Source organism: Callospermophilus lateralis, chromosome 11 (assembly GCF_048772815.1).
Source record: "Callospermophilus lateralis isolate mCalLat2 chromosome 11, mCalLat2.hap1, whole genome shotgun sequence".
In the NCBI taxonomy this organism is placed as follows: Eukaryota; Metazoa; Chordata; class Mammalia; order Rodentia; family Sciuridae; genus Callospermophilus; species Callospermophilus lateralis.
Window position 1 is genome coordinate 10,945,639 of NC_135315.1, and position 60,948 is coordinate 11,006,586.

The window sequence follows — 60,948 nt, forward strand, 5'->3', positions numbered from 1 at the left end:
ATTTTATTATTATTTTTTGTACATATTCTTCTCTTAGAATTTCAGTCCTGATCTCTGTATTTTCCTCTTTGTGAATCTTTCCGTTAGTTTCTTGGTGTCTGAACTCCCATTTCCAGGGTTGTTCTGAGCTCTTAATTCTAATTATTGTATGCCTACTATTGCTAAGATTCTCATAACTTGATTATTTCACCTCTGAACGTTCTTGTATTGTCTCACATAGGATATTTTGGGGAACACCTCATATCTAAACCATAACACATTTTCAGATAAAACAGAAGCTGTCAAATGGGCATGTCCTCTAACTTCACACATAAACCCTGTAAACTGTAGACTTGCCAATCACAACCCGATCCTTTGCCTTCTCTTGCCTCATTGTCGATGTCCTTCCTCAACACTGGTTCTCATCACTCTCAGCCTCATCAGAAGAGTGCCCTATGGGTTTTGCCTCTGTCTCTTATTTCTTTAATCCCTCCCTTTTTTCTAGATTTGTCTCTTCAAGATTTAAAATGATTAATTTCTTCACTCAGTATTAAGACCCTCCCTCATCCTTCCCTCATCCGCATTTCCTTCTCAGCCACTCTATCTCCCTTCTAGTAACTGCTAAGCTTCTTGAAAATAGAAGCTTACATGTAACTCAACTCATTTTGATTTCTGTCTCTGTCGTGTTTTTCTCTAAGGCTAGTAAAATAGCCATGTCAATCATCCACTGACATTTTTTTTTTCATTCTTTGTCTTACTTGATCTTTCAACTAAATAACATAGGATTCTCTTGGTGTCCCTATATTTTTCCAATCATTCCTTCTCAGTCTTCTTGCCAACGTTCCCAACTGTTCCTTCCCACTTCTTTTTATCTGTAGTTCTGCAAGGTTCGATCCTGACTGTCTATTTCAATCTTATACACTTTCCCCAGACATTCTCATTCATTTTCATAAATTTAGTTCTAATTTATATGCTGACAACTCTGATAACCCTACTTCAACTAGTAGACCAGAAAACTTTTCCTGGAAAGGACAAACGGTAAATGTTTTACGCTCAATCCTCACGTCTAATCTATCATCCAGCCTCTTAATCGTAAACTCAAATCTGTATACTTCTCTTTAGTTCTGCCACCCAAACTAGTGCACACCATAATCATCTCTTGCCAGAACTGTGGAAGTGGTTTAATTCTCCAGCCCCATTGGTACTCTATTTATTCGCCTCTCCTGCAAGGAGTTCTTTTCTCTTCTGTAATGTACTGTGCTTCTTCTTTTCTTTGCATATGCTGTTCACTCTGCTCAGAATTTTCTTCTTCATCTTAACCCCTCCCCCGCCCCATGCAATTTTTAAGTTAGGAAAGATCACAACCTTCAGCTCTCAGGAGAGATGTCAGTTTTTCAGCTAACCCTCTCCTGATTTTTCTCTGCTTGTCCTGTAGCACAGTTGCCCAATTATAATTAAATTATTGACTATGCAGTGAGTTGTTTAATGTCTCTCCTTCCTTGTCCTGCTAATCCACAAAGTGTAAAGGTCCATGAGAGCGAGGAGTTTTTCAGGCTGGCTGACTGCTGTTTTGCCATCAGCTAACAGTGCATTTCCCAAGATAGACATTCAATAGTTTCTCAGGTGACTCTTATAATTAATGTCAGTTAATCCCACAAGTCATCAAAATTGTTTTAATGATCTTAATAGTTCACCATATTTGAAAATGATGCAATATATAAATACTGAAATGAAAGGAAACTAAGAGTTTATGGTTCTCTAATGCATTTTTCGCTATAGTTAACATATTATGTTAACATCCCAATTTAGTTCACAAAAATTATCCCATGGTGGAGAAACTGACATCACTTATTGGAGTAAATATGAGGATACCAACATTTCATTTCTAAGGGAGGAATTTAAAAGAAATACTTTTTAAAATTTGTGTAACTTATTTATCTTATTTTATAAAATTTTTATCATTAAATGTTACAGGGAAAGAAAATTTTAAGACACTGATGACAGTGATGGGAATTTGAAAGTCAACCTTTTGGTACCTTCAGTTGCTAATTTACCACATCATGTGTTAATCAGTAGAGAAACTCAATAAATTATAAAAGAAATTGAATATATTCATTTTTTTCATATACTAAAATTTTCTGATTTTAAGATAATGTCAATGCAAAGAAGTAAAGATTGAGCTTATGTTTCCCTGAGTGGAAAAAAAAAATAATGCTTATATTAGCGAGTTATTGCCAGAAAAATGCTACATTAAAAAAAAAAAATCACTCCAAACCCAGTGATGTCAAACAATTATTGTTTATTCAAATTTGTCAGTGGCATGGCCAGAGTTCAGCAGATCTGGTTGGGGCTTGGCTGGGCTTGGATTTGGAGGAAAAAAATATCTACTTAAATGGAAACAATGAAGGAAGAGAGAGGATAACTGATGTGCATCAGCCAGTAACATTGGCTCATATCAGGTCAAAGAATAAACCAGAAGAGTAATACCCCTTCCCAAGGGGTGAGGCTGAAAATCAGGTATGGAGCCTCAAGTGTTACCCTTTTGATACACTGATGACTGTGCATTCCCTCAGCCATTGGTAATCGTTATTCCTATATTTTAACTTATAGTTTCTTTTGTCGGGGGTGTACCGGGGATGGATCTCAGGGGCACTCAGCCACTGAGCCACATCCCCAGACCTATTTTGTATTTTATTTAGAAACAGGGTCTCACTGAGTTACTTAGGGCCTCACTAAATTTCTGAGGCTGGCTTTGAACTCGAGATCCTCCTTCTTCAGCCTTCAGAACCACTGGGATTACAGGTGTTAACTGATACTTTTAGATCATATTTTCTACTGCTTTATTTCTGCACCCCTCCCCCACTTCCATCCAAATTCTTCCCTACTTCACACACACACACACACACACACCTGATTTCTTCTACATTCCTTTTCTCCATTTTTTTTATGCTAGTAATAAATCCTCATGTCTGGAAAACAACTTAGATTTGTAGTAAGACCCCTTTATGCCTTAATGGAGTTTCTCTATAGCAAAGGAAACAATCAACAAAACAGAGATAATCTGCCTGCAGAATCAGAGAAAATATTTGCAAATTATTCATCTGACAAAGAATTAATGTCCAGAATATATAAAGAACTCAGAAAACTTAACAAAAACCAAACATCCCATTTAAAATATGTGTAAGTTATCTGAATAGCCATTTCTATAATGAAGAAATTAAAAAGTTCAACAAATATATGAAAAATTCTCACTATCACTAGCCATCAGGGAAATGCACATCAAAGCCATGAAATATCATCTCACTCCAAGAAGAATGACTATTGTCCAAAAGACAAAAAATAATGCTGGCTCAGGATGTGGAGAAAAGGGAACTTTTATACACCGTTTGTGGGTATGTAAGTAATATAGCCATTTTAAAGAACAGTCTAGAGGTTTCTCAAAAAGCTACAAATAGTTCTACCATTTGACTCACCTGTTTCACTTGTGGATAAATACCTAAAGGAAAAGAAACCAACATCCCAAAAGATACCTGCAACCCCATATTTACTGCAGTGCTAATATAAACAGCAAAATGTGGGTTAAGCTTAGGTGCTCATCAACAGATAATGGATAAAGAAAATGTAGCAAATATGCATGATTTTTATGACATTATTTAGCAATAATGGTCTATTCATTAAAATAGAGTGTTATATAACCATAAAGAAGAATGATCCAGTGGGGTGGTGCTTGCCTGTTATCTCAGCAGTCTGTGAGGCTGAGGCAGGAGGATCACAAGTTCAAAGCCAGCCTCAGCAACTCAGTGAGGCCCTAGCACCTTATCAAGACTCTGTTTCAAAATAAAAACAAATAAAGAAGGCCTGAGGATGTGGCTCAGTGGTTAGTGTGCTTGGGTCAATCCCCAGTACTAAATTAAAAAAGAAAGAAAGAAATCTGTCATTTGTAACAAAATGGATGAAACTGAAGTCCATACTATCATGTTGAGTTAAATAAGTCAGACACAGTAAAATAAATACCAATTGTTCTCTCACTTGTGGAAGCTAAAAAAAAAAAAAAAAGTTGCTCTGAAGATAGAGTAGTGGTTACTAGAGACTGGGAATAGTGAGGGTAGGGGGAACAGAGGAAGGATAAAACTTGTATATCAAAACAGAAAGAATAAGTTTTAGTGTTCAACAACACAATTTGCAACTATAGTTCAGAGTACCTATTATATAGTTTATGAAGGACTAGAGGAGTTCTCTTCCACTCTGTCTAATCTGCTGTAAAATCTATCCATTGATTTTAATTTTAACTATTATTATCCTTTTTAAATATTTATGTATTCTAGCTGGGCATGGTGGCTTGTAATCTGGAGGATCACAAGTTCAAAGCCAGCTTCAGCTACTCAGGAAAGCCCTGAGAAACTTAGCAAGAACAACCCAGAGTGGGAAAAAAATTAAAAAATGTGTGTGTGTGTGTGTGTGTGTGTGTGAGAGTGTGTGTGTATTCAAATTCTAATAGGTGATTTTCCTGTTAGTTTTACTTTTCACTGTCTCCTGTTTTAGCTAAATTTCACTATTTCTTTAATACTTGAGATATATATATATTACAGGCTCTCATAGTTTCTATTCTCTTTAGTTATTGAGTATTCTAATAGTTCCATGTGTTTGGTCCACTGGGGTGTGTGTGTCGAGGAGGCCAGGAGGGCTATGAATGATGAAATTCACTTCTCAGAGGAATACTTTGTACATTTTTGTTAACTTGTGCCCTGGATTCTGGACAGAGCCCTATATAATTGTTTATCTTCCAGGTGGGGCTCTGGGAGAGTAGAATTTGGTAGTGATGGTAGTTAGTAGTAGTAGTAACAATTATAGATCCCATTCTTTGAGCTTTTACAATTTTCCATGAACAGTTCTATTACTGTACTTACATTAATGAATTTGATCCACACAAAGGCCTTGTGTATATAAACACTCTATTTCTCAATTTTTATGGGTGAAAAAATGGAGAGGGAAAGAAACTGACTGCATAAGGACATTCAGCCAGAGCATGGAGGAACTAGGATTAGGACCCCAGTTTGGCTCCAGCATGCACATGCTAACTGCTGTGATACCCTTCCTGTTGCCAAGCACAGCGATTCCTCTCCTGCTTCCTTTACCTGAGCAGGTGTTTTGCATTCCTTATTACCACAGAGACTGGGCAACAAATATGTCCTGGCTCTCCCTGGGGCAGTAGCTGAAATATTCCGGTGTATTTTTAGTACCTAACAGTCTTGCCAAGATGCTGAATTCAAGCAGGGACATGGATTCCAGCTTTCCAACCTGTCAAGCATCCAGTCACAGGGACATTAAGACACTGAGCCATGGGTCTTGGTCTAATATATTCTTGGCCTGCTCAGTGTCCACAATGCCACTCATGGTTCAAGGGAATTTAAATTTCCCTTTTCATTTTTAGCATCTGGGTATATGCCTTCTTCTCTTTCTTTCTTAATATTCATTATTTTCTTCTTCGTCTTCTTTTTTTTTTTTTTTTTAAGTTTGTCTATGTATCTGAAATTTTGTTTGGGGATTTATCCTAGTCACCATTTCACTATTTTCTCTCCTCCTAGTCAGAAGCTGGAGCTTCCGCATCATCATAGGTCAACATTTGTGGGGCAATCTTCACATTTAAATGAAGACATTAGTCTTCCCCAAATGAAAATAAACCAGAATAAAAAGATCAAGAAAGAGAAAGACAGAGCATCTACAAAAACAGTAAGAAAATGAGAAAATATATTTAATCAAAGCAATAATTGATATTATAGATGTAATAATATTACTAATATGATTGTAAGGAAGGCAAGAGTAAAAATAATTCCTAAATTTTTTTTAGAATAGCTGTAACAATAAAAAACTAGAAAACTGAACTGTGTTCCAATTGACTTACACTGAATTATTTCTTTTTAAAGAGAGAGAGAGAGAAAAGAGAGAGAGAGAATTTTTTTAATATTTATTTTTTTTTAGTTTTCGGCAGACACAACATCTTTATTGGTATGTGGTGTTGAGGATCGAACCCAGGCCAAATGCATCCCAGGTGAGCGCGCCACCACTTGAGCCACATCCCCAGCCCTACACTGAATTATTGTTTTATTTTTGATTTAATATTTATGTGTGTGACCTTCCTCACACCCCAGGAGACCTTTAAAACACCTCTATCACCTTTGCTTTTGCCAATTTTTAATGTAAAAGACATGTAATCTTTCACTGTTGACTATTTTTAAAATTAGAACTAATTTCTAAGGAGAGGAATATATGCACAATATGCAATTATAATTGTTGTTATTCTTTTTTTTAAACATATCCCCCTTTACTCCAGAACATCTCTGTTTTATGATTATTAACATCTGTAAGTTGGGAGCCACGTCAAATATTTGAGATTTCCCAATACACGGACTTTGGTTTCCTGTTTTGCCATTTACTGTGGCAGGTCAAGAAAAGTTTGCAATTCTTTTCGGAGAGATAGACTTTGAAATGAGAATTGAATATTTTTCCGTTTTTATTTTTTTCTAGTATTTATGCTCAGAAATTCTCCTGAAACTTTTAAGATTTTTAGTCCTTGGCAATGTATTTACTGTTAGTTTGTTCACACATCTTACCATGGCTTTATCTACTGTTAAAAGAATGGAAAAAAGAAATTTGTTCCTAATTCTTCATTTTTCCATCTTAACAGATTCTTGAAGGCAGAATAGTCATTTTTTTTGCATAGCTTTATTAGAAAAATAAACAACAACAACAACAAAAATTCAGCTTCAGCATGTTTGCCCACTTAGTCTGAATTGGTCAAGTTTATAATTGACAGTCATGTTTAACCATCAATCATGGGGGAAAAAAAAAAGATAAAGATTTCTCATACAACTTTAACTTTGGTCAGTATTTTTTTTTACTCTTTTTTTACTCTTTCCTTCATTTGGTCTCATGATATCTGATGAACTAGTATAATTTTCCTTATTTACCATTTCTCCCCATCCCTGGAGTTGAAAAATAAGATGAACAAACATAGGGTCTGTTTTATTCTCAACCAATCACCGAACAGTCATTTCCTGGCAGAATAATTGGTTTAGGGGTTAAAAGGAGAGAGAACAAAACAAGTTCATCATGTGCCGCTTGGCTTGACTACACCCCTCTGTAGAAGGCAGTCTGAGTAAGAACTGCTGGGAGTAGCCACCTACTTAAGGAATAAATGAGGAAGCAGCAATACATTTTAAATTTTTCATTGTTGCACTAGGTTCAAGGAGAACTGTGATTTGCCATTTCCAGAGGACTTTTTAAAATTTTCCTGACAGTAAGTAAAGCTTTATTTTTTTCCTATAGTATGCCAAATATGTGGGTGGACACTGTTAAAATCATATTTTTCAGATGTTTTCAAACACTTCTATGTTTTATGTTGAAGACTTAATGACTAAATTTTTTTCTGTTTTTTTCCCAAACAACTTTTATCCTGTAAGTATAACAGTAAAATATAGGAAAAGAGTAAATTTTTTTCTGTTCTCACCAACAGAGAATTGCATAAATATTTTGATATGCAAATTTGAAAGAATAATTAAACTTGGAGATTATAAAAACTGGGGAAAAAAAGACTTCTGTTTGTTTGATAACATTTGGGTGAAATTCCTTTCCCATGTAATTTGTTCTTTTCTTCTTCTTTTTAAAACTTGTTTCACAGATTGTTTCCTGAGTTATTCAGGGACTAAATTGAGAATTTTTTTTTTTTTTTAAAGAGAGAGTGAGAGAGGAGAGAGAGAGAAAGAGAATTTTTTAATATTTATTTTTTAGTTATCGGCGGACACAACATCTTTGTTTGTACGTGGTGCTGAGAATCGAACCCGGGCCACATGCATGCCAGGCGAGCGCGCTACCACTTGAGCCACATCCCCAGCCCCTAAATTGAGAAATTTAAGAGAAATTGTTTTATTCTTCTTGTGTCTCAGAATCCAATTTAATGCACATTGAGTCCAGATAGTGATCCCACAGCCTGATTCTTTTGTTAAAAGTTGTCCACTGCAATCTTAAGGTAAATACTATAAGAAAATATCTCAATGGGGTCATAAATAATGAATGTTACTTATTATTCACATGAACTGAAGTAATCTGAATTTTGACATTAATGTGATTAGCTTTGAGATTTTCATTAAAGTGCAAGGAGCAAGAAATGACTATTAATAGGAAGAGATATAATTTAATTATTCACATTATTTAATTCTGTTATGAAAGGTCAAAAAATTGAAGTTATAGGTTCTAAGCTCAAATGATAGTTTTTCTAGAAAGTGTAGAATTCTGTTGCTGAAAAATGTGAAAACAAATCACTCTACCTCTCCACCATCTCTCACTCCCCCAGATAAAGTGCATATATGTGAGGTGAATCTTTAGTCATGAATTATTGCAATACAATTTTAAATCTTTTTTTAATAATTTTTAGAAGTAATAAATATTTTATTCAAAAATATAATCATGATTTTTCTTAGTATGCTTATTTTTTTCTGGTTTATTTCTCTTTGTTTATTTTATGAAGAGGCAAAATGAGAATAAAACAGACAAGTGTGTATCAGCAAACTCAAGCTCTTCTGTGTAAGAATTTTCTTAAAAAATGGAGGATGAAAAGAGAGAGTGCATTGGTATGTATGACAGTTTGTCTCCTTCTCCAGTTTTATTCTGTTGCTTAATGATTTCTAATGTTATGGTTTAATTTGAAGACCAGATGTGTTGATTTTTAGGTTGTCTCTATTTGTATTTGTTTAATTGAGAAACTCATAATAGTTTTTGAACAATAACCTAGAATTGTAAAGAGTAAAATACTATTCAGATCTTTAAAAAGAGATTAAGTGCACACTTGATTAAGTGGTAAATTGTAGGAACTGTTAAACCTACCACGTTATCCCATTTAGAGCCAAATAATTGGCCTACAATAAATGTTAACTTCATGGTCTCATATTTAAGACTGTTAATTTTCTACCTAAAGATTTTTTCTGAGAATTATGATCATGTCACACCACTGTCAGTTTGTATCAGGCAGCAGGCTAACTGCAGGTGACTAGTTCAGATGGCAGTGGATTAATTGTGAAGGTTCATGTTTTACTCTTATTGCAATCTGAAGGTTGTAGTGGAGAAGTGAATTGGATAGGTGGTACACTCTTCTCCACACAGTCATTCAGAAACCTAGACTTCTTCAACTAGAGACTTTGAGATCTCACTAGAGCTTACAAACCTTCACTGAGTTTTCTGCATCCAGTCAGAAGATGAGGAAAAGGAAGATTTGAGACAGAGTATGGAATGTGAGGGTCCCTGAACCAGGCTCGGAAGTAGCATGTTATCACTTCTATCCACATCCCACTGGCCAGAACTCAAACATTTGGTCTCACTTAATTTTGGGAGGAAGTGGTTATTGATATTGTTGATCCACTGGTTATTGACATTGTTGATCCACTAGTGAGTCTTTAACACTCAGTTCCTTCTTATTTCCTTTAGTTTTTGGTACAAGGGTATCAGAATTGACAAAACATTTGCCCCATGAACCCTATCTAGAATACTTATCTGGAGTCTTGAATTAGCTACCTAGGTGTGTAGAGATTAGCACCCTATTAGGTGTCCTGTTAGTTTCTAATGGCTTGTGTCGTAGTTCATGAATTATTGCAAAAGTTTAGTTCTAGAATCTGAGAAGGATATATGTGGCTATTAACTTGGTATTTATATTCATTGGGTTCTCCTTGCTCTGAAGAGTAGAGAATGGAGAGACCAACTACATGGCAAAACTGAAATCTGTCTTCAACAGTTCTTTGATGTGGACTGATTTTAAGGGAAAATGAGCTAAGCTCATCTATTTCTTCTTACTTCTTTTTGTCAAATATTTTATAGGGGGCTGGAGATGTGGCTTGGGAGGTGGCGCGCTCGCCTGGCATGTGTGTGGCGCCCGGGTTCGATCCTCAGCACCACATACAAACAAAGATGTTGTGTCCGCCGATAACTGAAAAATAAATATGAAAATTCTCTCTCTCTCTCTCTCTCTCTCTCTCTCTCTCTCTCTCTCTCTCTCTCTCTCCTCTCTCACTCTCTCTTTAAAAAAAAATATTTTATAGGAATGGGGCCTCCCAATACTGCTAGGACTGTATGTGGGTCTGCTTTCAGAAGTCAAAGAAAATAACCAATTACCTGAAATACCTCCTCAAGATCTGGGAAGGGTAGACAAATTTAATGTCTCTTCTATAATGATTGTGTATACTCCAGTCTCTAATATAACTCAGCAGATAATGAATACAACAGCATTTGCTCCCTTAATGAAAGGTAGGTGTACTAATGGTAAGATAGCATTACTGATATCAGTTGTAGTTTTTGATAATATGTACACATGTTAATTTGAGGTTACAGTGATACATTTTGCTAACAAATTAAACATCAAGGTAGCATAGAATTTTGTTAGTTTTTTTGTTTGTTTGTTTGTTTTGTCAGAACTATTAGCTTTGAGGGCAGTTGATTTAAGGAGGCCCACATTCCTATTGGAATATAATGAAACAACAGATTTATAATTTCAGATTTGCAGAGTAATGAATAGGGGAAACATAACCATTGGTGAATACATATGTTTTTAACATGGAAATACAATGATTAAGATGTATAGCTCACAAACAAACAAACAAGCAACCAAGTAAAAAATTAGGTATTGGTTATAGAACAGTAATTTCATAACTATGAAAACATGAATAATCTGAAGGTTGTTCTTTCTGAATATAGTGTAATTCATAAACATCTTTAGGGGTCTTCATTCTAAATTACGTTATTATGTAATCAAGATGAACAAACTGTGTAATTTATTCATGTGTAAGCTGGGTGTAGTCTGACTATTTACTCTTTAATTCATAATTTCTAACAAGTGAAGTTTCTGGTTGTTATAAATAGAGTTGCTTGTTATCTTGGTTCCTGCATAGGACAAAGGTCATACAATTTCTTCTCTTCAGTGAATTTGGAATCTGGAATACTTAGCTGTAGAATGACTATAATTTTTCATAGTTTCATTGTCTAATGCTGACTAATCCCACTATAACATTTTTGTATATATAATTGTTTTCTTTTTAAAATGATTTATCATTTTAAAAAGAAAACACTTACTTCTCATGCATGTCTCCTGATTCTAGAATCTAAAGGATTAAAATAAAAATGTCCATTTGACTTTTATTTCAAGTTTGCTTTAAATGGAAAATGATATTAGCATTAAGTCTAATAAAAATATGTGATGATGGTTGAATACAGATTTTATGTTGGGGAAACTCAATTACAATTTTCTATGTCTATTTTTGCCTTGTAATTCACAGGAACAAGAATCATTGGGGTACCAAATGAAAAAGACATGGATGACGTAATTTTCCAGAATTTCCCACACGCAGTGGGAATCACCTTTAGTGACACTTTCTCTTACAAGTTAAAATTTTTTCAAGGATTTGCTGTTCCATTTTTGAGAGATGATTTAACAGGTGACTTTTCATATAAACTTTAATTATGTCTGACTTCATGTTTTCAACATAGGAACAGGTGGGGATGGGCAATATAGATTTTTTCTATGACACAGGAGAAAATAAAATAACATTTATTGTTGAACTTATTCCAAGATAAACTAGATAAACTAGCCTCCCACTAGAAGCTGATTCTCAAAAAACAAAAAACCTGTAGAATAATTCAACATATATCTATTGAGCATGCATGTGTATGACTGGAAGGATGCAGGTGTGATCAAGACTGACAGGTCTGCTGATGGGTCCATGACAGGTGAAAGTCCAATTTATCAGGAAAGTCAGATGTTGAAGAATTAAGGACAAGTGCAAGGAAAGGTTCTTGTGGGGACTTAGACTGGTATTCCTGGTGAACTGTGGAATTAGGGAAAGGATGTTTAAACCAAGACCAGAAGGCATTGCTTTCAGGGAACAGAAAGAGGAAAGGCAAATGGGAAAGACCTGAAGGGAGAAAGGGGATCTCTTATTAGATCTCGAAGACACTGAAGACGAGTATGATGGGCAGAGGAAGCTGGAGTGACTCAGGTTGGATCTTCTGACATCTCATAGACCTCAAGCATTGGATAGCCCTTGAGGTGCTTCAGTCGAGGCAAGGAAGGTTGTGATTAGGTTTCCAAGACTAAGACAGCATTCCTGATGCAGCCAGAGAATAGATTGTAAAGGACTCAGGGAGAATGTAATGAATCCTGACAGTGAGCTGACAGGTGGCTGAGCGATGCTGGAGGCAGCTAAAAGGGAGAGAGGGCAAAAAATTAGAAGACCCTCTAGGAAGCAGAAGCAATGGGACTAGTAGAATCAGTTCTTTCCTACTCATGCTAATTGGGACAAGGGATGGGAGGAAAATCATACCCGCCACAAAGTATGACAAAGCCAGGTTATAAGATAAATTACTCAAGAGCTATTTTATATATCTTATATATAGCTATCAGGAAAGACCTGTTTGATGAAGTTACTTGAGAGAGGAGATCAGGATAAAGGAGTGAGCCATACGTCTATCTAAAAGGAGAACATTTGAGTGCAAAGAAAGTTGTAGGGCTGGGGTGTTTTTAATATTTTGAGAAATAGCATGGAACACAGTGTTTGCTTTTATTTACTTTTTGTTTTCTAATATCTTCTATGAATCTGTGGTCTTCATGAATAAAATTACCTCTTTAAACTTTCATGTGCTTCTTTCTTCTGTGTAGTTAAATATTCTGACTGGCAAAGTCTCCCCTGTATTGTCTTCTCTTAGATTTTTGCTTCTTAGTGTCCAACTGTCTTTGTCCCATACTGATGGTTATTTTTTCTTTGTGCTTATAGGTCATTGTTGGGAAATATATGGTGAATATTCATGTGTATTGTCCAAATACTGGGAAAGAGGATTTGTGACTTTGCAGACTATCATTAATGCTGCTATTATAGAAGTAAGTACCCACCTGAGAAGGTCTAATGTTCATTGTAAACTAATCCCAAGGGCATCATGATTGTTGTGAAAGTTGATGCTTTTAGTCCATTTATGCTGTGATTTATCAACTACCTGAGACTGAGTGATTTTAAAAGAACAGAAATTTGTTTTTCACAGTTCTGGAACCTGTAAAATGCTAGATCTAGGTGCTAGAAAACTGAGAGTCTATGTTCCTCACAGATGTCACCATCTAAGTGTCCTCACATGGTGAAAGAGCAGAAGGGCAGAAAGGGCCTTAGTTGGTTCCCCACAGCCCTTGATAAGGCACTAATTCATCCATGAGGGTAGTACCACTTTCATGAGGATAGTTATCTAATCACTTACCCCAAAGGCCTACACCTTATATCACCACAGTGATGAAGTTGCAATGTGAATTTATAGAAAGGTCCCATTCAAACCAAAGCAGTGATGTATACTCAGGTTTTCATATGTTTATATAATGAAGCAGATGTTCAGACAAGAGAACACTGCCTATTTTCAAACTTGTTTTTTGGTACTAGGGATTGAACCTAAGGGTGCTTAACCACTGAGCAACATCCCCAGATCTTTCCATTTCTTCCTTTTGAGACAGAGTCTCACTATGTTTCAGGGGCTGGCATTAAATTTCTGCTTCTCCTGCCTGAGCTTCCAGAGTATTTTCAAACTTTTAGTTTTTAAGTAGTTCTAAAATCACAGTAAACTGCAGGAATTTACAGAGAGGTCCATTTTACTAGTCACTCATTTTCCCCTAATGTAAAAATCTTATTTAGAAATAGTAGAATATTGAAATTGTTATAAGTACAAACTGCAACACTGATGCTGATTTCATCAATTTCAGTTCCTTAAATAATGATTCATATTTGTTTAAATCCTTCTTTAGGTCACAACAAATCACTCTGTGATAGATGAGTTGATGTCAGTCACTGCCATAAATATGAAGACATTACCCTTTATTTCTAAAAACATTTTTCAAAGTGAGATGTTCATTTTATACTGTTTGCTTTATTTTTCCCCATTTATATATTTTGTATCACACAATGTTACAAAAGAGAGGAAAAGGAGTAAGGAACTGATGAAAATGATGGGTCTACATGATTCAGCTTTCTGGTAAGTGATACATTCAAGTAGTTCCAGTTAATAAATGGAAACTCTGAAGCAGAAAAAAATGTTATTGCTTCAGAATACCATTGTTTAATCTTGATATAGTAACTACATTATCTTTTGCTGACTTGTTGATTTAGTCTGTGTTAAATTTTGTCATGGAAAATAATGCTTACAGTTTGCTGAGTAATTTTTGCTGTGCTATGAATATCTTAAGCTAACTCTGTGATAGAGGAACTCTCCTCTAGTTTATAAATAAGGAGAGTTAAAATGAAAGAGGGTTGCCGAGCTTTTGGTATATGTTGAATACCAGAGCTGCAACTCTAACCAAAGTGTCCTGAAGGCACCTCTCCTAATTGATCTACCCACAATTATCAGCTGATTTCTCCATGCTTCCTCATTTGAAGACGAAAATATAGGCCTATGAAGGCTAAGTTGTGTTCAGGGGCTGGGCCCAAACATATATTTTTTGGAGCAAAGAAATATCATATCTTGTTAAATGAAGTAGCATATGGAACATGTTCAGGAAATACAACACCTGGGCTGACATGTAGGAAGGGCCTCATAAAAGCATTTGCTTCATATACTAGTATTTATATCTTGCTCCATTCCACACATAATTTAAAGTACTTTGAAATATATATGTGTGAATATATACACATAACGAAAACATTAATAGATAAGATTAGTAAATAGAAATGTAAATCATACAACCCTCAACTCCCAAGATGTCAAACGGAATTTTGCAAGACATTCAGTGACAAAATTCATACTGCCTAGAAAAAGAGGAAAAAGAAAAATAATGTATTTATTTTACCCCAAAAGAAACATTTTTGATATTGAATCTCCATGTAGTCCTCATATCAATAAAATATTCTTTATGCACATGGAACTACTTGGAATGAATGAATAATTATTCACCTGAAAAATCCCTTGAAAGCCATGTGTTTCTTGAAATATAATTATGGTCTAGGAAATTTTTATTATCTATAAAATATATTTACTAATAGTGATTTTTAATTCTACTATGTGTGAATTGTGAAATAGAAAAAGAGGAAACCATATGTTAAGAGAGGGAGAATAGTTTTTTTGCAATGGGACATTTGGAAATACAAATAGCCAATCATAAAATCTGTTAGGAAGGAAGAGAGATGGAACTCCTGTAAAAGGGGCCTACTTTAAATCCAGGGCATGTCCTATAGGACAGAATGACAGCAGTCACCTGTGATCAGGAAAGTACCAGTCAATCCCATACTAAAGTGAGAAAAGTGTTATACATGTGCGTGTGAATTCATTCTTAGGATAATTCTTGGTATGCATCAAACCGAAAACTTAGCTATATATATATATATATATATATATATATATATATATATATATATATATATATATATATAATTTACTTATACATCCTTAAAACAAAGACAGAAAAAGATTCTGATATGTTTGTACTAAGTTCCAAATGTGTCTATTCAAAACAAATTGAATAAAACTCTTTTACTGATGTCATACATGTGAAAAGTAATCATTATTTATTCTTAAAGTATGATGTCTAAATTGCTTTATTTTCAGCATGAGGGTTTTTGTAGATTTAACATCTCTCTCCAAATTCCTTCTATTACTCCTGTAACTGGTTCTTTTTTTAGATAATGTTAAAATCTCTTTCACTTGTAGTTCTCCTACATTGTGGTTTTTCATTTTCTACTTAAAGTAGTTCACTTCTGTACTCAGGAAGTGGAATCTGCAGAATGTGTTATGCTTTTAAAAATATGCTGATGCTTCTCGCACAGGCTGAATCACTGAAATGATGTGAAATTTTAAAAGTCAAGTAACTCGTAAATCTAGTATATACATGTTCTACTGGGACATATTGAATCAAGGTCCTGGTTTTAATATTTTTGTTATATTCTTCAGTTGTTATATTCTTAATTATGTAGTTTTAAGCAGAGGAACGAACTCTGGAGAGAGAGCGCTACATATGCACCTTGATACTGGTTTACTTTGTGGCCCTGTGTAAAGCCATTAACTAATAAAAGGATTGCAGCTTTCTTTTTTCTTTTTTTTTTTGTACATTTCTTTTTAAAATTTGTTATTGATTTTTTTAAAAAATAAATGACAGAATGCATTACAATTCTTATTACATATATACAGCACAATTTTTTTTTTATCTCTGGTTGTATATAAAGTATGTTGACACCAATTTGTGTCTTCATACAGGTACTTTGGATAATGATGACCATCACATTCCACCATCCTTGCTAATCCCCTGCCTCCTCCCTTCCCCTCCCCATCTAGAATTCATCTATTCCTCCCATGCTCCCCCTCCCTACCCCAATATGAGTAAGCCTCCTTATATAAGAGAAAACATTCAGCATTTGTTTTTTGAGGATTGGCTAACTTCATTTAGCATTATCTTCTCCAGTGCCATCCATTGACCTACAAATGCCATGATTTTATTCTTTTTTATTGCTAAGTAAAATTCCATTGTGTATATATGCCACATTTTTTTTATCCATTCATCTACTGAAGGACGTCTAGGTTGGCTCCACAGTTTAGCTATTGTGAATTGTGCTGCTATAAACATTGATGTGGCTGTGTCCCTGTAGTATGCTATTTTTAAGTCCTTTGGGTATAGGCCAAAGAGAGGGATAGCTGCGACAAATGGTGGTTCCATTCCCAGATTTCCAAGGAATCTCCATACTGCTTTCCATATTGGCTGCACCAGATTGCAGTCCCACCAGCAATGTATAAGTGTACCTTTTTCCCCACATCCTCGCCAACACTTATTGTTGTTTGTCTTCATAATAGCTGCCATTCTGACTGGAGTGAGATAATATCTTAGAGTGTTTTGATTTCCATTTTTCTAATTGCTAGAGATGATGAACATTTTTTGATATATTTGTTGATTGATTGTATATCCTCTTCTGAGAAGTGTCTGTTCAGGTCCTAGGCCCATTTGTTGATTGGTTTATTTGGATTTTTTTTTTTTTTTTTTTTTGGTGCTTAGCTTCTTGAGTTCTTTATTTACCCTAGAGATTAGTGCTCTATCTGATGTGTGAGGGTTAAAAATTTGCTCCGAGGATTAGACTCTCTGTTCACCTTACAGATTATTTCTTTTGCTGAGAAGACACTTTTTAATTTGATTCCATTCTATTTAGTGATAAGGTGGCATCACTATACCAGACCTTAAACTATACTACAGAGCAGTAGTAACAAAAACATTATAGTATTGGCACCAAAAAAGACTGGTAGACCAATGATACAGAATAGAGCACACAGAGACTAACCCACAAAATTACAAGTATCTTATATTAGACAAAGGTGTCAAAAACATGCAATGGATAAAAGATAGCCTCTTCAACAAATGGTGCTGGGAAAACTGGAAATTCATATGCAACAAAATGAAATTAAACCCTTATCTCTCACCATGCACAAAAACTCAAAGTGGATCAAGTTCCTAGGAATTAAACCAGTGACACTGTGCCTAATAGAAGAAAAAGTAGGCCCTAATCTTCATTATATGGGATTAGGCCCAAATTTCCTTAATAAGACTCACATAGCACAAGAATTAAAACCAAGGATTGCAGCTTTCTTATTTATAAAATGAGGCACTTGGGCTAAACACACTGTGGTCTTGTTAGATCTAAAATCTAGATCTAATAGATCTAATAGTCTGGATAAATACTTCATAAAAATGGGAATATGGGCACTCCTGAAGCAAATCAGCATGAAAATGTAAATGCATACCATAATTCATGTCAGTTGCAGTAAAGAAATCATGAGTTTGAATAGGAAGAATACATGAAATTACTCAAGTTACAGACTTCAACTATTAAAGGAGTGGAGGTGCTACCTGTGGAGACCCTCAAGAATTATTATATATCCCTGATGTTAGTAGACTTGAGTTATTTGACCAGCATCTGTTAAATTTCCTTCTAATTCTATAGTTAGGGTCAATTTATTAATATCTAATACAATTGAAGATACCTAATGCTTATCTTTTTTAATTTAATAACTTCATCTTAGAGATGTTCTTATTCATTTACCCAGAAAAGACAAATACAAGGATGTTTTTAGCAATATTGTAATAGAAAACAAATCGAAGAACTCTACATTTCACGGGCAGGAGAACACTAGGAGACAACAAAGCCATGCTGTTGGATACAGTCACTAAATTTGTTGTAGCATTCTTTCCCAGGATTGAAGCCTCTACCAGTGTACAGTACCCATCATCTTTCTGTGATAAGGCAATAAAATTAGGTGGAAATTATAAACAGCACATTTAGAGAACTGGTTACCTTCATAGGAGAATAATGATCAGGAAATGGGTACACAGTGAACTTCTGTCATATTGATATTATAGCTGTTAACCTAGGTGTCAAGTATAAGGGAAATCATTGTTATTCTTTCGATGTTTTTGAATATTCAAAACATTTATTAATGAAATTAAAATAATTATGTAACTTTTTGTCTTTGCTTAGGTTGTCCTGGGGTTTAATGTATACTGCATTCATCTTGGTCCTTTCCATAGTCATTACAATTATCATAACATCCACCCAAGTTATACTCATGACTGGCTTTATGGTCATATTTACACTCTTATTCTTATATGGCTTGTCTTTGGTAAGTTCATATGTTTATTCACACTGTCTCCCTTTGAGTTCTTAGCTACAAGTAGTAAATATTAGTGTCCCTGTAGGTTAGTATAGTCCCTTTTTTCGTGTCCACTGTGTGTGGCATGGTAGCCATTCCTAGTTATCACTTCTCCTTCTAATATTCTTTCCATATTGCTCTTTCTTCTCTGGATGAGATCCTCTAATTTCTTCTACCTGCCAGGATGTTTTCTGCAGAAGTTGTAGATAGATACCCTTCCTTAGCATATTAATTCATTTTAATTTTCCCAAGTTTATATTTGTACCCTATCCTCAGGTCTTTCAGCTTCCGCCCACTTCCTCAACAACAGAAGTCCATTATCTGAGTAAGGTCAATAAGGATCTTCTTTTAGAAAAAAAAAAGAAGAAGAAGAAGAACTGTGAACAGAACAGAATCACTATGCTTTACTATTTTTATTCTCACTGATAAATATTTTTCATGATATAGAGATCCTTATACCAGTGGTTCTCAGTGAACTAAATGTCTGCCATAGCTAAGTAAGTGTGTTTTCTCTTTCAGCTAGCTTTATCATTCCTGATGAGCGTGCTGTTGCAGAAAGCTGTCCTCACAAATTTGTTTGTGTTTCTCCTCACCCTCTTTTGGGGGTTTGTGGGATTCACTGCCTTCTATAAACAACTTCCTCCATCTGTACAGTGGATTTTGGGTATTTGTAGCCCTTTCGCCTTTAGAGTTGGAATGACTCAGGTAAAGATATTGCTAATTAATTATTGAACTTTCAAAAGAACTTGATACTTCACAACTGATTATAAGCAACACTATTTTCATCCAGGAACCTTTAAGCAGTTTTTCTACTTCAAAACTAACTTTGAAAATGTTCACTTTTCAGTGTACTAATTAAGTGCTTCACAAGTTTCTCACGTTATAAGATCTGTTTCATTTGTCTCATTGAAGATATTTTGAGATGCTGCAGTGACTTTATAAAAACAAGCACATGAGTCCTTATTTAAACATCTATACTGAGAACACTGTATTTTTTTAAACCAGTGTTTTTAAATAATATTCTTTTGTTTACTCTAAAATGGATGTGCTTTTCCTAGTTGTTTTATTTACTTACTTACATATTTCACTAATTAAAAGGTTATTGAAAAAGCTAGTTAGTAATAATAATTCTAGTTTTAATAATAATAGTAATTCTAATAATTCTGAAAGTAATAGTTCTAATAATTCTTGATGCAACTTATATATTTATTAACTTAAATATATATTGTGATTTTTGGTTGAATCTTAGATTCTCCACCTGGATTATAACTTGAATGGAGTAGTTTTCCCTGACCCCTCAGAAAAATCATATACAATGCTAGCAACATTTTCTGTGCTGGCTTTTGATGGTCTTATCTACTTGATGCTGGCACTGTACTTTGACAAAATCTTACCCTGTAAGTAATGGTGGTTTTTTTTTTTTTCTCTGACATCTATAGTTAATGATTATATCAAATAGTTTTTCTCAAAATTATGTAAATCTACTTTTTTATAAATGAAAAGAAAATATTTCTCATCTCAGAGCAATGTATTCTTTATTTTACTTCATAGTTTTAATGGTTCAAAGGAATTTTTATGTAAAAACAATTATTCTTCTGACTTGAATATAATGTCATAATTACATGATAATACTGATTATACAACATTATAATGATGTAGTAATGAAATAATGTTAGTTTTCAAGTATCCTTGAATAGTGGTTTCAAAGAGTGATACTTAGGACTTGTGTCAGAATAAGCAGAAATTTATTAAAGTGATTTGACTGTGGAAGTGCTTATTAATAAATATTTGTTTAGTATTATTTTCAACATTATCATATATTGTTCATATTTACAGAAGTATATTAATATGCAGCCACACTGTCTTTATCTTGCAAACAACCAGAAATTTAAATAAACTCAGAATACCTAAAAGCTCACTAGACTCAGAATGCTTTCCCCATGCACAATCTTCTTATTCTTGGATATTCCTTCTGATTTGACTATAGTTAGGATTATCTGGTATATTCCTGTGTATTTATGTTTGGTCCTCTATTTCTATTACTTCTGTTTTATATCTGAAGGCCCTTAATAACAAATGCTACTTTATTTTTTTAATCTGGAAATAAATCGAAAGCACAACCATATTTATCCTGAACTAATATCTCCATGTGTATTTCATTCATGTACCTACATGTGAATATATGGACTTCATTATTATGTCCAGTTGTATTGCTGTGCTCAATTTGTGTAAGTTCATAGAAATGTTTATAATTAATATGTGCCATATTGAGAATTTACATTTTTCCAATATTTCATTTCATTCATTCTTCTAAATACCTTTAGGGTCACATTTTATTCAAGCCTTTGATCTATATTTTGCTCAAAGTTTTGTTATATAGTTTAACTTTTGCAATGTTATTTCTTTTGAATTTTCATTGTTTACTTCATCATCAACTTTTCTTCTGAATAATAGCAAGTTAGAAAGAAAAGAATTTTTCTATGATGTTTAAAAATTTATGATATTCTAGATTGTTCAGGGGAAACCTTGTATTCATATTAGTGATCTGATATTATATTGCCTATTGATTAATTAGATGGAAATGAGCACCGCTATTCTCCATTATTTTTTCTGAGTTCATCATCTTGTTTCCGACACCGAAGGACTGATAATATGGTCATTGAGAAAGACCTGGATCCCGAGCATCCTTCTGATGGTTATTTTGAACCCATAGCTTCTGAATTCCAAGGAAAAGAAGCCATCAGGTAACCATAATTCATGAGTACCAGGCTGAGGAATGGTTAACCAATAGCAATGAGGTGAGCCTGAGGCCATATATTGAAGGGAAAGGAACTGGTCAACATCACTTTGCACTATTCCAAGGCCAGCCACCACCAGTTTCTCCTATCTGCTACCTGAAAGAAGGATTTCCTTCGACCCTCTCCATACAATGTTACCAAGTCATGCTCCACCTTGTCTGCTTTCCTCCTTTTGTCTCTTGTGCCCTACCTCTTTTTATACTTGCTATTTTCATTCTCTGAGCCCCTCCTTTCACAGTTTTGTCTGGCTTATATGATAAGATGGAAGAAGTAAGAAATTTGGAATCAGAAATTCTTAGAGCCTTGTATCTCAATTGTTTCTCATTTGATGTGTAACCTTGAAAAAACAAGTAAGTTTCTCAAGTCTCAGTGTCTTCTGTGAAACAAGAGTAATATCCACTTCATAGGATTGTTAAGAGATTTGGTAGGTACCTGGACCATATAAGGAGCACCTAAAATATCTATGTTCTTAGACCTTCCCTCTTATCTCAGTCCTCAGCCTTTAGAATTATTTGAAATAGAACCACTGAACCCAAGAATCCATGAATTGTAAAAAGTCCTAATTTATTTTTCAACACAGTTGCAGTCAAAGAATCAGAGCTTTAAATATCAACCATTTATTTACTTATCAGATATTCACAGAGTACTTATTACCTACCAGAGATATACTTAATTCTTACTAAGAATTAAACTTGTAAGGCAGGTGTTTCTGTTTTCTACATTTTACAAAGGAGAGAAGTGATCTACTGAAAGGTTAAGTTCCTTAGCCTAATATTTTTTTATTGAATATATCATGTTCATTTAAAGCTTTCTTAGATCTCACTGTACCATTCTCTTCATCCCTCTTTACGTGGCAATGATGATAGATTCAGTATGTCACTGTGGTCCATATTTTAATGTTGTAGTGTATCCCTACATGATATGTGGCAATTATCTGTGTTTTTAGAGTATTACTATTCTACAAATTATATCATATTGCACTTATTTCCTGTTTGCTGCTTTTACACTCAACATTATGCATTTTAATCTATCCATAGTGATAACTGTGGTTAATGCACTGATTTTAGTTTTAAACACTAAAAATTTTAGTTTTTGTATAATGTTTTAAGACATGAGTCTCTGAGCTTACTTCTCTCATTTTGCAAGAAGGATACTTTGGTTATTTCTGATTTTTTTGCTTTTATGAGCACTGCTGCCATGATCAACCTTTTAAGAATAAGCAATATAAAATGATGATTTTGTTCAAAGTTTCTTTTGTGTATGTGAAGGTGTTTGTGTGCACACGCATATGGGGGTTATACTTCTGCACATCTAGCAAACAAAAGCCAGAGCTCTAAAGTTGCTGCTGCATGTGACAGGCAATATGGTGATTCTGATACATAAAACGTGAGGCAAAGGATGCCAAGAGATGTCACTGGAGAGACAACAAGAGGCAGCTTGATGTCATATGTAAGAGCCTTGACATTCCCTCTAAGGCTCACGAGGAAATCCCGAGGAACACTGAGGAGTAATTAAGATGATTTTTTTTAAAAAAAAAATCCTGTTTTCTGCTTAGAGCATGAATTCTAAGGGGAATAACCTGAGAATAGAAAAAAAAATAGAGACAGTATAAAATAGGAGAAATGATAAAGGACTAAACAAGAATGATTATAATTAGTAGGGAGAAGAGAGACCCACCACTACAGTTTTAGAGTTAAATTTTATAAGAAATTGTAATTGGTTATATGGGTGATGGATGAGTCTGAGCAATAATTATGAAGAAAATAGCTGAATGTCCATGCTGCTAAGTAAGGTCCAGAATGGTGGAGGGGGAATAGTTTAGGCTGGAAAGGAAATGAGATCTGTTCTGGATCTTCAAGTTTAGAGTAGTTTCTTCTTAAACATAGCTTCACATTAGAATCACCTGGAAGACTTTCATAATATCTCAGTCCTCAGCCTTCACCCCAGATCAATTAATATTTAATCTAATGTGAATCTTTAAGGTGGTTTGCAGACATCAGTTGTCTTGGTATTACAATGTACAATCAAGTTGAATAATCATTGATTTAGTTTGTGTGTGTATGAGAGAGAGAGAGAGAGAGAGAGAGAGAGAGAGAGAGAGAGAGAGAGAAGAGAGATGCAGACACAATCAGACAGGATAGAGAGAGGATAGGTTAGTGTCGAAACCATGACACTCAGAGAGTCTAGGTGAGAAGATCCACAGTATACATGGAGGACCCTGAGGAAGCACAAGATGATGTTGGAATATAGACACTGAACAGAGAAAGTCATTGATGGAGACTCATCCAGTGAGCAGGATAAGGAATATACTTATTGCATTCAGTAACTAGGTGACCACAAATGATTTCATTAAAAGTAGGTCCATGAAGTGGGTGGTTGAAGGTCTGAGTGAAAGTGAGGAGTAAAGAAAAGGTGAGGAAACAGAGATGGCAAGTTTACATTTTTATTTCGAGAAATGTGCAAAATAAGGGGAGGAGAGAAACTGCATCATATCTAAATCAGAGTTAGAGTTCAAAGGCAAGCTATTAGAACACTCTAGAAGGTGTAAATGACAGAGACTCTGACTACTGAATAAGAAAGGAAGGGATGGGAGATGAAGGGTAAAACCAGAGGAAGAAAGTGAGGATAATTACAGAGCTTTCTACTTTTCTAAACAAATTATTAGTGGTTTAATTGTGACTTTCCTTTTTTTTTTAATTTATATGTGACAGCGGAATGCATTACAATTCTTATTATACATATAGAGCAAGATTTTGACTTTCTAGAAAGATTCTTTTATTTTCTGTGTCAGAGGAAATAATTCATTGCAAAGTCCTGTCTTTCTGACTAGCCTGGCATTGCCATCTTTGATTTCACACAAGTGGCCAGTGGCATCTATCTCTACAACAGGTTTATTCATGATCTATGCTATTTTTACTTCTGTCTTGGCTAAGTAAGCATCCCTTTCGTTATTTCAGGATTAGAAACATTAAAAAGGAATATAAAACAAAGTCTGGAAAAGTGAAAGCTTTGAAAGGTAAAGAAAAGTATTTTATTTTTTTCACTGTTATTACAAAAAATATGGGTAAAATTCAATGTGCAAGATTTAAAAGTATCATCAAAAAATAAAAAGTAAAAAGTATAAACAAACAAATTCAATTCTACCATTAGGACATTAATCATTACTAAAATTGTACTGTAAAATTCTAGATATTTCATGGATCTATTAACTAACAGAAATGGAATATAAAATGAGAAATGTCATTTGACATTCTTCTTTAGATTACTGTGCTATAGATAGTATTTTAATTTTGTATAATTTCTAGACTTACAATCTGATAAATTTTTTTTCCTAGTCAGGGAATTTACATAGTTTATATGCGCTGGTACAGTAGTTAACTAGATTAAGATGTGTAAAACCATTGATAGTAAATTAAATTTGCAAGTCAATATCCTATGACAAACATAGTTTATAACTTTGAACAAATATATTTTGACTTTAGATATTCTTAAAAATATAGTTTGTGTAAGCATTAACTTTGGCAGATATATTTCCTAGAGGACAGCTTTTTTTAATTTAAAATGATTCTTAGGAGGAATAGTAATTATATATACAGAAGATAAAAAAGAGTGCTAGGATTGTAGCTCGGTAGTAGAATGCTTGCCTAGAACATGGTTTGAGACACTAGATTCAATCCTCAGCACCAGATAAAAATAAATGAATAAAATAAAGGAATTGTGTCAATCTACAACTAAAAATATTTTTAAAAAGCTTTTAAAGATAGAGAAGAGCAATGAACACCCAATAAGGTTGAGGACTATCTGCCCATTGTGTTTACACTGTGTTTTTTTCCTAACAAATGCAGTATCCCGTAACTCAATCTTATTTATTCCTTTGACATTAGTTCTTTATTTTGAGAAATTAATGTTGAGAATTGTGAGCAATTGTATTCTTCCATTCAGGCCCTCTATGCTTTTCTCATCAAATACCATTTAGATCTGTGATTTCTTTAATTTTCACTAACGCATATTGGAGTAATTTATAATTTAAATTCCTAGAACACATTATGAAACATTTGTACTCATGAAATAACCATTACTTCTTTTTATGTTTAAATACCTTCGGTTCCATAAGAATCTCTTCCATTTTTTAGCAGTACCTTAACAAATTGAAAACTAATGGAGATCAGAACATTAAAATATATGTACAAATTGGAAGCATGTGGAGTTGGTCTTCCAGGAGTAGGTGGGGAGCTGCATTCTCTGTGCTTTGTGCTCTGCATGAAAGAGTCCCTGTGGCAACTCTGGAGCACCTTTGAGAATACACTCTGAGTTCCTTATCTACATCCTGTTTTTTCAGTGACTAAATAACATTCTGTTTTATGAATACTATGATTAACTTATCAGGTATATATTTTATACCAGTGTATAAAATTCAGTTTTCACTCTCATAGAAAACACTATGGGGGCTGGGGCTGTGGCTCATTGCTAGAGTGCTTGCCTAGCATGTGTGAGGCTCTGGGTTTGATTCTCGGCTTCACATACAAAAAAATGAATGGATAAAGGCCCATCAATAACTAATAAAAATATTTTTTTAAAAAGAAAACACTGGTATTATCTTTGTTCAGTCTTTATAAAGGTTATTAATTATAACCTGAAGATAAGTTTCTATAGGCAGAACTATTCAAAGAAACCATATTTTCAAGATTCTTGACTCATATTTCAAATCATTTCCCTTGATGATTGGAGGAATTTATACTCTCACAGTCATGCATAATTAATAATAACAAGAACCACAGGAAGAAAAGCAATAAACTCTTAAGGGTCTTTGAGAATTCAGTATGTACTGGGAATTATACTAAGTAATTTACATGGATGTTTTCCACTTAACTTTCTGAAAAGTATTTTGATGTTTCCCTCACTTTGCAGATGAGGAAACTGAGATTTGCATTTCATTTTTGCAGTGATGTGGGTCAGTTCCAGGAGAGCGTCAATGTTATTTTCTGCTTACTCTTGAAAATGTTGGGTACTTTCTGTTTACAACACCATACGTAAACTTTGTACAGTACTTGTATAGTTGTCTTGACATTATTTATTAAATAATCCAACTTTCTGATGAATTTGAGAGATCACTTTATTAACCTTTATGCCTATAATGGTCCATTTTGGACACCCTTTCCATTAGCCACTGTTATCCTAGTCATTGGTATACTGTACCAGTAGGATCATTTTAATCATGATATATATTTCACTGTTGTTATTGTATCAGTAACATATTATTTAAGTTAGCATAATTCTCCAGTGTAAGATTTTAACAATTAGGAAAATATTGAATATTGTGTGCTTTAAGGTATTGGAATGCTTGAGTAACATACCATTAAACTTGATTGTCTTGTTCTATGTTTATGATCCACCCTGACTAATACTCTCTTATTTGTAATGTTACTACCTTATGCTAAAACAGGCGTGCTGTTTGACATATATGAAGGTCAGATCACAGCAATTTTGGGTCACAGTGGAGCTGGCAAATCTTCACTCCTAAACATCCTTAATGGATTGTCTGTGCCAACAGAAGGTGAGCACAAAGATATCTCTCAAACACCATGTCTGATAAGAGAACAAAGTCATATGTTTGATTCTCTCACTTAAAATTTAAAAGTTTGAGAGCAATAATGTTAATCTAAAGTTGTTTCCCTTCTAGGTATGGTGGCGCACGCCTGTAATCCCAGTGACTATTGAGGGTGAGGCAGGAGGATCCAAGTTCCAGGCCAGGCTGAGAAACTTAGTGATCCTCCAAGTCAAAAGAAAATTAAAAAGGGCCAGGGATATAGCTCAGTAGTAGAACACCCTAAGTTTAATCCCCAGTACCGAAACAAACAAGCAAATAAACAAAAGTTGCTTCCCCAAACTATATGATTTTGAATATATTTCTTATTTCCCCAAATTTCATGAATATCTTTTCTATTTCATTGTGTGACATTTCATGGGAAATATGCACTACTATAAGCACATATTTTATCTTATAGATGATTAGTAATTATTAATAAGTCATTATTTTAGATATTTGCAATATATGGCAATATTTTAATTGAATAACATCTCTACAAATTAATAAAATATATTATCTTGCCAATATAAAATTATTTTTAACTTCTGTTCTTAGGATCAGTTACCATCTATAATAAAAACCTCTCTGAAATTCAAGACATGGAGGAAATCAGAAAGATAACTGGTGTTTGTCCTCAAAATAATGTTCAAATCGACATGCTCACTGTGAAGGAAAACCTCAGCCTGTTTGCTAAGATAAAAGGGATTCGACCACAGGAAGTGGAACAAGAGGTAGACAGGCATGCTTGGATTAATTAAGCTGCTGATCATTGACCAAGTTAAATCATGACCACAGAATTCTTATCAGTGATTTCTCAGTCCTGTTGTGAATAAAATTTAGGCAAAGAGGTCCTCTAAAAAATATCTACCACTTTGATGGGGAGATAAAATTTCACAGTATGAATTATTTTATATTCTAAGTTTTATGTATTTTCTTGTATAGGTACAACAAATTTTATTGGAATTGGACATGCAAAATATTCAGGATAATCTTGCTATACATTTAAGTGATGGACAGAAAAGAATGCTGACCTTTGGGATTGCCATTTTAGGAGATCCTCAAGTGAGTAAGATTATGTACAGTGGAGAAAGCAGATAGAATGTCATAAAGAGTCAGCTCCTTTATCACTACATGTGGTAGAGCGCTCCTTGTACTTTATCGAAAGAGAATCTGCTAAGTATAATGAATAAATACATGGGTGACAAATGATTGACTATTTATTGGTATTTATAATGTTCCATGCTATCATGTGGAAATAGTTAATGTGGAATAGAAAGATGATTTTGTATCTCTTTGTTCTGTGTAGGTTTTGCTTTTAGATGAACCAACTGCTGGATTAGATCCCTTTTCAAGGCACCAAGTGTGGACTTTCCTGAAGGAACGTAGAGCGAATCGTGTGATCGTCTTCAGTACCCAGTCCATGGAGGAAGCTGACATTCTAGCTGGTAATTGTTGGTTTTATTGCAGAATCAACAATGAAAAATTGGGGAAATTTAAGAGAAATGTTTGTTCTCAGGGTAAAAACCCTGTTCTCATTAGTGCCATGTGTCCACTTTGCAAAATCTGAGGGTTTTAATTTTTTTTCAAATTAACTAACAGTTCATTCAAACATCCAAATCTTCTTTCATATATATTTGGTAAAAGATAGCCACTTGTCCTTTAGAATCCAAAGAAAGGATATACCCATGTAATTTGTGGCATTTTACCCCCAGAAAATATTCGCAGGTGCTGAAATAGATTGATGTTGATGAGTTCAAAATGCATTAATGTGAATGTGTGTTTCAATATTAAAATACATAGTGCATATCCTTATTTTTATAATTTGTCTCTTACTTTATTTATTTTTTATTAAATTATTTATTTGTTTTTAAAAAAATTATTTATATATTTTAATTTGTCATACATGATGGCAGAATGTAGTTCATTTCATATTACATATATAGAGCACAAGTTTTCAAGTCACTGATTGTACACAAATATTTTCACACTACTCTTGTTTGCATACATGTACTTAGGGCAATGATGTCTAACTCATTCTTTATGTCCCATACAACACTTCTCCTTTGGAATTCTGAGCTAAATTTCTCATCTATATTTTCTAGAGAGAAAAGAAATGACTCCTCATATCCTTTCTCACTTGCATTTTTTACTCAGATAGAAAAGTGATCATGTCCAATGGGGAACTGAAGTGTGCAGGATCTTCTGTCTTTTTAAAGAGAAAATGGGGTCTTGGATATCACTTAAGGTAAAGACTTTGGGAAAAGCCTGAATATGTATGTTTTCAGTACTGGTTTATAACAAAGTTGGACAGCTACAAGAGTGAACTGCTTCATTATGTCATGCTTCATTACAGTTATACCGGATTGGTAAGTGTTTTCTAATGATGTTCCTATTTTCCGGCCTCCTTGTGTCTTCTCTAATATTAGTTCTGTGCAAAATGTCAACGTTATAAGCCAAAGCTGCCTTGTCTCATCAGGACTGCTTCATGTACCATAGGTAGCCGTTCTGTGCAGCCTAAATCTCTACCTTCCTCCCACTCTCCATTTTTCTAAGCGGATTTATACATTCCAATCATATATTTTCACAGGGCTCAATGGCAAATATTTTTGGAAGCCATTTTCAACAGAGAGTAAATATGGTGTGAGAGAGTGGTGAGACCTGTGTCTAACTAGAAAATGTATGTCTATGCTAAAAGAATTGTAAAAGCCCAAATCTATGGCCAAACAAGACATGGATTTGGGCCAAGTTTCTCTATGAGCAATAATTTCTGACACCTACATTTTCAGGTGTAATAAGTTCCCCAAAGGAGTCTCTTCTGTCTAATATTTTCACCTCCCTCTGTTTATCTTCATAGTTGGTATATAGTTTTAATCACAATAAGTTATGTGTTTCTTTGTAATTAATTTATATACCTTTTATATTTAGATTATTGATTTTCAAACTGATGGATTATTATTCTTTCTTCATTTTGTTTATTTCATAATGCCAAGTAAAGTAGTGCTCTAAATTTTGAATTTAAAAAACCTCTTCTGTGGTAATAGTATAGAAAAATACTAATGCTTTTTCTTTTCTTTTGAATATTAGTTTGTATAAGAACGAGATAAGTGATCCAGAACAAATCACATCTTTCATTAATCATCATATCCCTGATGCTAAATTAAAACTAGAAAACAAAGAAAAACTTGTATTTACTTTGCCTTTGGAAAGCACAAGTAAATTTCCAGGTAACTTAAACATCGTTACAATGGAATGAACTTTGGGATCAATGTTCACATTATTATAACGATTTTCATTATTTATGGACTTGAATTTTTGTCTTGGGCTGGATTATTTGAGAATAATAATTTGAGATAAGAATTTGAGTTTAATAAATTCTTTTGGTAGTCTTTCCCTGAAAGGACCAGCAAAAAGTGGAGACATGAGAGAGGGAAGGAAGGAAGCCAGGGAATTTTGCATTATCAAGCAATTTAGCCATTGTAGGCAAGTCAAGTGCAATATCACAGGGGTAGGGGTAGGGAGAAAAGATTTAAGTATGTGAGCACAGAGTCAAGTCACCACAGGGGTAAGGAAGTTAGAGTAACTACATACTCCTCTCTATCTGTCATTGGTTAAGGGTTAGATCCAGGTACATTAACTGTCGGGCCCTCTGGCTTGCTTTGAACATGACCTTAGCATAATTCTAAGGCTAGAAAAGAATCTCAAGACAGGTAAGTGTGTTTAATAAGCTGATTCACGGAGACTAGGAGAGTGCAGAACAGGTGAAGGTGAGGTATCAAGGTCTCTGCTACAGGTTTCTTTTTGTGTTTTAATTTTAGATGATTTGAACATGTATTTATTTTTCAAGGAAAAAAAACATAGCTTATTTATTTTACAGAAGTGTTCAACAAGCCAGACATGGTGGCACATGCCTGTAATCCCAGCCAGAGACAGAAACCTGAGACAGGAGGATGGCTAGTTCAAGGCCAGCCTATGACAATTTAGTGAGATCTTGTCTCAAAATAAAATTAGAAAGTCTGTAATGAGACTCAGTGGTAGAGTGCCCCTGGGTTCAATCCCCAGTAGCAAAGAGAAAAAAAGGGAATCTTCACCATGGGTTACCACCTGCTGGGTGGAAATACCAACCTAGGTTCTGACTGACAAATAATCCTAACTTACTACAATGGGTACTATATGTTAGACACTGTCCTAACGAGTTCATATGTATCAACTCATTAAGTACTGACAGCTATTCTTGGAGGTGGGTGATATAATCTTCTCCATCTTATAAATGAAGGAATATATTTTAGTCTCTTGTGATTTAATAAGGATCTTCCTTTTGGTTTAAACATTTAGTTTATTAAATATTTAACCATAGGTTTCATTTAAATAAGCCATTTTCAATGATTTAGTTCATTGGGCAAATACTCAGGAATTCAGATTTTAGCCCTACTTCCAAATATGGCAGGTCTCTCTAACCTCGAAGTAGCATGGAAGATGATATTCTAAACTATGTTGTAGTGTTCTTGGACTAAGCCCCCCTAAGATGTACCTGGCCTACCTTCATTTTTGGTCAGAGAAAGAGGATAGGGAGGCATTTGCTGGTACCACTACTGGAATATGCCATGTAGCTAGAGTTTCTGTTGTTGATGTCCCAGCACACAGCAACCTTGTTATACACATGCCAGGCCTCTGGTACTCTAATGCCATGTCTACATCCATTATAGGATATGTGACTCCAGGTCCCCTGAAAGCCACAGGTAGGCCATAGGAAATCACAGTGCTTGGTACAGCCTTGTCCATCTATTTCCTTTCAGTAAGGATGGTGGCCCATTACCCTCCTATTCAGAAGGTAGAATGAGGGAGCCTTCTCTATCAAATTCAGTTTCATCCAAGTACCCCTAGGAAAGAGATACATAGTAAACAAATGCTTATTGTAAATTCATTATATGAAAGAAACTACTTCAGGCACTAGAAATATAGATTAAATGAATCCCTACCCTCATGGAGCTTACATTCTACTGGGTGGGTGAAAGTGGGAAAATAAATAGTATAATAGTTGTATGATAAAATAATAAAGCTACATGAGTTAGAGTGGTGGCTGTTGTATAATTGGAGTTTATGTAGAGTAGTCACAGAAAGGCCACAAGAAGGAAATGGTCAGATGTTCTTCAAGTAAAGGGTAAGCGTATGTCTAGAGGACAATGATGGTGAGTAGGGGTGGGTAAGGTGGTGAGGTTAGATGGACAGTGGCTCTCCATCTCCATGAGCCAGAGAGGCTTTTGTGTGACGTTGATTGATTAATGAGGGGTTGATGTGATATGACTTTTGTTTTCATTCTCTGGATAAAGAAGATCTCTGGATGTAGAGGAACAAAGAGTATACACTAAGAAACTGGCCTCAGGGAGGTAGAAATAAAAGATGATATTGTATAGGCTAAATGATAAGGATGGGAATGTCTCTGAAAGGTATTTGTTGGTAAAGCTGGAAAGCCTGCTGATGTGTCTTGCACACATGAATGTGAAGAAAAGTGTGAAAAATTAAGGAGGACTTCTAGAATTTTGGCTTGAATCACTGGGTAGAAAATGGTGGCATTTATTGAAGTCATGGTTGGAAGAGTTTGACCAAAAGCGGCAGGGAAATCAATGTTCTGTTTTAGGAATGGTAACCCGCAGATATCTTTTGACTTCTTAGTGGTCAAGTATATGGTTGCCACAAGGACATTAGAAATAAAAGACAAAGTGAGACTTGAAAATTTGGGAGTCTTCAGCATATAATGAATTGGGGACCAGATATGTGTGTATGTAAAGAAAAAGCAGTTTAGGACTGAAACCTTGGAAGAGAGCAGAGTTTGAGAAGCTAGGAGGGATGTCAATTGAGAGTTCTGAAAGAAGCTGGAGGAAAAATAGTATAATGTGTTCATAATCAAGATGGAAATGTTTCCAGATGTGGGACTGGTGAACTGTTTTGAATGCCACAGGGTTAAAGAAAAGTAAAGGGAATGATTGAGTTAAAAGGAAACAAGAAAAATAAAGACTTGTTCACTAAAGTTGAAAATGCAAAGATTTTGGTGACCTGAAAAAAAGAAAATTTTTTGTGGAAGCATATGAATAGCATTGGGATTTGAGGGGATTAAGTATAGCTAGGAGTGACAAATAAAGGCAGAGAAATCTGTGGAGGAATTAATGTTGTTTTGTTGCTATTGTGTGTATTTGTTCAATGGATACTATATAATTTTCGATTGTTGTTGGATGACCCAGAATATATTGAATAAACTGAGGATGGAGGAGAGAGAGAGAGAGAAAAGACCACTTTGGGAAGTCTTTGAAATGCTGAGACTGGAAGAAATTTGGGATTTAGGTGAAACAGGGATACCTTTTGAAGGAACAGCTGTAAGTCTTTCACCCATACAGAAGGAAGACCCAGGATTTAGAAAGAGGTATATTTGAATTTATAGTGTGAGGTGAGGAAATAATGGTCTTCCTAATTGCTCATATTGTTTTCAAGAAATCTTCAGGATATTTGTAAACTATGGGTTGAAGATAGAGAGAGGCCGTTTGAAGAACAAGTCTTAGAGACTCAGAGATTAGGAGCCTTTCAATAGAATTTTGCTTTTGATGATGAAATAACCTAAAGGCATACATTTTATGAACAATATTATACATATTTCAGATAAGTGCTAATTTACTAGGTTTAGCTACTGATGTTTTCAAGAATGTATATTTTCTTGTCTGTTGCTTTAGACCTTTTCAGTGATATTGATAAGTGTTCTGGCCAGGGTTTGATGAGTTATGACATCTCCATATCAACTCTGAATGAGGTCTTCATGAACCTGGAACGAAAACCAGCGATCAGACAAGGTCAGATCGTTTGCATATTTCACAGAAATCAATTTCCAAATGATCACGTGTCAATTTAATATTTATACTATCTTTTGCATAATTCATATTAAGGACTATGAGTTTTTCCAAATTTGGCTCTGCTGTTGAGATGGGATGCTTGTTGACCCACATCATCAGTAGGACTCAATACAGAGCCCTTCTTGGCTTTTACCAAATCCCTTTTGAAATCCATCAACTTCCTTTGGGTAGTTTTCCCCTATCCTCATGTGCTCACTACTGCTTTAATGCTTTGAGGTTGTGAAAGATCTTAATTAGAGGATGAAGTCAAAGAAGATATTTCTGATAAAAGATGTTCTTAGTTTATTTAATGCAAATTTAATTTCAGTAAAGTCTAAATAAGGAGAATTCTCAGTTTCAACTCCTGAATATTTAATTGACAATAAGAGCTTTCATTCTGGGTGCTCCTTCTATGCCAGAGAGCTCAATAAAAGTGTGGATATACATTCATATTTACATACAGTATTACTTCCCACCAAGTGTCATTGACACCATCTTACAGATGAGAAAATAGAACTAAGAAGAGTTAAATGACCTTTTCCAATTCATGCTACTTGTAAGGCATGTCTGTGGGATTTATATAAAAGTTTGGTTGTTTCAGCGCTGATGCTGTCCCCCTAAAATCCTAGATTATTGATAACTTTCTAGCAAATATTGAGGCTTTAATGTTTGCTATTACTATTGAGAAGTTTTTTTTTAAGTTCTCAAATATTGTTACCTTTGAGATTGGCTTTTCAAAAACTATATATACCAGAATCACCCCTTTCCTGAGTTCTTCTTTTGGTATGTAGTTAGTATGTTTTCCCACTGAGGTCATAGAATTTGGATATTATTGTATGTTTCTCATATTGTTTGCATTATACCCACAACATTCCAAAATATTTTTTATTTAAAAAGTTTTAATATGCATAGCCATTGGTAATTATAACTGCAGAAAAAAAAATATTGAAGAGTGGGGATATATAAATTTAATATATAAGTAAGTTTATGTTTAAACTTGTGTAAATAATTGTATTGAATAATTCTTTTCAATAAGACGATAACAATGAAACCAAAAGTAAAATAATTTTAAATATTTTAAAGAAGAAAATTACTATGATGCCCCAAGATGGCATTAATAATGTGTGTGTGTGTGTGCGCGCACCTATAGATTTTGAACAAACAGACAAGATAAGAGACTCAGAAAGCCCAATTGAAATGGATCCAGCTTGCTCTTCTCTCCCTGAAGTACACAAGTCTGTGAGCGACATGGGCCTCTGGAGAATGCAAGTCTGTGCGATAGCACGGCTCCGTTTTTTAAAGCTGAAACGTGGAAGAAAAACACTTTTGACCCTGTGAGTATCAGAGTGTTGTGATTTTGTTAAATGAGGAGTTTCAAAAAAGTCTCAAACCAGAGGAGAATTTAAAACTAGAAAGGTAAATGTCGCATTGGATTTTACTGACCGCAGGAACACCTGTAGATTAACTCTTGAGCAGGTTCATACATACAAGTGCATTTAGTTTTCATAGTTTGATGACCCACTGTTCATGCAGCATTGACATTTTAGACCTGGGTAACACGATGAGACAAGGCTCAGAATGTTTATACCTGGAGGAATTATCCTTATAGATATGGCACACAAGTGGTTGTGGAATGTTTTATTGAGGAAATAAAATTGCTATAGATTCATATGGTGATTTTCTTTATTGTTTAGGCTATTGGTTTTTGGAATTGCACTGTTTCCTTTGATTATGGAAAGGATAGCAAATTCTATGATAAATGAAAGTGCAAACTGGGAGTTTAAAACAGAATTATATTTCCTCTCTTCTGGACAACTTCCTCAGGAACCTCGTACCAGCCTCTTGATCATCAATAACACAGGTGAAAAGGAAAACAAAATTTACATCCAGAAAGAAGTTATTTTTGTTATCAAATAGCATATGTGTTAGAGGAAACAAATCATAGGAGAAGAAAATATACATTTATAGGAAGTAGTTTATGAAAAACAGTGAATATTTGCTCTGATTTTAGAGATCACAGAATGATGGGGAGAAGTGTGAATGCACCTGGGTTACTATTCAATCTGATAGAAGTAACTTATCTACATGATAACCTGAAGCTATGAATTAGAGAGAAATAAACTTTTATCTTGGTGGAACCACTTCATTTTCAGATTTCTTTACAGCAGCCTAACTTATACCATAAATATGATACATGCTGATTGACATGCAAAGATGGCCTGTCTACTACACCCCACACTCTACTACTAATTTAAATAGGATTCAGGAAGACTACTTATTTTATTATGGCAAAGACTGGGTAATTGGTTGTTTCCTAAGTGTTTGATTAACTTAAAGGAGAAGTTTATATGTTTCTATTTAAGAGGTTAAAAATAAATATAGAGTCAGAGTTCTTTCTTGATGGGTTCCTTACCCAGTCCAGTTTCACATGTATTTATGATTCGGGGTTGTAGATATTTCCTCTCTAAACAAACATGGTCTTTTCATTTCTGTTTCTCATTGTTCTTATTTTCCACTTGGGTTTTGGAAAATAAATTTCCTGTCTGCCTTAAAATGAATTTTGCTAATTGTACATTAATTTCTAAGATCTAGATTTTTTTTTAACTTATGAGTGTAGTGTTGACTCAGGATCTTTTTCCTCTCCAGTCACTCTGAAGACAGTGTTAGGTATTTGGGGCCTTAAGTTTGGGACTTCTGTGCCATTGTGTTCCTCTTTCCTTAAAATCTGGTGATTATTGGTATCATGTTCATGTTTTCCTGTGGTCCCCGTTTGGTTGGATCCTGCTGTGAAGATGGAGAGGCATGTGTGGCTGTCCCAGGATACAAGGAAAGCTTGTTTTCCATGGATATGTCCTTCCTATGGGGAGAATTTTGAATTTTCCTGAAGTTTGACCCTATTTGTCCATTCCCAGAGCCTCCTCCATGCATCCCAGTATGGACTCCGATTTCAAGCTAAAATACGGCAAACAAGCTTCTTTTCCTTTTTTTCCACTCCATCTTTCCCTGATTGTGGGTTGGAATTACTTCAAGTCTTGCCTGACTCTATAAGAATTACTGTCTCTTAGAAGGTAAAAATAACACTCTTCCTTGAGACAGATGCAATACTGCCTGCTCTGTGAGACATGAGGAAGGGCCTGACTGATCACCTTGCTCCAGGTGTGGCAAACTGGTTAAGGACCCTGACTGTGGCTTCCATGCCCACACTGTCCCCTTCTACTCATTTCCTCTAAGCTTTGATATCCTGGAAGCTGATTTTACCTTGGCAGCTATTGGCTTCTTTGTGCTCCAGGCTGTGCGTTTCCTCAGCTCTTTTTTCTCTTTCAAAGAATACCATTTGCTGCCTTCTTTAGGAGCACATTAAAATTTTTGGTCCAATAGTGGCCCTCTTCTTATTTTCCATTTAATTAGAAAAAAGTACATATCCATGCTATATACAGGAGTGCAATATATATACAAATATGTTAAATAAAATAAGAATATTTCTGTATTATATATGTAAATTTATATATTTATTTTCTATTACTTCAAAGAATAAGGGTGAGAGGAGAGTATTATCATCAGGCTGGACAATCTAACATACTCCTATAATAACTGTATCTCCACAAATCACCAGTTCAAATGTATTTTTTAAAATAAAAGTCATGAAATAGAACTACTTTATTTTAATGATCACACATCAATTTGCATTAAAGGGAATTAAAAAGCTAATTCATCATAGCAAAATATTTGTTAATTAGAAAATGGTAGTGAATGATTTCTTTTTCATGGCACAGTATTATTGTGATATCTATAGAGACAGCGTGCTGTAAGTATCAACTTTATGTACGGGGTTCATTAGGAAAACATTTGTAATCTATTTACTCACCTTTATATGGCCTTTTGTTATTGATTTCCTACTAGAATCAAATATTGAAGATTTTATACAGTCTTTGAAGCATCAAAATATACTTTTGGAAGTAGATGACTTTGAAAACAGAAATGGCACTGAAGGCCTCTCATACAATGGCGCTATCATAGTTTCTGGTAAACAAAAGGTACGTTTGCCTCTTGAGTTTTGCTTTTATGACTGCACACAAATGCACAGAAAGTGCTATATTTTAACTCTTAAAAACTGCAGAAAATCAACCCAGTTAGTATATAGTAACTTGACTCAGAAAAACATTTTTAGTCCACATTGAATAAACTGTGATGTTAAAATGGGTGTTTTTTAAAATATTTTTCTCCTCTTAAAATATGTATTTTTTTGATATTTGAAAGAAACTAAATTAGTCATATTGATCAAACTCAATGAACTATTACATGTTAAAATTATCATATAATTATGAATTTAGGAAATCCATTTAATACCTAGCTATCTGTATGATATGTTGTTAAAACATACTATACTAAACATATACTATACTGTAGTATACTAAAAATATTATAATATCTACACAGATTCTTGGAGAGAAAAGTATTCCTTATATGCTATCTTAATGTGTTTCAATTTAGGAAAAAGTGAATGAGCCATAGAAATCAAGGAACCAGATAAAAATCTATGCTAATCATAAGTGGAACTCTTGCCTCTTACTTTAGTAAAAGCAAGGTGCCAAAATAAATATAGTTATTTTTTTGTTTCCTGCTATAAAGTAAATAAAAACAAAATATTTTGAAAATGTATCATCGAACTCTACCTAAACTAAATGGATTGTGAAAAATGCAGTCACCCTGCCAACTTTAGGAAACAACTTTGACAGCTGCTTTATCCTAAATACTTACCGCAAATGTTTAAACAACTTGAACCTCTTGATGAACACATGAGCATTTTCATCAACATGAAGTACATTAACCTTGTCTTAGAAAGGGTGGAAATACTTCACTGGCAATGTAAACATGAATGTTTTATCAACTCTATGTGTATCTCCTACTGAGATAAAATTCCTATTCTTGCTCATCATGAACTGCCTAGACAACAAAAGTTGAAACCTCCTCATGAAGACACAATGGGAACAGAATCATAGGCATTTAGCAAAACCAATAAAAATTTGCATGAAATGGATGCTGACTCTGTACTATCCACTGTGCTAGGGCCATTTATATATAATCTCATTAATCATGTAATGACCTATTTAGTATCCTCTTTCACAGATGAGGAAACTTTTGCTCAGGAAAGTCTTGAAGATTACTGGAATGTGGCACTTCGGCTTCTTATATATAAAAACTGTACTTTTGTTCTTCTAGGACTTAGAATTAAACTTATTGATGTTGTTTTTGTTTATTTTAAGGATTATAGATTTTCAATCGTGTGTAATACCAAGAGGCTGCACTGTTTTCCTATCCTCGTGAATATTATCAGCAATGGGCTACTTTGGATGCTTAATTATACACAGTCTATTCGAATTGAGAGAAGTCCATTTAATCTGGTAAATATTGAATTTAGTGATCCTGAAATTAAGAATTTGAAAAGTAACCCATGTTTTTCCTCCTTAAGGTTTAAATATGCATAATTAACTACTCACCCTAAAAATTATTATTGTGTCCTAACATTTTAAATATGTTAATCAAATAAGATGTGTTTTTTTTTTCTTGCTAGGTGATTATCAGAGAAATTTCATCAGTGAATACTTCTGAATATTTTGTCATATTCTCCTGGGGGATGCTCTGGAAAGTCATAGAGACATTCCAGGAAGGATATTAGGGAGGGACAGAGACAGAAAACACTGAATTAGAAATCAAGAGCCTTTTACATGTTCCTTTTAATTTTATAAATTTAACATAATTTACTAATAGAAACTCCATTGACTATGTGAGTTAAGTGACTAACATGGATGAGGATTTGCCAGTACTTGCCTGGAATACTTTCTGATTCATTCCTTCATGGTTCCTCTGTCGCAAGGGTTTCTTATACCCATGAGCTGCACTTGCAGGATTTGGGCTACAGCCTGTCTTCAGACAATTAAGGAAATAATGGTTGGAGACAGAGGGCCCTCCACACTGAGCTCCAATCTTATCACCTCCTTCCGTTGTCTCTGCAGCCCAGAAGTGACAGTGGCTTCCCATTTCATCATTCTTCTTGAATGATGATCCCCCATATAACCACTGCGTGATTATTAGAAAACAATAAGTATTTGAGATCCTATAGTTTTCTGGTTGTTACCAAAAGGAATCTCTGGAAACTGATTCCAAATGTTTTACACCAAAAGTTTGGAAGACCGATCAGCAGGATTAGAAATAGACCAGTTAAAAGGAAATTTCACTTTATGACAAAGGTGTTGAGTTCCATTTTTGGCTCCATTGCATGGTTGTTACACTCAAGTGCAGATTTTCTGTAGGTAATGGGGAGAATGGGAATGGTATAGATTTGAGAGGAGAGTAATGTCTATGCATCCACGAGTTGAATGTGATCAGGGGGAATACAGGATGGTGTCTGAAGGGAACTCTTCTGAAAGTAGAACCAGTGGGTGACAGAAAGGGACAATTACCCTCTCTTGATTATTCAGTTTTCTCATGTCTTTGCCTGTTTGCTCAGGATCAAAATGGACCTAAATTCCATGGTTACTCTCTTAAGTCGCATACTCCTTCATTCCTATCATGACAGTAATGCATTTTTCCACCTGGAGAAAAATTGGAATTTATAGACACAGACTCCAAAATCTTAAAATTTGAGAATTGAAAAACTATTCTGAAACAGACTTGTGTTGTTTCTCTAATTTTATCCATGAGATAGTCCTGTATGCTGCTTGGGCACAGGCCCAGTCTCAGACAGACACTGATTTGGGGGTAGTGATTTAAATTTTATTTCCTCAAAGATGCATTCATTGACACCAACTTTCCTTTTCAGCTCTGTGCTAGAGAATGTATCCTCCCAATTGCTAAGGACTTCACATACCCATCTGTGATTTGCTGAGAAAGACATGTTGCCTAGGCCTGAGTTATCTGTTAATGAAGGGTCACAATTCACGAATTATTACTATTTTTTTTATCGTGGTAAAAAACATAACATAAAACTGAACATAATAACCATTTTAAAACATACAGTTCAGTATTATTAAATACATTCACATTGTTGTGAAATAAAGTTCTAGAACTTTTATGTCTGGTGGAAGTAAAACTCTCTATCCATCAAACAGTTCCTATTCCCATCTCCTCTCCTGCTCCTGGGGAGGAACCATCACTCTACTTTCTATTTCTATGAATTTGACTACTTTAAATACCTTAATATTTGTTTCTTCTTGACTGATTTATTTCACATAGCATAATGTCCTCCATGTTCATTCATGTTGCAGCATGTGACAGATTTTCTTCCTTTTTAGAGCTGAATAATGTTTTATTATATGTATATATACTATATTTTATTTATCCATATATCCACTGGTAGACATTTGGGTTGGTTCAATCTCTTGACTATTGAAGTAATGGTGCTATCAACGTAGTGTGCACGTACCTCTTAAAAACCCTGCTTTGTGTTCTTTTGAATGTATACCCAAAAGTGAGACCTAAATCATTTCTGACTTGTCTTTTTCTTAGAGTTGAAGCCTCACATCAAGTAATAAGAAATCACTCCCGCCCCCCCCCGCCCCCCCGCTTGGATGACTGTGAACTAGAACTATATTTTGACTTCTCAATATTTCAAAAAGCATATTCTTTGATTGTTAGTGTATGTTTCATGAAAAAATTTACTATTACGTTTTTGCTTCCAGAACCATCTTCACATCTGGACTGGGTTGCCGGATGCTTCTCCATTCATGTTTTTTGTTGTGTGCTGCCTTTCTCCTTACATCGCCATGAGCAGTGTCACTGACTACAAAGTAAGAGAAAGTAGGGAAGTGCAAGCATTTAAAGTTATTATTATTATTTTTAATGCTTTGTGTTCAAAATGTTTTCCCATGAGAAAAATGCTTAACTGTATTTTAATTCAGATCATATTGTTGATCATTATTTCTAGCAAGTTAAAAACTTACTTTTAAAAATACAAAATACTTTTTACTTCAAATTTACAGCATAAGTGCAATAATTCTTTTTGACTCACTGTAAACCCTTAAAGAGCAATATTATATATATAAAAAAAAATCTTTGGACTACATTATTTCCTAACTCAGGAGGAAATCATTGATGTTGAAATTGAAGACCAAATTTAACTTGGGTTCCTTCTGCATTCTGCACATGCAATTTTATGTTATATTTGTATTTAGTTATGCTCATTATCCAGACATAACATGAAAGTTAGTTTTAGATAAGACCTCTTTCATCATCTTGAGCCAGTAACTCTATGGAAAGATGAATACACAAAGGAAAATTTATGTCCTTCAGGTCACAAAACATTTCTCTGGAAGGAGCTTAATGCTTTTATATATATATATTTTAGGTGGACACAAATATCTTCTTTTTTTTAAATTTTTACGTGGTGCTGAGAATTGAACCCAGTGCTCAACTGGCATGCTACCACTTGAGCCATATCCCCACCCCCGAGCTTAATGCTTTGAGAAAATATCTGAATAGTGAATAGAAAATAAATAAAATAAAACCTACCAAATAAAACAAAGCACATTTTAAAAATGGCCACTTTTATGTAACTGTATCTGTAGACCTCAGTTTCCTGACTAATATGTAAACTACAAACACACAGTATGCAAATAGTAAACACACATACATTTATACACACACATACAGCATAATAATTATATGTATTTATATACACTACATATTATTTTTTAAAAATTAGAAGGTTAGATTATATATCTTAAAAATTCTTCCAATTTATTTCTTTTTTATTTGCATTTTACTTGAACCTATATATACATTCTGTGTTCTCTCATCAGAAAAAAGCCAGTTCTCAGCTATGGATTTCAGGCCTCTACCCCTCTGCTTACTGGTGTGGACAGGCAGTGGTGGATGTTAACCTCTTCAATTTAATTCTCCTTTTAATGTATTTAATCATCTGCATAACAAACAAAATGGGCATTTCTGTTACAAGTCAAGGTATATTTGCTATGGTAAGTAACATATTACATAGATTTTTAAGGTAATTAATAATGAATTTTAACATTAAGTTTTCTATAATGATGGTAATTTCATCTTTATTTTACCATAAACCAAAAAATGCTTGCAAAGTTCATGTGCAACAAAATATCTTTAAAATATTTGTAATGTGATTTTATTTCTTCAGATAATATTTCATTTTTTGATCCTGATTTTTTTTTGTATTTCTTCAGGTTGTTGTATCACTTGGTTATTCAGCTTCTCTTATTTTCCTGACATATGTGATATCATTTATTTTTCGTAAGAGGAGAAAAAACAGTGGCCTCTGGTCATTTTGCTTCTATGTTGTAAGTGCACATCTAGAGATATATTTATTTCTGAACTGTCAATGTAATATCCCACATAGTCACCTTTGTCTTAAGTAACTTGTCTTAACAATAGAAGTTAAATCTCAAAATCCAAAATGCTCCAAACCCAAACATTTCTGGTCCCAAGAATTTCAGATAAGGGGTACTTAAACCTGCACTTTAAAATTGCACTGTCGAAAGGAGGGCAAAGGTAACTCATGGTATCAAGTTAGTGATGTTTCTAAATAATTTAGTTACAACCCTTTCTAGAGAGTTCATGAAATACTTAATAGAAGTCCTGAAATATAAAATACACTATTGAGTGTATAGATACTTCACAATATGGGGCTTCCTGGCAACACTAAAACAAAAACTCATCCTAGTCTCACTTGTTTCTAAATGAAAACTTAAACATAAGTCTAAGACATTAAAACTTACAAATTTACACCTAGAGTTTTGAACTCCAATCTTGTATTTCATAAACATTGGACTTTTTCCCCCATCTTCTAGTGTCTTAGAAAAAAAAAAGATTTTGAACATTTCCACCATAAAAAATGCTAAATATTTGAGAAAATAGAGCAAATGCTTAAACTTGATTTAAGCATTACATAATATATACATGTATTGAAATATCACATGGCACCCCATTTATAATCTTTGATTTATATATCAGAAATAGATTTGATTTTGAAAGTAATAACTTCACTGAGACAGATCACAAAATATTCAAAAATTACCTAGATTAACTCAAAACACCACCAAAAGCATTCAAGTATATACACACAGACCTTCAGACAATCTTTGCAGACGTAGTCTATCAAGATCTAGTAGAATATACTTATTTAAAAATTAGAATTGAAGCTGGGAGAGGTAGCACCTGCCTGTAATCCCAGTGGCTCAGTAGACTGAGGCAGGAGGATCATGAGTTCAAAGCCAACCTCAGCAACTTAGCGAGGCCATAAGGAACTTAGCAGGACACTGTCTCTAAATAAAAATAAATAAATAAATAAATAAGGCTGGGATATGGCTCAGTACCCTCTCCACAAAAAAAATTAGAATTGAAATATGTTTATCAGTTCATATGAACTGTCATGGTTTGGATCTGGAATGTACCAAGAGGTTCATCTATGGAAGATTTGTTGCTCAATTTGTTGCCCTAAGCAAATTAGTGAGGCTCTGTCTCAAAATAAAAAGGGGTGAGAGGGTGGTTCAGTGTTCAAGCACCCCTGGGTTCAATTCCTGATGCAAAAAAAAAAACAATGAAATTTTGGTTTTTGCAGCAAAATGAATGAACTTGGAGGGCAGTATGCTGAGTGAAATTATCCAGACACACACACACACACAAAAAAAATGCCATTATGTTCTCTCTCATATGTAGAAGCTAAAAAAAATAGTTACTTTGGATGTAGATTAGTGATTACTGGAGGTTGGAAAGGACAAAAAAGGGAAGGCAAATAAAGGTAGTCAACTCAGTAGGTTGACTAAAGTTCACAACAATCTATTATGTATTTTATTAATATCTAGAAGAGAGGAGTTCAAAGGTTCCAAACAGAAGGGGTTCCCCTGATTAGGCAATACATGCCATATTCATATGTTCAAATACCACTGGGGCTGCGGGTATAGCTCAGTAGTAAAGCACATGCTTAGAATGAGTGAGACCTGGGTTCTGGGTTCAATCCCTAGGACCAATAAAAAAGATGGAAAAGAAAAAGAAAGTCACAATGAACACATTAATATGCGCAATTAATACATATTTAAAAAGATAAAATTTTCTGTTGGGAAGTTAAAAAATCATGTGTATTCTCATTAACAAAACTCCTCCTCCTTTCTTTCTCTGGAAGTGGACACAGTGATGGCATGTAAGTATGTTTGCATGGGGTGAAATTCTGATATATGTGATAAGAGCCTTTATGCCTTAATGATTTCTTAAGTGTCTATGGGCTGAGTGTGTTTGATGTAATACATTTGGACTTTCCTTGTAGGTCTTGACTGTCATGCCTTACATCATTTTAATCAGTGACTTCAACATAACTGTGATCATTGTCAGCATGATATTACTTCCATCATCTACTTTGGAAGTATTTCTACTCTTCCTGTCAAAGGTAAGAAGTCTTACCATCTGTGTCCTTGATAATGTATATGTAGCCTATGGAAGTGCTTCTCCAAGATCTACAAGGATAGAAAGTGGATTAGTTTGAATTGGACGTGATATAAAATGACCATGAGGTATTTCTCTGGGATGACTAAAATGTTCTAAACTTGAAGTATGATTCTCCACAGCTTTGTAAACTTACAAACATCCTGGAATTGTGTGCTTAAAATGGGAAAATATTATGGCATGAAAATTGATCCTCATAAAGCTGTTAAAAAAAAGCCTTCTCCTTTGCACCTTGCAAAAATATATGCCCCATTAAATGCTATTGAAATCTAACATCAGATTTAAAAGAGCTCTCTGGGTCAATGAGTATTCATTATCCACTCTGAGGATAAATTCATGCATCCTACCATCTAGGTATTCAAAAACAGGTATCAAATACTATTCTGCTAAGCATTAGGACACCTGATTAACAAGATCTCATAGTCCTTCCTTTCACAGAGTTTAGAGGAGACAAAGATCAACTTCCAGAAAGTGAACACAACAAACTTAAAGGTTACAAAGGAGAAGGGCAGAGGGCCAAGGGAGAACATGCAAAGTTCAGCCAATGTGCTCTGGAAAGTCAGAATTCTTCTGGGGACTTGATGTTCCCATACATTCCTAAAGGATAATTAAGAGTTAATGTGTCAGGGAGTGAGGCAGGGAGTAAGCATGTTCTGCAGAGGGAAGCAAAGGCATCAGAACAAAAATACTTCTCCATCAACTGAGGGATGTCTGGAGTTCTTGACTATATACTCAGCCCTTTGCTTAAAGCATTTTGCTTTTAAAATACAAATAGAAACCAGCAAGGGAAAATCCATTAATCTAGATCTATCACATATTAGGAGGAATGAGTTACTCTCTGAATGAATTGACTGATGAAGAAAGAATAACATGATAGTGCTATTTATTATGATGGGAAATGGTCACCATGTGGGGAGAAGTAACCCTGTGAACAGGCTTTTGTGGGACACTATTTTCACGCTGCCTACACCTCTCTCTGTCATGACTTCAGTGGAATTTCAGCAAATGTTTTGGTTTTTAAGCCCAGAGTTGTTTTTTGGCTTTGTTTTGTTTTAATTAGAGGAGAGGAGGTTGCCTGCTCATTGAGAAATAGAGACTTGAGTAAGAGGTTTCCCTGTTTCTCTGCTGAGAATTTGTCTCTAATGTACATAGAGGAATTGAGCTTAATGAAAAATCAGTCAAGTCAACTTGTGAAATTTCATATTATTTAAGTACAAATTATAAAGAAGATGATTTTCACTTAGCTCCCACCCCTTTTTTGGCCTTTTCAGAGAGGACAGGAATACCACGAAGAATTTCAAGAATTCAAATTTCACCTGAGTGCTGTTGATCTTCTAGTGTGCCTAATAGTAAGAGGATCTTATTACCTCACCACATACTCTTTTGAATGGCTGTCATTTACTATAACTATATGATCTTGTCTAGGATATACCGGCTCTGAAAGTGTTTCAAATAAAGTCTTACATAAATCAATTACATTTGGATATAAACTTAAACCTTAGAATTACTTCTTATATGCATGATTAGAAGGTATAAGACCAGAATTCAACATAAAATTAATTTTTGTTTCTCCTGTTTACTGTCTCCACTGTATTTAAGAAAGCTTGTAAAAAAAAATACAGATACAATATAAATTAAATCTTTGGAAATTAGATGAAAAGACAAAAGTTGAACAAGAATGAAATAGAAAAATGATTATGTTAGCAATTTCAGGCTGAGAAAAACTACTATTTTTAAATACTCTGTGTCAGACTTCTCTAGGTGTAAAAAAAAACATAGATATCCCTGTTCTCAGAGACCTTATATTTGGGTGAAGTAGATAGGTGGTAATCTAATTAAATTATATGTACTGTGTTAGATGGGTGGTCAGGAAAGGCTTCGAGAACAACATTCCAGAAGATGGCAGGAGTGACCTTTGTTTGTCCCTGGGTCATCTGGGAGGCCAGTGTGGTTTAGGCAGAGCAAGCAAGGGGCAGAGTCATAGGAGAGATAGTCACAGAGGCAGTGGAACAAGTGTAGAGTTGAGAGAAGGGGCCACACAGAGCAGTCTGGGCCACTCTAAGGACAGCAACACTACTTTGAGTAATGGAGGAGTCTGAAGGGTCTTAGGCAATGAGGTACAATCAGACTTACGTATTGAAGAATAGCTCTGGTGACTGTGGTGAGAAGGGATGTGTAGGTTAAGAGGAGCTGAGAGAGACCCGGTGGGAACATGTTGTAATTATCCAGATGACAAATAATAATGACCCAGGTAGGAATAACACAGTAGGGGTGAGAAGTAGTTAACTTATGAATAATTTTGAAGATGAAGCAGGCAGAATTTACTGACAGACTGAATGTGGGTTGTGAGCAGAACAAAGGAGGCAGGTTCAGCTAAGACAGATTGTGACTAAATAACTAGGTTTGCCCACAGACTTATAAGAATTCACAACAATGTTACCTGACAAACACCATCAATTTCACATGAATGTTTAAGTTACATTTCTGAACTGATGTTAAATAAAACTCTTTTCTTGTCTCTTAGCCTTATGTCCAGGCTTTGCTATTGGTGTTTATTCTAAGATGCATGGAACTAAAATGTGGACAGAAAGTAATAAGAAAAGATCCTGTTTTCAGGTTGGTAAAATCTTTAATTTTATATTTGATATCATACTTTAGTGTTCCTAGATGGTGGCTGTACTATCAGCTTGTGATTATGGATTTATGTGTACAATCTAAGCAGTATGATGTTTGGCATTATGATCAATGGATTTCTGATTTACTGCCAGGAATTCAGAGTCCTGGGAGAACTTGGCCTCTAAGCTGCTGAGGGAGACTTTAGTTTCTCAAAAATATGACGAGCACCCAAACACACCATTAGCCCATCCAAGAGTGTGCACTCTTGAACAGACTAGGTAGGATGAATTGATTTAGCAAAGTAGTTCACAGTATTTCACAAGTGGAGGGACTCTGGAAAGACTGAGCAGTGAAAGATGTTGACACAATGCGCCTGATGAAGATGGGCTCAGAGCAAGCAGAGGCATGAGAATGAGTTGCATTGTCAAGAGGAAGGAGCAGTATTTGCTGATGAGTTTGAAAGGTCAAATCCACTTACTGGAAGAGAGGGATTCTGGCTAGTGGGACAGGAGTTCTCAGCAAAGCAGAAGAAACACTGGCAGTTATAATCACCACCAGTCTAATAAAAGAAAGGACACTTGGAAAATTACAGGGACACTGACTTTGTTTTTCTTTTGGTACCAGGGATTCAATTCAGGGGTGCTTAACCACTGAGTCACATCTCCAGTCCTTTTTATATTTTATTTAGAGACAGGGTCTTGCTGAGTTGCTTAAGGCCTTGTTGAGTTGCTGAGGTTGGCTTTAAATTCTCAATCCTCCTGCCTCAGCCTCCTGAACTGCTGGAATTACAGGCATGCACCACCACATCTGGCTAAAACACTGACTTTTGATATGTCTTTGACAAGTGGAAAACCACATGTAACATTTCAATTTTTCTCCAGAATCTCCCCACAAATTCAAAATGTTCCACTTAATCCAGAAATACATGTAGATGAAGATGAAGATGAAGATGTTCAAGCAGAAAGAATGAGAGCATCAAGTGCCCTGACCACTTCAAACGTAAATGAGGTAGAAAAGCAAGAAATTATGCATGTTACTGGAAATACCCAAGAAGTATCCAACTTAGAGTTCCATATCTTGGTTTTCGTTTTTAATGTTTGGAGTTTGGTGTGTTTTTAATCCTTAAATATGCAGACACTTCTTTGGAAGATAAAAGAACACAAAACATAATGATTTTATTCTTCTTTTGAGAAAATGAGTTTTGACAACTAGTGCTTGCCTTTTAAAACCGAAAAATCTTCTTGAGTTGAATAATTCATGTGAGATTTGTTATAAAATACTAATTGGAGATTAAGATTTTAAGGGTTAGTCTTTCATTCTGTGAGTTGGAGGTCGTGATGTTTCCATGAGCTTGGCCACTCTGTTCTGGCAAGGTCATTCATATTTTCTCAGTCTATTTAGAAATTGGACACTATTCATGCTAATGAATGCATATTACATTTGTAATTAACATTATGGATTACTCTTTCAAAATATGGTCTTGTCTATGACATAAGTCATGAAAGGTCCTAGCAGGGAGATCATAGCAACACATCATGCTGTTATCTTTTCTAGAATCCAGTCATAATTGCCAGCTGTCTACACAAAGAGTATGCAGGCCAGAGGAAAAGTTGCTTTTCAAAGAGGAAGAAGAAAATAGCAGCAAGAAATATCTCTTTCTGTGTGAAAAAAGGTTTGTGATAACCACATTTTTGAATGACACTTGTATTTAGAAATATCCACTGAGCATCTATGCTGTCAGCATTGTTTAATTTGCAAAGGCCTTCATTCACTCATTTATCTGACATCCTTTTTTAAGTTTCCCAGGGATTATTTTAGGATCTGGAAAAATAATTATGGAGAAAATAGGCAAATATTCTAGCCTAGCAAGTTTTACATCCTACAAAGAATCCATAAATAAAATAACTTACAAAGAAAATTATCAGATATCAAGTAAGTTAATGTGGAAAACTGAAATATTTTAAACGACATGAATGATGTGGAACAGTGTGTGGTTAAGGTCAGGGAAGACATATTAGGGCAGTGACAGTAAAGCCAGATCTGGTGATAAGAAGATGTGAGTCCATGTGAGCATTAAAAGATAAGAGCACCCAGGTAGAGGAAACTTCAAGGGCAGGGATTCATATCAACGCATCAGGAGCTTTTGTGTCTCAGAGAGGCCAGAGGGTGCATCTGAGAATAGAAGGGAGGAAATCAAATGATGGGTGGGGCTGAGTGGGATAAGCTTTTAAAAACAGAATATTTTTTATTTGCATTTCTCTAATTCCTAGAGATGATGAACACTTTTTCATATATTTGTTGATTGATTGTATATCCTCTTCTGAGAAGTGTTTGTTCAGGTCCTTGGCCCATTTGTTGATTGGATTATTTCTTTTTTTTTTTTTTGGTGCTTAGCTTTTTGAGTTCTTTATATACCCTAGAGACTAGTGCTCTATCTGATGTGTAAGGGTTAAAGATTTGCTCCCAAGATGCAACCTCACAGATTGTTTCTTTTGCTGAGGAGAAACTTTTTAGTTTGAATCCATCCCATTTATTGATTCTTGATTTTAATTCTTGCACTATAGGAGTCTTATTGAAGAAATCGGGGCCTAACCCCACATGATGAAGATTAGGGCCTACTTTTTCTTCTATTAGACTCAGAATCTCTGGTTTAATTCCTAGGTCCTTGATCCACTTTGAGCTGAGTTTTGTGTCTGGTGAGAGATAGGGGTTTAATTTCATTTTGTTGCATCTGGATTTCCAGTTTTCCCAGCACCATTTGTTGAAGAGGCTATCTTTTCTCCAGTGCATGTTTTTGGCACCTTTGTCTAATATAAGATAATAGTAATTTTGTGGGATCCTCTCTGTGTCCTCTATTCTGTACCATTGGTCTACCAGTCTGTTTTGGTGGGTGCCAATACCATGCTGTCTTTGTTACTATTGCTCTGTAATATAGTTTAAGGTCTGATATAGGGATGCCACCTGCTTCACTCTTCCTGTTAAGGATTGCTTTAGCTCTTCTGGGTCTCAATATTTCCAAATGAATTTCATGATTGCTTTTTCTATTTCTATAGATACTTTTGTGCTTTTGATAGTATAGTTATTTTTATAATATTAATTCTGCCTATCCAAGAGCTAAGATATCATCTCATTCCAGTCAGAATGGCAGTTATTATGAAGACAAACAACAATAAGTGTTGGCGAGGATGTGGGGAAAAAGGTACACTATACATTGCTGGTGGGACTGCAAATTGGTGCAGCCAATATGGAAAGCAGTATGGAGATTCCTTGGAAATCTGGGAGTAGAAACACCATTTGACTCAGCTATCACTCTCCTTGATCTATACCCAAAGGACTTAAAAACAGCATACTATAGGGACACAGCCACATCAATGTTTATAGCAGCACAATTCACAATAGCTAAACTGTGGAACCAACCTAGATGCTCTTCAATAGATGAATAGATTAAAAAAATGTGGCATATATACACAATGGAATATTACTCAGCAATAAAAGATAATAAAACCATGGCATTTGCAGGTAAATGGATGGCGTTGGAGAAGATAATACTAAGTGACGTTAGCCAATCCCCAAAAAACCGATGCCAAATGTTTTCTCTGCTACAAGGAGGCTGATTCATAGTGGGGTAGGGAGGGATAGAAGAACTCTAGATAGAGCAGAGGAGTGAGAGGGGAAGGGAGGAGGCAGGGGTTAACAAGGATGGTGGAATGTGATGGACATCATTATCTAAAGTACATGTATAAAGACATGAATTGAACATACTTTAATACAAATAGAGATATGAAAACTTGTTCTATATATGTGTAATAAGAATTGTAATGCACTCTGCTGTCATTTGTTTTTTAAAAATCAATTTAAAATTTAAAAATATGAAAAAAAAGAAATTTATATTTCATTCCAAGTTAAGGACTGCAACTGGAGTACTTTTAGCAGGCCTGTGTCATTGTTTAATTTATATTTTGAGAATACACATGCTGGCTACTACTGTTCCTGAATTTGAGTAGGGGGCAATTTATATCTGCTTGGATGAATGGTCATAGTAGTTTGGGCATGGGTGATTGGATTTGGGATGAAGTGTCCTTGACTTCCCAGGTATAGGAATCATTTATGTCTGTACTACTAAAGAAAACAATTTGGGTACATTTTTAATGGAAATAGGAAGTCTCAGTGAATGAAGATAAATGTATTGACATCAACTTTATAAACTTTTTGCTAATATTTTATATAATCATAAGAATTAATGTTTTGGCAACATGGATTACATATATATTACAAATTATAAAATGATTCTGTCAGCTGCACAGATGTGATTACATTGAAGAAACAGGTTTATGTAAACTGTGAATTCACTTCCACTATTAATAAACTGATTCTTTTTTGCAGGTGAAGTTTTGGGATTGCTAGGACCCAATGGTGCTGGTAAAAGTTCTTCTATTAGGATGATAGCTGGGATCACAAAGCCAACAGCAGGACAGGTACTGAGAAGCAAAGAAATGCCTTCCAATTCCAGCACAGAAATTTCATGATCAATATAGGTTATATCATTGTAAGTCTATAGTTTTTTGTATTTTGGATATTTTTATTTTCCCTCTTTTATTACTTTCTCCAGGCATTTAAAGGTTTATAAAAGAAGTTGGGATGTCCCCAGAAACCAAATACCTTTTCTTCATCACAATATCTTGGAAACCCCTGAGGCTTATTAGGCCTCCCAACTCCCTACATGCCAGAATGTAATTTTATATTAATAGAGTACATGCTTTCGTAATAAATATGAAGTGATTTCTAGGGTATTCCTTTGATGATCTGACAGTTTAGGCATTTTTTAGCTATGTGTCAGTTTTTTGATTACTTGTACCGCTGTTTTTAAAACTGTTTTACCTTTGTAGGTGGAACTGAGAGTTGGGGAATGCAAGTCATTTCTGGGTCAGCAGGGAGATGGCATGGTCAAGTTCCTGGGGTACTGTCCTCAGGAGAATGTGCTGTGGCCCACCCTGACAATGAAGGAACACCTGGAGGTGTATGCCACTGTGAAAGGGCTGCAGAAAGAGGACGCTGCCATTGTCATTTCACGGTACAGAGAGGTCCTGCGATTCCTTTTTGCCAAGAGGCAGGGAAACTGTATCATTGATGATGAACTCACTAACAAAGAGTGGAGAGTGGGAAGGCATTTACACCTTTTCAGAGCATTGGTGGTAGAAAAGGGATGAAGGACAAGACGTGGTTTCCTGCATCCCTGAAAGAGGGAATTTTAAAAAATGATTATATAAATTATTGCCAAAGTTAAGTTAATGAAAGTTAATGAAATCATGAATAACCATTAATTTTAGTTTTTCTAATAAAAAAACTGGAAACTGAATAAACATCCATTTTCAGTTTCTCATTCAGATTTCTAGAATTTTAGTTTTTCTTTAAAACTCTTTTTTTTTTTAGTTGAAAACTATTGTATTCCAAAGTAAATAGTTTTTTTTTTCTTTACCATGACTTAAAGTGTTGGGCATGACTTAGCATTTTGAGAATAGTATGGCCATATGTTCCTTCAGTTCTGTTAGAATTGTAGACTTGCATTTTCCAGAAATTCCTGATTGTCCTTATATATTTATCCTGTTTTCTATCAGACTTGTGAATGCTTTCAACCTGTATGAGCAGCTAAATGTTCCAGTGCAGAAATTAGCATCAGGAACCACGAAAAAGGTACATGTGATATTTGATGTTCTTCTGAGGGCTTGCATGGCATGGAGCCAAACAGGGGTGTTTCTCTACATTGCAGTTATGTTTTGTGCTGAGCATCCTGGGAAATTCACCCATCTTGCTTCTGGATGAACCCTCTACAGGCATAGATCCAACAGGGCAACAACAGATTTGGTGAGCATTATCGTAGGCCTCAGAGCCATGAGTATAATCGTTGTGTGAAGTTGTGCTTATAAACTGATCTTGGAAATCATCCCCTCAAATCTATTGGTCTCTGATTCAGTGGAGACTGTGTACTAATCTGCTGCTATAGTTTGGATCTTGAACGTCCCCTAATGGTCCCTGAAGGCTTAGTCCCCAACCTGTGATGCTATTGAGTGGTGTGACCTAGTGGAAGAAAGTTTGGTCATTGGAGGCATGCCCTTGTATGGGATACTGGGATGCTAGCCTCTCCTATCTTCTTCCTTCCCAGCCACCTTGAAGTGATCAGCTTTTCTCTATCACATACTACCATGTGATCCATGATGTTCCACCCTGCCACAGGCCCCAAAGCAACAGAGCCAACTGATCATGGACTGAAACTTCCAAAACTGAGCCAAAATAAACTTGTCTTCCTTTTAATTTTATTCTCCTAGGTATTTTTCACAGTAATGGAAAGATCATGTGTTAGTTATTCATCAGCTATCATTATAATAAATACCTGAGTGTTAGAGTCTGTAAACAAGTCTGGATGGCGCCTGGCAAAATGCCAGAGGGAGTGGTTTGTGAAGTAACAAAAGCAAGCCATTAAGTGTGGAGATTCCTTATTGGTTGACTGCTGTATCTATTTTATGCTAATTAGATAAGCTGTGTAAAATGTTTAAATACCGCTCTTATTCTAGAATAAACGGCTTCCACTCCTGCTGCATCAACGTACACAAGTCATTCGTCACCCCCCCCCCCCCCAGCCGGACTGCGGCACCTGAGAGAATCACCTTTGAAGAGAAGAGATTTATTTAGCTCATCTCTTTGGAGGCTCAGTGCATGATCACTTTGCCTCATTGCTTTGTGCCTGTGGCAAGGCAGCACGTAATGGTGGAAACGTGTGACAGAACAAAACTGCTCACCTCACAAGCCAGGGCAAAGAAAGCAAGAGAGCAAGAAGGGAGCTGAGGTTCTACAATCTCTTTAGGAAGACAAGCCCCAGAGGACACAAAGACTCCCACTAGGCGCCCCACCTCTTAAAGGTCCCACCTCCTCCCAGTTGCACCACCCTAGGCATCAAGCCTTAACCTATGGACCTTTGGGGACATTCAAGATTCAAACCATAGCAAAGATAATTCATATTATTGAGCAAAAAAAAAGTTTGCAAATATGTGATCCTAATCTGCATCATATTCTTATAGTTTTTAGGCTTAAGAAAGATCCTAAATATTTTGTTGGAGTTTGGAGTTTGGGGTATTTTAATTTGGAATATATTTTAATTGTGACTTTTAATTTTTGAGATTATCTTTTTCCTTTATCTCCTTCTACTCTCTTTTCCTAGAGACTGTTAATTTACTGACATCATTTCCTTTCTTCACCCTTTTTAAAAAATACTTTTTAGTTGTTGAAGGATCTTTATTTTATTTACTTATTTATATGTGGTGTTGAGAATAGAACCCAGTGCCTCACATGTACGAGGCAAACACTCTACAGCTGAGCTGCAACTCCAGCCCCTCCTTTCTTCCCCTTTTAATTTATAAAATTGTTTATTCAATTTTCCGGTCTTTTCCTCTTACTTTATTTTCTATGAGTTACTCTCTGGATTAATAAAACCTTCAGTACAGTTTCATATTTGTGAAAATCCAATATTTTTCAACTTTAAAAAATCCTCTATTATGGAAATTTTATGCAAATGTACATAAAATGATTTACAAATCTGTTATATCCACCACTGAGTTTCAGTAGTTAACAATATCAGGCCACCTTGATATTTAACTAACACATTCACCTACTTCCTTTCCCTACCCTTTAATTATTTTGAATGAAATATGAGGCACCTTATCCTTTTTTTTATAAATATTTCAGTTAGTATCTTCAAAAGATAAAGAGAATTACTTAAATTATTTAATAATTTAATAATAAATAATAATTATTAAATTATTTTAAAAAGGTATAGCAACACCATTAGCATATTTAAAAATATTAAAAACTTTTCTTTAGGTTATCAAAACATAGTATTCACTTTTCCCTGATATTTTTTAATTACGATATTTTTAAAGTAGATTTAAAAATTTATCTATGAAATTTCTCCTTCATTTTGCTCTCTCTCGCTCGCTCTCTCTCGCTCTCTCTCTCTTGCTCACTGTTTTTCTGTATTTTTGTTTTAAATTTTGTCTTGGCTCACTTCAGGCAGGCAATCCAGGCAGCTGTTAAGAACACTGAGAAGAGTGTCCTCTTGACCACCCACTACCTGGCTGAGGCTGAGGCTCTGTGTGACCGTGTGGCCATCATGGTGTCTGGAAGGCTGAGGTGGGTGTCACTCCAGAGCCTGCACTTGACACCTAAGACAGAATCCCTGTGGAAAGGGCAGAACTGCAGTGAGCAGCTGGAGCCTTTCCTTTCCCTTTCCACTACCTTGGAAATTGAAGAATTGCATCAAATGTTAGTGGTAGTGTTTTTTCCAACATGTTCTCCTTCTTACCCATAGATGCATTGGTTCCATCCAACACCTGAAAAGAAAATTTGGCAAAGATTACATTCTAGAACTCAAAGTGAAGGAGCCTTCTCAAGTACCTTTGGTCCACACCGAGATTCTGAATCTTTTCCCCCAGGCTGCACAACAGGAAAGGTGAAAAGGGTTCTGATTTTGGAGAAAGGTGTGGGCTTTACCCTCAGGTTTCTTTTTTGCTCTGGGAGAACTTCATTGTGATTTCACTTCAAATCATAGTTAGGGACCTCAGGAAAGGATTTGTTGACTCTTCCTTATTAGAAAAGGCTTGGGAGTTGGCCTGTAGCCCTTCACAATATAAAAGAAACTGCAATCAAGATAAAGAATCTCCCTTTGATGGAATTTTCATGCTTTCATATGAAGAAAAGAAAGGAGTCTGTGTGTGTATGTGTGTGTGTGTGTTATAGTGTGTGTGTGTGTGTGTGTGCGCGCGCGCTCGCGCACGAGTGACATTGGGGGAGACCAAGAAGATTGAGTGGGAGCTGATTTTAAGACAAGTACATCAAAGATACAGGATAGAAAAATTGCTATTTTTATTTTAGCAAAGTGAAAATGTAATTGTCTATCTAAGATATGCTTCAGGGCATGTAACTCAGCCCTGTTCTTAGAATTTTGGTGTCATAGATTAGACAAGAGGTTTTGATATACATGGAAAGACCATGGATGGTAAGATGGAAGGAGCAGGGACTGGTCTGTAGGGAGCCTGTCCTGTGGGTGTGGTCAACCTTTGGGCCATGTGGGAGCACCAACCTCTATTTGGGAAAGAGCTGAGAAGAGGGCATGAGATTGTGCAACCAGAAGTAGTACATGGAAACAAGATGTCCCAAATCAATTCTGACTGTTCCTTTGAGGCCAGTGAAGTCTTCAGGTCTTTTGTGTCCCTTTCTCCCAGCTTCAATCTCTCTTTACAAGTTAGCTTTCTGGTGACAAGTCTGAACTTTCATTTGAGATTGTTATCGATATAATTGAAACTCATCAAAGGGAAAAGTTTAGAATATTTTTTTTGTAACAAGTAAACAGTTTGTGTAAACTCAGCATAATATGTAACTATGCCAGATCATTACTAGAAGAATCTACAATAGCAAGGTACCAAAACTGATTAAATTTTTCCATTGATGAATGATAAATGATCATTTTTATTCTAAAAAGAAAATTGTTGTTTTAAAAAAGGAAATTAGTGATAATAGCAGTATTTATTTTGATGTTTGTCTTTCCCCTCAATGGAGATTCTGAGTTGAAGATGACATTTTCCTGTTCCCAGGTTTTCTTCCTTGTTGACCTTTAAGCTGCCCATGGCAGATGTTTACCCTCTATCTCAGGCCTTTTACAAATTAGAAACAGGTAAGAATGACCATATTTAAACAAAAGTCTTGAAGGATCAATTCATACTTGGACAGTAATTTAGTTGGAGGTGATTGGTTGTATGATATATTTTTTAAACAGACCCAGCAGGGCTGATTTTTAAGAATGGTAAGTGTAGATGATGATAGGTGTGTTAGTCACTTTCCATAGCTGTGACCAAAATACCTTACAATAACAATTTAGTGGAAGAAATTTTCAATTCTGAGGTCACTGTTTCAGAGGTTCAGTTCATATGGGCCAATTCCATTGCTCTGGGACTACAGTGAGGCAGAACATCATGGTGGAAGGGCTTGATGGAGGAGGCCTGTCAGCTTGTGTCAGCCCAGAAGCAAATACAAAAAGCAAGGAGCCAGGGATAGATATAGTCTCCAATGGCACACCCCTAGTGACCTACTTCCTTTGGCCACACCCTTCCTGACTACAATTACCACCCAGCAATCCATTCAAGTGAATAATCCATCAAATGAATTAATCCACTATTAGTTTATATCTCTTATAATCATTTCATCTCTAAATATTTCTGCATTACCACATGAGTTTTTCAGGGGATCCCTCCCAATCAAATCATGTCAATAATTAATCCAGCTGTCTGGAAGGAGGTTAATCTCCAGGGAAACTGCGTGAAAACACACAGCCATGCTTGACCATTTTACTGGGCTTCTGCAACATTACCCTCATAAAGCCCTTTGGTGTGGCTTGCTTTTCCTACTTATACACAGTCCTTCAGATCACGTGTCCCAATGAGTGCTTCACCCCTCTTCTCCTTCCATATCCACCTCCTTCTCACTTTCCTCCCTCAGTTGATGTCCTTGTTTTATATTTCACTAATAAAAGGAAAGCAATAGAGAAACCTTCCATTTGTCCATCAACCACCTCATATCTGTGCTGGTGTTCTCAGCCTTCCTGTGGCTTTGAATGATAGCTCAGGCCATTCCGTGACTGAGCATAATTTCTCTTGCTACTTGCTATCATTTTTCTGCTTTCAAGTGGGTCATTCTCAGCAGCAGACCAGTGTGGTGTAATTTCTCAGCACAGCATAGTGGTGAAGAGTTCAGAATCCAGGGCCAGTCTTATTGGTTCCCATGCCACTGCTGTTGCTTCCTACCCAAGAGACATTAGGTAAAAATTGCTTGATAACTGCCTGTCTAGATGGCTCATCTCGACAATGAGGAATAATATCAGTGCCCTCTTTGCCAGGTTGTTCAGAGTATTCAAGAAGTTAATTTCAAGTACCCAGAACTGTGCCTGGTTCATTGTGCTTGAGATAATAAGTAATCTCTGCTGTGCTCCTTTCACTCTAGACAATGGACTTCCTGGCTCTTCCTAAATGCTGACAGGCATAGTGCTCCTGCCTCAGGACTTTGTATTCTGGAATTCTTCCTAAATATCCAAGCTGCTTCTCCACTGTTTCTGGTTTCTGCTCAACGATCACCTTATTTCTGTGACCTTCCTGAACATCCTATTTAAAAAAGTGCCCAGCACACCCTATTTTATTTATCTGTTTTCTTTTTCTCCAAAGCCACTATAATAATTTACTCTGTTATATACTTAAGGTTTCATGGATTAATGCCCATATTATTCCCACTAAGATGCAAATACAAAGGCAGAGGGTTTTGCCTGGTTTCTTTATTGTTCTGTTTCTGGCATCTGAGAGTGCCTTTCATGTAGGAGATTCTTAGGCTGTACTTGATAAACCGTGAATATGTGAATCCAGTGACAGATGCCATTTAGAGTTTGTGGTGGAGAAGACTAACAGAGACCTGGTGTGGCAGAACCTACTAAGGGGAGTTCGAGATGGGTGTGAAACAAGAATAAAATCTTCCTCATGTATTAAGGATATGTCAGTAAAGGAACATTTGTAATTCCCCAAACACATATGCTAATATCACAACACATATTATCAGACAAGGTTTGAAAAAATACTAATATCAAGATGAATTAAGTATGCATTTATATTAATTATTTATGATGTTCATTATATCATCTTTCTGCAAATTATTTGTCTATTTGGTTTATCCAGTTATATTAATAATTTGAAGATTTAGTTCATATAACTAGGAACAAATCCTGGTAATAAAATGCCAGCATCTATACCTAGTTCTTTTTCCCACCAGTTAAACATAACTTTAACCTGGAGGAATATAGCCTCTCTCAGTGCACGCTGGAAAAGGTGAGTCTACCACTTGAATTTCTCTCATCCCTATAAATTTCACATGCCAGCAACATGTGTTTTTTTCTGATTATTTGGAAGACAGTTCATAATCTGATTATTCCCTTTTCTTCTTGTCTCCTCTTTAGGTATTCCTGGAACTTTTTAGTAGGCCAGAACTGGGAAATGTTGATGAAGAAGTTGATACAACCATGAGATGGAAACTTCTTTCTTATTCAGATGAACCCTAAGACCTCAAACCCAATGTGCTGATGTGCTATGAACATTTATTTTATGTAACAATTAGCAGTGTGTATGATTTAAAAGATGATTTGATATCAGGATCATGTATATGTTGTATGCGTAGTCCATAAATGAATAAATTTAAAATTACTCCTTTTCTTATACTTAGGGGTGGGGAGAAGTCTGTGATAAAGGCAATACTATTAATACTGATAAAGGTAAAATCACCCCAAGAACCAAACACTGGGTATTGTAAAATAAAACTACAAGCTTAAAGCATTTTCAAATATGACTTTGTTTTTCATTTGCTGAACTAGGTGATGGTGCTTCAAAAGCAGGAAACTGCGTGACAGCTTCATGCTGATTTGCTATATCAAGTTGATTTTTTTTAATACACAAATACAACTCAAATTCTTTTCCTAAAACCTTTACAAAAATTATTTTGACTTACATAGAGACTAAAAGGCCCTTGAATTAAAACATGAACAAACATGCATATTTGAAAAGAAGCTTTGAGTATACCTTTTGAAAAAGGGGAGTCAGAGTAATATTTGTGCAGAATTTTAAAACTTTGAATGCTAAGCTTATGTTCTCATGATTAACCTCATTTCCTCATCAATAGTTTTATGTGTATTTGCTACTCTTATAAGGTCATTTTCCCATTATTTTTGTATATGTGCATATAGTATATAGGTATACATATGTCTTCTGCATATCAGCTTAACATATATTTTTTATCCTTAAAAATAACTATGTCCTTATGAAAATTTGAAAAATTTTTTCCTGTTTTAATTTTCTGGTGATGTATC

The 60,948-nt window shown here is 35.1% G+C and overlaps 1 protein-coding gene across 6 annotated transcripts; it reads left to right on the forward strand.

The window, feature by feature from the left end:
• The first annotated feature begins 7,159 nt into the window (after positions 1 to 7,159).
• LOC143410341 (ATP-binding cassette sub-family A member 6-like) lies at positions 7,160 to 60,426 on the forward strand. 6 transcript variants are annotated; one of them, XM_076871155.1, is made up of 40 exons: positions 7,160 to 7,276; positions 7,768 to 8,005; positions 8,504 to 8,606; positions 10,065 to 10,269; positions 11,295 to 11,453; positions 12,789 to 12,892; positions 13,793 to 14,019; positions 18,495 to 18,636; positions 19,186 to 19,371; positions 19,916 to 20,063; positions 21,242 to 21,410; positions 24,422 to 24,480; positions 26,908 to 27,018; positions 27,607 to 27,782; positions 27,994 to 28,113; positions 28,358 to 28,496; positions 29,206 to 29,296; positions 30,136 to 30,275; positions 33,771 to 33,887; positions 35,077 to 35,260; positions 35,621 to 35,787; positions 37,827 to 37,960; positions 39,191 to 39,328; positions 41,606 to 41,713; positions 42,725 to 42,898; positions 43,118 to 43,231; positions 45,214 to 45,333; positions 46,661 to 46,738; positions 47,914 to 48,005; positions 48,887 to 49,013; positions 49,560 to 49,677; positions 52,389 to 52,480; positions 52,892 to 53,076; positions 53,621 to 53,696; positions 53,773 to 53,867; positions 56,067 to 56,186; positions 56,365 to 56,505; positions 57,647 to 57,726; positions 59,862 to 59,917; positions 60,046 to 60,426. In XM_076871155.1, the coding sequence occupies exons 3-40, from the start codon at positions 8,511 to 8,513 to the stop codon at positions 60,145 to 60,147; spliced, it is 4,890 nt and encodes a 1,629-aa protein (XP_076727270.1). In that variant the 5' UTR covers positions 7,160 to 7,276; positions 7,768 to 8,005; positions 8,504 to 8,510; the 3' UTR covers positions 60,148 to 60,426. The 6 variants fall into 6 exon arrangements, 5 of the variants coding, with proteins under 5 accessions (XP_076727270.1, XP_076727271.1, XP_076727269.1 ...); XM_076871156.1 differs by having other exon boundaries at positions 7,923 to 8,005; XM_076871154.1 differs by lacking the exon at positions 7,768 to 8,005.
• The last annotated feature ends 522 nt before the right edge of the window (positions 60,427 to 60,948 follow it).

Coding starts and splice junctions, on each gene's coding strand:
- LOC143410341 (XM_076871155.1), top strand. CDS start 8,511: ATGAGAATAAAACAGACAAGTGTGTATCAGCAAACTCAAGCTCTTCTG. Junction 28,114..28,357: donor CCATTTTAGGAGATCCTCAA/GTGAGTAAGATT, acceptor TGTTCTGTGTAG/GTTTTGCTTTTAGATGAACC. Junction 59,918..60,045: donor CTCAGTGCACGCTGGAAAAG/GTGAGTCTACCA, acceptor TCTCCTCTTTAG/GTATTCCTGGAACTTTTTAG.